Here is a 72,089-nt window from a genome sequence, read left to right on the forward strand (position 1 = left end):
CAAGACTCTGAGTTCTCACTCCAACCAGGTTCTAAAGACATACTCCAACTTCTGATCATTCTTTAATTAATTCTATAAAAAGCCTCTAATTCCGGAAGTTAAGTATAAAGATAACAATGACTCAGATCAAGCTTCAACAAATGTCTACAAGAAGTATTCTGTAAGAAGTTATCTAATGAAGATCATGTGACAACGGTATACTACTTTATTTCAAATTAAGATAAAGTAATGTTGTCAGGATCTGATCTTTTCAATTATTCTGAACTCTATTATGCTCTTCTCGACGTCTTTATGCTAGCTGAGTTTAAAGTACACTTCACGTGCTCTAGCAAAAGACCTTCAACGAATACTTGTACCTTTGGTAGTTTAAATCTTCAACAATTATATTCTTAGTATCTATTTAAGAAGAATATTGAAAACATTCAAATTGTTGGCTGGTTCTGACCAAGAATGAATATGGTTGAAGATTATGCGGCTGTGTTCACAAATATGGATACCAGTTCACTGTATGGGTTGAGAGAGAGAGAGAGAGAATGTGTTTATACATAAAACACAAATAAAAGAAACACAAAAACACACATAAAAATGGAAAAATATAACCACAAGGGTTAAATGTGTGAGAGTAGAGTGAAGATGATCAAGAAGATCATTAGAATAGAAAGGCACAACAAAGAAGGAAATTTGTGCTTGAAGATAAGAAGATTGAAAACTTCAATATACTTATGAGTAATCAACTTATATTTTGCTCAACAATGTGTAACCTTTATGTATCTGCTTAACTAAGAAGCACACATATAAACACAAGGTTAATACCAGATTCTTTTGTTAAGAGAATCTGAAGACTCTAGTCACTGTGCTCAGAGTAAGTCTCTTTCTGTTAGATTGAGCAAATAAGTCTCTTGTTGGGTGCTTGTGCAAAGAATTCTTTTTATGGATTGATTGAGAAATAAAGTCTCTTGCTTGAGGGCTTGAGCGAAAGTCTCTTTCTGGATAGATTGAGCAGAAAGTAATGAATGAGTAGTTAAGGCAAGGAAGTCTCTTGCTTGAGGGCTTGAGTAGAAGTCTCTTTTCGAGGGATTGAGCAGGAAGTCCTGAATGGTAATTCAGGAAAGGAACTCTCTTGCTTTAGGGCTTGAGCGGAAGTATCTTTCTAGGTTGATTGAGAAAATTGTAGTCTTAGTGATTATAGTGAAAATTTGTTATGCTGCAAGGGGACTGGACTATTCTCGGTTTGAGAGGAACCAAGATATATTGTATGTATCTCTATTTACTTCCGCATTTATATTCTATTGTACAACAAACTCTAAAGTCAGACTTTGATATGATTTGGACTCTTACTTGGATCAGAATATGAGCTTGGCATCTCAGGTTCTGAACAGGTTTAAGAAAAAGAAGTAAATTTCCATATACACAATTTAACCCCCCATTCTTGTTTATATTTTTCTCACCTTCAAGGAAATCTTTCCAGCATTTGTTCTCTTGCAATAACTTACACTGCTTGTTTCGGTAGATTATCCATTTCTTATATTTCTTCTTCAAGTTACTCTTTAGCTTGATGTGCTTCTCTTCTTGCTTTCAAAATTACTCGTGCAGTGTTTTCGATTTCTGAATCTATCGGTATCAGTGTCAAATTCGAACCTCGCATAAACAAATAGATAATACCTCAGCAGCATTGCACCAACAGAATTGAATAAGAGTAGTAAAAATAAAGATAAAAATAACAATAAAATAAACAAAATTAGCAAGTATAACTAATTGTATCGAAGTAATAAAATTATAACTTTGTCTCCATAGAATATCAAAGCATGGAAAATAGTACAAAGCCAGTTACATAATTCAACAGATCAAATCAGCTTCTTATAACAAAACCTAATCAAGAGTAAATTAGCTACTTATAGTAATACAAGTCAATAACATGAGTTTAGAAGAAAAGTACATGAAATTCAATGAAGAATGAGGTCTCTAATGGCTGAAAACTTCAATTATTAAGCTCCATAATTGCATTGACGTAACTTTCTCTCTTCATATTTTGTATCCCCTGAAAATATAACTTCCTTCCTTTTAAACAACTCCAAAACGTGTCAGAGAAGCTTCTAATCATGGCTACAATCCAACCAATTGCGCCCATGATGCGCTGGAAAAAGAAATATCGCAATTGAATCGAAAATAACTCGAATTAATCAAAAATGCTCGTATAAATTATGTAATGACAAACTGTCCTCAACAAACGTATTTTGAACTCTAATTTTGTTAAATACTTGTTTTTTGTAAATTCTTTTTTAAACCCACACAATTCTTCCACCTCTTGTGTTTGGAGTCACTTGTCCAATAGAGGGAACATCTCCACCAAGATGTCTACCACACCAAGGTCATTCCCGAACCCTTTTCCGTCAAGGGAGATATGACGGGGAATGAGCAAGAGAGATGGTGCAAGTACCACAAAATATGTGGTCATCAGACAAATGATTGTTACCACCTGAAATAAGCGAGAGATTGAGAAGTTAATCCAAGAAGACCGCCTCCAAAGATACATGCGGGGTAACTTCTACAATTCAGAAAATTAACACCATAAAATATGACCCCCAACCAAGCAACCCACACTTTAAATATGACAGCGGAGGATTTTGCAAGAGACGAAGTGACCAGGTCGTCGAGAAAGAGATATGCATGCAAAATAATGCATATCACCAATGTCTGACCCAAGACAGAACAATTACGACACAAGAAATAAACTTTTCTATAAGAGACGCAAATGAAGTGTTACTCCATATAAATGATGCCATGATGACTAGCTTACAGATGCAAAGTAGAATGTCTAGAGAGTCTAATGGATTTTGGTAGCTCAACTGATATCCTTTACTATGATGCGTTCGAAGGTCTGAAGATGGATCACGAACTCTTGCATTATTTCAAAGGTTCACTGATAAATTTTTTGGGAGAACATGTACAGGTTCGAGAATATGTCTCAATGTTGACGACATTCGGAATGGGAAGAATCTCAAGGACGTAGAATATGATGCTTAGTGGTCAAGTCCTATTCCTCATAAAATATCATCCTCGGTAGGTATGTGCTCAACGCCTTTGGAGTTGTTCTATCTACCTTATATTTGAATGAAATACCCTATTGACATCATACAAGTAGGCATGGTTAGAGGTGATATGGAAATTCTAAGAAAATGTTACATATCCTAAAGCTTAAAAGAAGGGGGAAACGGCCCGTCATACAATGTCCATAAAGGCAACTATATTAATTTAGATACTTGTGTTAAGTGAGGGCAATTCTCACCTTACTAATTGATTTTGTAGGACTGAGTTAGACTCAATCACACATTCTTAAGATGGTATCAGAGTCTCGTTTAAGATTCATTGGACCATCCACCATTTAGTTCCACGCCCCAGACGCAAATCCTGAGCGTGAGAGAGGGTGTTAAGAGCCCCATATCGGATAATATATGATATGAACATGTGTTTAGAAGTGGGACAATCTTCACCATACTAGCCAGTTTTATGGTTGAATTAGGTCCAACCACGCCTTCTTAAGACCGTGTACATTAGTCGTAGTTTAGTCACACAAAAATAAACAAAGATCCTATTTATCTATGTTTTAATTGTGACAAATATTTTATAAAACTCTTTTTAGCTATTAGTTCGTGATGAATTTTGGATTTTTTGCATTACCTGTACTTGCTCTCCCTCAAAGACGGTCCTGAATGAATACCATATTAATTTTTTTGAAGACATTATGTTAAAATGATTATTTAATATATATAAAAATATTTTGTAAATTAATTTTAACAAATAATTTTGAAGAAAAAAAAACAGAAAACATGTTTAATAATTTTATTTTTAAAAATAGTTCTAAAGTTGCTCAATATTATAAATTTATCATTAATAAAAAGTGTATAACTTTTCTTTATTTTTTCCTCTTTAGAATTTTCTAAACTAAAATCCAAAAACCAAAATTTCTAAAGTCTATTTTAATTTTTTATTTATTTTTAAAGTTGTTAAATAAAAAATATTTTTATAAAAAACAATCTTTAAATTTTAAAAAATAAAAAATAATTTTATAAAACTAAATCAAACAGATTTTAAAACTAATTCAAATAACTCCTAAAATTTCGGATTTAAACCAAGTGATATTATTGAATCATATATTTTTATTATATACTCTATATTTTTGAGTTTGCTATTTTTTTATTATCTTTCCGTGAGATATTGTTCAGGTGAAAATTCAAAATCTTTTATTTATGAATTGTCTCTCAAGAAGTATTTATCAATAGGCAGATTCACATTTGTATATCTTTACGCAATTGCTTGGTAAAGATGTTTAAAATAAAATTAAGAAACAGATTTATGAATAAGAATAGAAACCTGTACTATGGTAGTATGAACTAAGAAGCAACGAAAGAACAACGTCAATGCAAACTTGTCAAAGAAGCAAAATATTTGTTTGTAGGTATTTAGCTCAAACCAAGGGTTGCTTACTTAAAGTTTTGACCCATCCACCATACATAACCAACAATTAAGCTATCCAACAGCATTACTTACTACTCCCCGACAACTCTTTATTTCTTTCAATTAAAATCTAACTTCAAATCAAACTTTCATGCAATTAAAATCCACTTTTTCGTGTACAATTAAAATCCACTTTTTAAATATTAATTAAAAACGCATGAGATATTTATTACCAACAGAGTTCAATTAATATTCCCATAGCCGAAATTGAAAATGTCGTATACATACCAAAACAGAAAGAATAGCAAAATTAAATTAAAAATTAAATAATAAGTTCGGTCTTTAGAAATAAAAAGTACAATAAAACTTCTAAGAGAAAAGCGGTGATGCATTGACCGTGCAAATTTATTTTACACGGTAAACTAATGACGATCATGCATCCCGCTAAGTCAGATTAAAAATTTTAAAATACTGGTATGACATGACGAAATGATATATTCTTATTGGATGACACTGTAAAACTATTTTACACTTTCGGTGCATCACCATTAAACTCAATTTCTAAATGATTAAGTAAAAAATATAAAATTCACAACTCTATTAAAAATGTATTAATAAAATATGCATTAATTTGATTGGTTCATAAAATATTTCTGCCAAAAATGGTTTGGGATCTAATTAGTAAAATATACCAATACAACTCTAAGGTATGCATAAAGATGTCAACCGAGCCATATTGACAAACTTGTGTAAGACATGTTTAAAGAAATCGACATAATTTAGATAAGTGTCCTTTTTAAAAATCACTTGTATGGGGTGTGCTAGCTTTCACTTTCTGCAATTGCAATTTCTTTCACGTAAAATTCTATTGTTACAATCAAGAATAAGCTCAATGATGAATTTGATTGGAGCTAAAATCTAGTTCTTCTTTCGAGTTTAATTATTGAAATTCTCTTGGCCCCCTTTCTTATATTATATCATTTGTTCACATCAATGAAATTACTCTTATTTTAAAAGAATTTTGTTCTGTTGATGTAACTCACATCATATGTTTATTTATCCTTAGAGGTTGATCCAGATATTGTATATTGGTGTGATTAAATATAAAAAAGAAATTAAATTTATATTAAAAATAAGAATTAATATTGTTTAATGAAGTAATAATGAAGATTATCTATTATCCATTTTTTTTTGAAAATGATTTAAAATAATATCATTGTTAATTATTAGAAGAATGTCTTTTTCTATAAAAGTTCGAGACGATCATTTAACCATTAATTATTCATTTTTTTTATATAATTGACTATTCACAAACTTTATAATTGAAAAAACATATTCCACGCTTTCAGTTGCTACCGACAAGACTAAAACCAATTTCAGAAGCTTATAAACCATATCAAATGTATTGCACTTATTTGTTTCCACAAGTTTTTTCACAAAATCTAAAAACCTTTTTAACTTTGCAAATTTTGGGTCACATCAAACATTTCTAACATAATTATGAAGTTGATGTCGCACCACCACTTCTGGAACGTGTACAAAATCATTTGGATAAAGTTCAACCATCCTTAATAATTTTTTCGCCTCAAAAGCTACAAATGACGATGAAATACTCAAACATGAAACACATTGTAAAAGTTAAGTATTCTCTTCATCAAACCTATCATTGAACTCCTGCAACTGCAAATCTAAAACACTGAATAAAAACTCATGCTTATAATGTTAATAGAGTCCGAACTTATTTTGTATAATTTGTATTTATTTGTAATTATGATTTACTTGTAATTATGCTAAATCAAATCAACGTTCATGTTCTATATACACTATTGATCAATAATGATAAAACACACAGAAAACCAATTATCTTACATGGTATCACATTCCTAAAAAATCATAACCTAATTCTTCTCAAAAAGTTGTCGTTGCCGCCGTCCTCCTCCCTCGAAGTCGTCGCCGCTAACCCTCATCCACGATCCTCCCCTCCTTCCATTCATGTGACCACGTCGCCGACAAATCTTCTTCCCTCTTTTCGATCGCGCATCCCGTGCGCAACTCCACCACCGATGACGCTTCTTCATCAGTGTTAGTCGATCTGACCTTGTCGGCCTCTTATGAGGTCACTTGTCATTTTCGTCCTCCCCGCCTGCAACATGTCTTCCTCCTCCAATGACAACAACAACACGAAGACTCCTCCTTCCTAGGTGGAAACTCCAACACCACCTCCACCATCCTCTGCCAAGCCGAAATTTCTTCCCACACTCGCCGTTTCCAACATTAGGAATAGTATTTCTATTATGCTTAAGATGTAAATTATTCACTACGGAACATGGGCTGAGCTATTTCGCGTTCATGTCCACTCTCACGGGCCCTGCATCATATTGTGCCTTCAGACAACAAGCCTTTACTACATGCCACTGATCCCACTTATGGCCAGTGAGCCACCTTAGATGCAACCGTGCTTTCAGTGAATTTATTCCACTATTTATGTTGATTTGCTAACTACCATCATGAAACCTAACTCCACCCACGACTTTGGATGCATGGAAGCATTGGATGACCTCTTTCCGGATAATTAGAACGCACATGTTGTCACTCTTGAGCAGGAATTCTTTGGAATTTTTATGAGGACTTTTCAAAGACGTTTTCTGACCAATTATGAGATGTTGTTGATCCTGTGAACAATCACCGTTTGGTCTTTCATATCATCTCCTACATTCCTAATGTCTACCAAGTTGTTGTCACCTTAATTCGTCAAAGGAATCCACTCTCCTCCTTTCATGAGGCTCGTTCGATGATCACATTAGAAGAGAAGAGTCTAACTAAAAAGACGCCCGTTAAATCTCCTTCGGCTTATATTATCATCCAACTTTAATAATATCATTAAGATAGATTTAAATTTATCTTTGATATTATTTTAATTTAATATCCTTCTAATCCGTGTTAATATAATACCAACCGATAAACGGGATTTAGTTATTTTGCTTAACTATGTAGCCTTTGTAGGATGAATATATTTACAATGTAAAACACAATAAATTAATACAACCCTAAAATTGTTGTTAACTATTAAAGCAACTAACAAAAATGACATTTCAACTATGAAAAAATTTCAAACAAATGGCAGACAGACATTAAACAGAGTTTTCAAGTTTCACCCCTAAACCAGAGGAAACCCAATTCTTCCATTTGTACTACTGTACACTATTCTCAATCAACTTCACCCATCACTATCCCACAAAAAATAACTAACAATAAGGGCACTAAAGTAATTTCAATCAATGCCGGCGAAATCATTCTTTATCTCTACATAAATTTTGCCGCTTCGGCTCATAACCGTTTCATAACAGCAAAACCAACAAACACACTCTTCCAACCCCAAATCCAACGCTTTCTCCGATGAAGACTCAGAACACTTCTCCGGCGAAACTTCGTCAACACAGACCCCGAGAAATCGCTTCGAGGCATCTTCCATCCCCTTCCACCTCTATCGAATCCACCGAATTTCATTCTCCAAATTCTCCTTCCTCCGTCATTCGTAAATCATCAATTAGAAGCTCCGACGAAGATGGAAGACACAAAATAACTGAAGAATCTGTTTTACGCCGTCAACTGTGGCCTTCTAGGTCGAAAAATAGCAACTCCGGTACACTAGCTGATCACATCACCGAAGAAAGAATCATCGAAGAAAATGAGAAAAACAAAAACAGCAAAAGCAACTACAAAACTAGTTCCACTATTTCACAAAAGAGTTACAAGGAGTTTAGAAGATTTGAAAATGATGAGAGTAGAGAAAACGGTGGTTCTGTGAGATACACTGGAAAATTCGCTTCATCTTCTTCATTGAAGAAGCTTAACTCTAATAACGGCTCAGTCATTGTACCAGGAAGATTTTCCTTAGATAAAAATACGAAACTATTGTCTTCAAAGGGAAACTCAAGCTTAACTAGTTCTCTTGACACTGAATCAAGCGATGAGGTTTTGGTTTTGGTTTCTCCGGCAAGAAAAGCAGTGGTGGAAGCTCCTTCAAGGTTCACGAGTAATGAGGTTTTGGTTTCGGTTTCTCCGGCAAGAAAAGCAGTGATGGAAGCTTCTCCAAGGTTCATGACTGATGCAACAATGAGAAGATCTAGAAGAGGAGCTTCGGATTCCAACATTGGAAATTTGAGTGGTGATTTGGTTAGACCAACCATTAAGAGGACCAATTCGATAACAGCTTACAAGAGTTCGAAATCTCAGTGGGCATTATCGCCCGGTAGGTCAGAGATTTCGAACTCCACAAAGGCGAAAGGAGTTGAAAAACTGATCAACTTTGGTTTTGATCTCTTCAAAAGTAAAAAACCTAGTGGACTTAATGTGTCGTCGATTGGTTTTGGTAATAATGAAGATGTTCATAAGCTTCGTTTGCTTGATAACCGTTTGATTCAATGGCGATATGCAAATGCTAAATCAGGAGTTGTGAATGCAAACATTTCTCACCAAGTCGAGGTACGAATGTTGGTATCACATTTAATGACGTCTTTATCAAATTAGCATGTTGAAATAGATTGAAACTGGTTTACAGAGATGTCATAAACTATTTTTATAATCTCTTAAAAAAAAGTTTGTCTTAAATTTTATGCTATACATGACAAAATAAAGTTGTAAATAAGCTAACTCCAAATGCATGTATAACTCTTTTTTCTTTATGTGATCTTTATATCAAATTAGAAATTGAGCTAATATTTTTTGGTTTTCTGAATGTTTATAGAGCAATTTGATTTCCGTTTGGGATGGTCTCACTAAGTTCCGAAATTCTGTTATGAAAAAGAAGATACAGTTTGCAAGAGAAAAGCTTGAAATGAAGATAGCTTTTATACTGTATTACCAAGTAAGTAGTAAACTTAATCTAACTAATATCAATATACCAATTTGTTATTGTAATGACTTCATTCTTAACACATGTATTTGTTGTTTTTGGCAGTTGAAGTTGTTGGAAACTTGGGGAAGCATGGAAAGGCAGCATGTATCGACAATTACTTCCACCAAAGATTGTTTGCATTCTGCTGTGTGCAGAGTTCCTCTTTTGGAAGGTGCTAAGGTACATAGACATGTCTTTCAATTTAATGAACTAAGTTGATGAACTGTTAGAATTTTAATGATTAAAATGTCTTTTTACTCTAGACATGTGCAATAAAACTTATTATATGTATGTATAGTCTAAGTGATCATGATACAGATGGGATGGTGCATTGACAGGATTTGTATGCTTAACTTACAGGTGAACATACAATCTATATCCATTGCTATTCGTCACGTTTCTGATCTCACAACTTCCATGAAGTCAATATTAACTTCTTTTTCTCCTGCAGTAAGTTTTGTAATACATAGTGATAGTCATTTTATTTACTATAGTTGTTGTTTCAACAATAAAATTTAGGCAATTTTCGCACAATTTTTTAACTGCTTAATGCAATTCAAATATGATTAACTAATATACAGATATCAAAATTCATTAACCATTAATGTAACTTCATTAACCGCCAATTTAGATGTGATTAACCACAACTTTCAAGTAAGTTGAACACCTGAAAATTATGGTTAAGTAAGTCGAAATTCAGGATTATTGTAGTTGCATCGGTTGTTAATGAGTTTTAATATTTGATTGCGCAAACCATTCAAATTGTTGTCAAATTTTGTGTCATCTTCTCTTTTATTATCTATGAAAACTGCATTCATATGGGAAATTTTTCTCTATCAACAGGCTGACAAGACTGCTGCAATACTATCAGATTTGGCAAAAGTTGTCACACAAGAGAAGCAACTCTTAGAAGAGTTTTATGATCTTTTAAACACCATATCTGTCTTTGAGGTATTGTTATTATTTTGTGTATTTAGAGCTTGTATGCTTATTAGACATAAAATCCTCACTTTACTTCATTTATGTATGGTTGATTTCTATCACTATTTATGTTGACAGCTTCAAGAAACAAGTGTAAAGTGCAACCTCATTCAATTTGAAGGTTGGAAAAGAAAATATCAACTGCAACAATCAGTATTGGAGAATAAGAGATTACTGCACAATCATAAGTTTCTCATGTAGATAATAGATCAGCAAAACTGACACATATATGAGATATCTTGGTATAAACTGCTAGTAGAAATTTTAACGAACAAAAATATAGATTGACAAATATGTTGCTAATATTGCTAGTTTTATAATTGTATACATGATTCTCAAATCAAACCTATAACATGTAAATTAGTTTACTTACTAATGAGATGACATATGAATGTTCCAATTTTACTTACCAAAAACAAAGTTGATTTACAAGTGTATGTTTGCCTGCATTGCACCGGTTCGGGTATGTATCCGGTACCGGATACAAATATGGATATAAAATATGTCATTTTTTGAAAAACTAAAATACGGATAAGTCACTATAATTTTTTAAAATATAATTATAGAAAAACATAAAATAGTTATATTATTAAAAAAATATAATATGATTAAATTGTATTGTTTCAAATGATAACAAAACATCAAAATAAAAAAAGTAATTTATTCAAAAAAGTCAAGATCAATGACTATAAAAAAAATCACATTTAAAATATGCCAATAAATCATGAAGTGAAAGGTTTAAATTTGAAATTTGCATGGCACGAGGCGTACAAAAAGTGCATGTTTATAGAATTGATTTTTGGGAAATGCTAACTTGTGCCTCAATAACACATGTTAAGAAATCCACAAATAGAAAATTTATTTTGAAAAAATAAATAAAATTATTAATTGTAAATTTCTAATAAATTCAATACAAATTTTCTAAAAATTTATTTCTATATTTATCTCTTAACTTGTGCCCTTGGGGCACAAGTTAGCATTACCCTTGATTTTTTACTTCTCATTTTATAAATAAATTGAAAATTTAAATTTAATTGCGTAGCAACCCAACCCTGCATACCGACACATACGCTTAAAACAATAATAGGTTATCACGAGGAGGAAATATCACTGTATGTCAGACATTTATTTAAAAGTTTTGATTTATCTAAACAAATAAGAGAGATATCACATAATTTCTAAATTTTTTAAAGTAATAGATGTATGGATTCTCTTTTTTATAAAATTCTCAATTATCAAAAAATTTAGTGAATTTTTTTTATAGTATTTTTATGAATATAGTGGTGATTGGAGGTGTTTGAGAGTTTTTTCTTTAAATGATTTATCAGACCAGAGTCCATTGGGCCATGATTTGTTACAAGCCCACAAAAAACAGAAAACAAAATTTTTGTTTCTGATTCGCGAGAGCCGAGGTTCTTTGTTTCTTTTCCCGACATCAACTGAATCTGGTATTCTTATTTTATTATAATCTCGATTTTTTTTCCCTGATTTACTTTCGATGAAGCTTGAAACTTTGCAGAACGAATCTTCCAGTTATTTTCTTCATTGTGTTGTTGTTTGCTAAATGATTCATATGGTTTTAGATTCAAAGAGGTAGGAGATGAAGACAATGATAGATTCGTAAACTATGATTGGTTATCAATTCAATGTTAGTAAAAATAATATGGCGTGGATGTTTTACTGTGAGATCTATACACCCATTTGATCCAATGGTTGTAAGACATGCTCTATTGTGGACCACCAAGTTTGGTACTCCACAATATATTTAGATAAGATTTTTATTTCTTGATGTATTTGTGGTGTAAAATTGATTGAGGAACATGTTTTGTGGTATTGTTTTCTAAATCCACAATGCTGAACAGTTTCAGTGTTTGATTTACAAAGTGAAAAAGAAAATGCTGAAGTCAATTCTAGGTTGCTGCAAAGTATATATATCAGAGAGCAGAAACAAGAGTGCATTGGAATCAATTGAAAGAGCTGCGAAGCGTTTTCCCTTAGCACCAATAATTAACAAGTTTGAAGATGTGGCTTACAATAGAGTTGGTTACACACTTGTTTCTGAGTTGGATTCAGTGCCTAATGCACAGTCATGTCATTTGACAAATGCTGTGTTGGCTATGGTGAAGGCTGCATTTGATACTGTTGATTTTGAGATTCATAGTGGAACTCATCCTAGACTCGGAGTGGTGGATCATATATGTTTTCATCCTTTGGTTGATGCTTCGTTGGGTCAAGCGGCTAGGACGGCGAGGTGTTTAGCTACTGACATGGGTTCTAAGCTACAAGGTTAGTAGTAGTAGAACACTATCTAGCACCGACATTTCTGAATAAATGCGTGTTTGTGTCGTGTCACTGTCGGTGTTGTGGTCGGAGTATGTGTGCTTCATAGCACGAAAGAAAGAAAAAATCGCATTTTATTATATTTTTTTATGAGTTTAACAACTTTACATCAATGATGTAGTTATCAACCAAAAGCCTAATAGGAACCTTCACCACTATTAACAAGGGAATATGTCCTAGATTTTGATCTTGCATTAGTAGATTTTGCACTTCAGGATCAAAATCACTCATTTTGTTGGATGTTTGCATATTTGCAAATGATGAATTTTGTGATCACCATTTTGTATACTACAAAAGTGTTTATTTATGAAACTGTCTATATTAGTATATGTTGATCATATTTTTAAATTAGTTCAATTACACATCAATGATAATCAAAACTACCTGCAGTTCCTACTTTCTTATACGGAGCGGCACACGAAGAGGGGATGAAACTTGATTCAATAAGAAGAACATTTGGTTATTTCAAGCCAAATTCTAGCGAAAACCAATGGACTGGGGTGTCCAACTCCGACACTTTGCCACTTAAACCATATAGTGGTCCATTTCAAGTGACACCGTCAAAAGGCGTTGTGGTCATTGGAGCAACCAATTGGGTCGATAACTATAACGTCCCTCTATTATCTTCTGATATCAGTGCCGTTCGCAGAATTGCAAAACGAGTTAGTGGAAGAGGTGGAGGGCTCGCTTCGGTACAGGCCATGGCACTTACACATGGTGAAGGTGTAATTGAAGTAGCTTGTAATTTGTTGGATCCAAAGAACGTTGGTGGTGAAAAAGTGCAGCAAGAAATTGAACATCTTGCAAAGGAAGAAGGTATTTCTGTGGAAAAGGGATACTACACAGACTTTTCACAGGAAGAAATTGTTCAAAGTTACTTGAAGCTGTTTCAAGAGAGAATTTGATGTAGAAAAATTACTGTCATGTACTGAGAAGGTATTTTGGCATCTGGTGAATTTTCATTCCAATGTCAAATTTACCTTAATTTTAAAAATGATTTAATTTATATATGCTAATAATATAAAAAAGTTTTATACATGTATCAATTGATATACTGTCATGTCATTTAATCATTTGAAAATACATGATTTGTCGCATTATTGGGTATATTATAACTTTTTTTTACAAAGATGGTGTATAATAATCATGTTAGAAGTCAATGCCACAACTCTTATATTAAGCATTATTGTTTAACATTTTCTGTCTATCATCTAGAACTGATCAAGCATGATCTGTATTATTGTGTGGTTTTCCCCATTGATCACCTCTATCCAGCTTAACATGACAATTGGCAAAATTAGCTTTGCTATGCAACATTGAATCAGTCATTATCGATAACCAAAAACTTTGATCTTATTGAGTAGTTCAATTTGTGTTTTCAAAGATGGAATAGTGCAGTGGTTGGTTTAAGTTTCTGTTGTTATATATTTAACTTGTGCTAATTAAAATTAGCATAACCAGCTAAGAGGATCCAATAATTCAGTGGATTAGCCTAATCAATTCTGCGTGCTTACGTGTTGGGTAAGTAATAAAAAAGAAAAGAAAAGAGTAACATTGAACTAAACTTTTTTAAGCGTTTATTGAAAAGGACAGAATGCTCTTTGTCACACGTTATGGCAAAGTTATTTTTTATAAGAAACTTTTAAAGTGAGGGATGACAGATGAATTTAAAATATATAAAACTTTTTCCTGAATCAAACTCACAGAATTATAGTAAGTAATTCATTGTCAAATATTTTATTTAGTGAAACGGGGTTTTTCTTTCAACCTACTTGCGTTTAAAAATAATATTAATTTGTTTGTAAAAATTATATACAACTAAAAGACAAACAGAAGTCGTTACCTTTTTAAATTGCTAAAGTTAATCTTTTAAAAATATTTCTCATTTTTTATTATTTTATTCAAAACGATTTTAAAAATTATCTATCAAATAATCTTCTCAAACCTTTGAAAGAATACTTGAGTCCTAAATTTTGTTAGGAGCCCTATTTTAATGTAAATCAACAATGGAATTCCATGTGTATGAAGACCCTTTTATACTTTGAAAGACTAGTCTAGTATAATTGGAAGTAACTTGTTGTGTCTTTCTATGATGATAATGGGTGACGAGGCTCCACGTGGAGAGAAAATAATATTTGGAGTGTAGCATATAAATACTCCCCCCACCTTGAACACGAGCTCCAGCCATTTCAAGTTAGTTTAAACAAAAATCTCGTGAAACACAGGTTGAGCTGTAGGAAGAAGATCACCATGGCTTTCAATTATACTAGCAAGGTCAGAAACAAAACCTCTTTCATTCTCTTTTTCTTCATCTCATTACACCATAGATGATACTGATTTGTTACTTTTGGTGCCAATTTTTTTTATTACTTAACTTAAACACATAGATTATACTTAATTTGTAGTTCAACTTTCCCCTTATATTTTCTTTTCAACGATAAATCTGCAAGTTTTTTACTCCAATCGTGTTCTTCTTTGAATATCTATCCTCTAATTGAATTGAATATCTGGGTTAAAAAGTCACGTGTGTTAGAAGTTGTGGATAAGAATAAGTTCTCATTTTTCTGTGGTACAACTAGTTTTGGTTATAATAATAATAATAATAATAATAGCATTTGACAGTGACTCACATGGTGTGGGGCTGTGGGGATTCCCCCTTCTTGTGTGCCTATAGAATAAAATTGGAAACAACTCACGATGATCATATCTTAAACTTTTTCCGAACATTTAAACAATGTTTATGGCATTAAATAAGTTCATATGAACTTTTTCTTTTGTTTCCACTTCAATGGAACAATATTTGTGTAGGTTCAAAAGAAAATGGTAGACCAATCCATGCTACTGTGCTGCAAGTTCTTTATCTCAGAAGGACGCAACATTGCTACTCTTGATGCAGTTGAACGGGCCGCGAGGTCAAACCCAGAAACTGTCATTGTGAACAAATTTCATGGCAGAACTTACAACAGGGCAAGATACAGCCTAGTATCGTATGTTTTGCATGACTGTACAGGAAATGTCATATATAGCCCCCTGCATGAAACTGTGGTGGCCATGGCTGAGGCTGCATTCAATGCCATCAACCTTGAATTGCATGACGGGTCTCACCCCCGCTTTGGTGTAGTTGATGACATAGTTTTCCACCCGCTTGCTCGTGCGTCGCTGGATGACGCCGCGTGGTTGGCAAAAGCAGTGGCGGCAGACATTGGCAACCGGTTCAATGGTAAGTCTCAAGAAATTTTTTCATTTAATTGCATCAGTATCATAGACTTGATCAATGTAATGTAAGAGAGTTTCATCCCTTTTTTATTTCGCACTTGCATTCATTTTTTTTGTATGTGAAAATGCAGTACCTGTATTTCTTTATGCTGCTGCACACCCAACCGGGAAACAACTTGATACAATAAGACGAGAGCTCGGATATTACCGGCCTAATTACATGGGAAACCAATGGGCAGGGTGGACTATTTCTGATATCCTACCTCAAACACCAGACAAAGGTCCTATGGTTGTTTCAAGATCCAAAGGAATCTCGACGATCGGTGCGCGCTCTTGGGTCGCACTCTATAATATACCAATCTTGTCTGCCGATGTATCCGCGGCAAGAAGGATTGCAAGGAAGGTTAGTGCTCGTGGTGGCGGGCTTCCAATGGTGCAAACACTCGGGGTTGTTTGTGAGGATTCCACTGAAATAGCTTGCATGTTGTTGGAGCCTAACTGGATTGGAGCTGATAGGGTGCAGAATTTGGTTGAGAAGTTGGCAGCTCAAGAAGGATTGGATGTAGAAAAAGGATACTTTACTGACTTTTCTCCAGAAATGATAGTAGAAAAATACATGAACCTAATCTCTTCTAAAAAATCATCACCATAGCTAGTTATTACTTGGCATTTGGCATTGCAATTCAGTAAATTGAAATAAGTTGTAATTGCCTTAATGGTTAGATGGAAAATTGAAGCAAGTACTTGAATAAGTGTTGTTGTATGTTACATCTAACTTTGAAAATGGTGTATTATTAACTAATTGCTCATCAGTAATGTATGATTTACTTTAAGCACACTTTTTAATGCTTTAGCTAAATTTCACTTTCCTTCCACCTTTGCATTCTTTTTCACTCTTCGACATGTGTGTCCGGCTCAAACAATTATAAGCAGAAAACAACTTGTGACAATAGGTTATACTCCAAACATATCATCTAACACTTTTTCAACAGTTTATGTCATCAAATAAGCTTGTCCAAACATCTTCTAAAGATATACTCTTATGTCTCCTTGTATGGAACAATACTTCACTCTCTTCTCTTACTATTTGTGTAGGAGCAAAAGAAAACAGTGGACCAATCCATGTTAAATGTAATGGAGGATGAGAGAATGTAAAAACAACTCCAAAGTTATTAGAAATATTAAACTTGATTTAGGGTTAATCTTATTATTTGATTTTTGGATTTAGTTATTTTGGACTTCATTTATTTTGTGCAATGTTTCTAGAAATTTTTTTTGTAGTATTTGGAGTGTTTAGATATTTTTTAGCATTGTAATATTTTTTAGAATACTCTTTCAATATCTAGAGTAAAGAACTCTCTAGAATTATTGTGTCTAGAGTTCTCCTTAGAGTAATATAAGTAGAGATGTAATCTTACACTTTTGTATCAAGCAAAAATACAAAGTTCTCTCTTCCATAAATAATTCTCCTACCTACCAAATTTCTATTCAAGCCTCTAATATTCTCACACACTTTTCCTAAACACAAAAAGGATTTATTTCCAATAAAGTGGCATCAGAGCTTCAAGGTTCTCAAAAAATGACGAATGGAGGTCTCCCTTTTCAAATGCCGATGCTCACAGAGAACAACTATGACAATTGGAGTATCAAGATGAAAGTGCTACTAGGAGCTCAAGATGCGTGGAATATCGTTGAGAAAGGCTTCAAGGAACAAGATGAAGCATCGCTAAGCCAAGGTGTAAATGAGACATTGAAGGAGTCAAAAAGAGACACAAGAGAGCTTTCTTTCTCATTTATCAATTGGTGGATGAAGATACATTTGAGAAGATCTCAAACGCAACGACGACCAAAGAAGTATGGGACAAACTTCAAACTTGCAACAAAGGAGTGGAACAGGTGAAAAAGATTCGTCTTCAAACTCTTAGAGGTGATTTTGAACATTTATTTATGGAAGAGTCCGAGTCAATTTATGATTATTTTTCTCAAGTATTGGCCGTAATCAATCAACTTAAAAGAAATGGCGAAGATGTTGATGAGGTGAAAGTCATGGAGAAAATACTTTGCATTTTAAATCTAAGTTTGACTTAATTATTACCAACATTGAAGAAAATATGGATTTAAAGACCATGACTATTAAGCAACTCATGAGTTCCTTACAAGCATACGAAGAAAAAAAAAAGAAAAATTAAATAAAAGGAGACTATGGAGTAACTACTACAACTCAACGTAATGGAAGCAAACTATGTGAATTACAAGAGCCAAAGAAGACGAGGTCATGGCCAAGACCGTGGGCGTGGACGAGGACATGGAGGAGAAAGAAGAGGCGGTTACAACAACTACTCTAACAATGGAGAAATAAGTTGAAATCCATAAGCAATAAGAGATCGTGGAAGAGGAAATTCATGGTCGAGGTGTGATAAATCACAAATCAAGTGCTTAAACTGCAACAATATCAGTCACTATGCATCTGAGTGTAGATTCTCGAAGAAGGTTGTAGAGAAAGCTAACTTTGTAGAAGAAAAAGACGGAGAAGAAGAAACTTTGTTGCTCGCGTGCCAAAATCAAGTTGAAGAGAAAAGAAACAAATGGTACCTCGACACCAGCGCAAGAAACCACATGCGCGACGATCAAATCATGTTCGTAGAGATCAGTGAAGCGACAACTGGCAATGTCTCATTTGGAGATAACTCAAAGATACCGGTCAAAGGCAAAGGTACAATTCTTATACGCTTGAAGAATGAGAGTCATCAATTCATATCCAATGTCTACTATGTTTCTAACATGAAGAATAATATTTTGAGCTTGGGACAATTATTAGAGAAAGGTTATGACATCCACTTGAAAGAACATAGTATTTTATTAAGAGATTGTAGACATAACTTGATTGCTAAGGTGCCTATGTCAAAAAAATAAAACATTCCTCTTGAACATTCAAAATGATGTTGCAAAGTATCTCAAGATTTGTTATACCGACTCTTCCTGGCTATGGCATCTAAGATTCAGACATCTCAACTTCGACAGTCTAAAATATTTATCAAAGAAGGAGATGGTGAGAGGCTTGCCTAGTATAAACCGGCCAAACCAACTATGTGAAGAATGTCAAGTTAGGAAGCAATTCCGGAAAAACTTTCCAATCAACGTCAAGAGCGATAAAATCGCTAGAGCTCATACACATTGATGTTTGTGGACCAATCAATCCAAACTTTTTGATAAGAGTAAATATTTTCTCCTCTTTATTGATGATTATTCTATAAAAACTGGGTTTATTTCTTGAAGGAGAAGTCATAAGTGTTTGAAAACTTTAAGAAGTTCAAAGCCCTTATGGAGAAAGAAAATGGTCTTTCCATTAAGGTCATGAGATATGACCGAGGAGGAGAGTTCATTTCAAATGAGTTCCACAAATATTGTGAAGACCATGGAATCCGCCGCCCACTAATAGTGTCAAGATCACCATAACAAAATGGAGTAGCAGAGAGAAAGAACCAGACCATACTTAACATGGTGTGAAGCATGCTTAAGAGCAAGAAGATGTCGAAAGAGTTTAAGGCCGAAGTAGTGGCATGTGCGGTTTACCTAACAAACTGTTCCCCAACAAGAAGCGTACATGAGAAGACACCACAAGAAGCATGGAGTGGAAGGAAGCCTGAGATCTCTCACCTCAAAGTGTTTGGAAGCATTGTCTATACCCACGTTTCAGATGAAAGGAGAACAAAGCTCGATGATAAAAGTGAGAAGTATATATCTGTGGGTTACGACTCAAGCTCCAAAGGGTACAAGCTCTATAATCCAAATATTGGAAAGATCGTCATAAACCGTGACGTGGAGTTCAAAGAAGAAGATAGTTGGGATTGAAGTGTTCAAGAAGACAGGTATGATTTTCTTCCTTACTTTAAAGAAGAAGACGAAATGGAACAAACAATGATAGAGGAAAATATTACACCACCGGCCTCACTGACACCAAGGTTGGATGAAACAAGCTCAAGTGAGAGGACACCACGATTAAGGAGTATTTAAGAGCTTTATGAGGTAACCAAAAACAGAAACGACATTAACCTCTTTGTCTTTTGGGTGATTGTGAGTCTCTAAGCTATCAAGAAGCAATTGAAAACGTAAAGTGGAAAGACGATATGGAAGAAGAAATCAAGTCAATCACGAAGAATGATACATGAGAACTTACTACACTTTCACGAGGACACAAAGCAATCAGAGTAAGATGGGCGTAAAAGGCGAAAAAGAATTCAAAAGGAGGCGTAAAGAGATACCAAGTAAGATTGGTGGTGAAAGGCTATAGTCAAAGATAAGGAATTGACTATGATGAGGTATTCGTCCCCGTTGCTCGTCTTGAAACTATTAGACTGATCATTTCTTTGGCAGCCTAAAATGAATGGAAGATTTATCAAACGGATGTGAAGTCGGTCTTCTTGAATGGTTTTCGTGAAGAAGAATATTATATCGAGCAACCACAGGGCTATGAAGTAAAAGGGAAATAAGAAAAAATCATGATGTTAAAGAAGGCATTGTACGGACTCAAGCAAGCACCGAGAGCTCGGAATGTTCGAATCGACAAGTAATTTCAAGACAAGAACTTCATCAAGTGTCCAGATGAGCATGCATTCTATATTAAAGCGCAAAGTGGAGATATTTTGATTGTGTGCTTATATGTTGATGACTTGATCTTCATAGGGAACAATTTAAGCATGTTCGAAGAGTTCAAGAAAGATATGTCAAATGAGTTTGAGATGACAGATATGGGGCTCATAGCATATTATCTCGGCATCGAAGTAAAACAAGAAGACAAAGGAATTTTTATTATCCAAGAAGGCTATGCCAAAGAAGTCCTTAAGAAGTTCAATATGGATGATGTCAATCCAGTTGGCACCCCGATTGAATGTGGCAGCAAGTTGAGTAAGCATGAAATGGAGAGATTGTGGATCCAACTCTTTACAAAAGTTTGGTTGGAAGTCTATGTTACTTGACAAGTACAAGGCCGGATATTCTCTATGTTGTAGGAGTCGTAAGTCGCTACATGGAAGCTCCAACAACAACTCACTTCAAGGAGGCAAAAAGAATCCTTTGATACATCAAAGGTACAACGAACTTTGACTTGCACTATTACTCTTCTAACAATTATGAGATTATTGGCTATAGTGGTAGTGATTGGAGTGGAGACTTAGATGATAGAAAGAGCACTACTAGTTTTGTGTTCTTTATGGGAGATACTGCTTTCACTTGGATGTCAAAGAAGCAACCTATTGTCACACTGTAAACTTTGAAGCTGAGTATGTCTCCGCCACATCATGTGTTTCTAAAAACATGGAAGAAGTACAGAGTGAAGAGAGATGGAAATCCTTAAGGCCTTGTTTGGTTATGAGATATCAATCAAAAAATATTTTTCACCCTCCTTCAGTGAGAGTATCATGTGTACCCTTTGCTATTGGTTCATTCCCAAAATTTGAGAGAGAGGGAGAGATAGAGAGATAGAGATATAGAGAGAGAATGGTTTATTATGTGGTAAAAATAAAAGTAAATATTTATTCGGTGAAAAAGAATGAGAGAGAGGATCGTATGTGCGTTGTTTTTTTAGAGAGAGGATTGTCAAAACTGAGTTGAGTGAGAGAGAGAAGAAATTAGTATTGATGGTGATTGGCTAGCTCTAAGAAAATGGAAGGGTTTATCATACTTTCACGTGAAAAGAGAGGAAGATCCTCTCTTACCCTTTTCATTTTTTAGAGAGGTGTTTTTTTTCTTCTAAAAACGTGGAAGAAGTACAAAGTGAAGATAAATGAAAATCCTTAAGGCCTTGTTTGGTTATGAGATATCAATCAAAAAATGTTTTTCACCTTCCTTTAATGAGAGTTGTTAGTACCTTAAGATTGACATTAATTTTGTAAAACAAATAATGTACTCACCTCTGTTGTTTTAATATGTTGGGTTGAAGAAGTTCAACATCTGGACCAACATGTCATGTAAGATGTCACGACATCGGGACTGTGACATCTCACATGTGTATCAAACTGAATCAGTTAATTCTGGTTTGGTTTGTGATTAATTAGGAGATCTGGTGAATATCCTAACTCCCATGTGAAGATCTTGAAGATTCAATCAGAAGATTTGGTGAAGATATTTGGTAAATATACAGTTTCCAAATAGAGAGATCTTTTAGGAAATAAAAGATTGATTGAAGACCTTGATTGGAGCAGAAGATTTCTGCCAGCTCTGTAACAGCAAAGAAGAAGATTTGCTGCGATTTTTGAAGGCCCAAATCCAGTTGGGTGGTTAGGTTATAAATAGGAGATTGTAACCTAGGTTTTGTAAGCCTCAAACAATGTAAAAATTAGAGGTGTGTGTATGAGGTAAACCTCCCAACCTGTGGGAAGGTTACCAAGTGTTTCTCAGTGCTTGAAAGCATGAGATTATTTGTAACTCAAAGCCTGTAGGCAAGAGTGGTTATGTTCTTGAACGAAGCTGTGAAGCAAGTTCAAGTTGTTTAAACATTACATGGTACTTGTAATGATAGGAATGGAAACTGGAGGTTTCTATCTAGGAGTGCCTAGGTATAAATTGCATTGGGTAAGGATTAAGTGAGGAGTTGTAAACGGAGGAGTTTAACTCTGAATTAATACTGCTAATAATGGATCTTCTTCCTGGCTTGGTATGCCCCCAGAGTAGGTAATGTTGTACCGAACTGGGTTAACAATTACTGGTGTTTTTACCTTCTGCACACTATATTTTGTCTGTTATAATTCAGTCTGTTTCTAGTCTGTTCATGAAGGGAATAACATACTTGACACATAGCCTGCAGTCTGATTGCAAAACAGAATGTTATGACATTCATTATTGATTGCTGTTACTGATAGACTGGTTAGTCTGTTATAGTTTATCCATCTGTAATGTTGTGACAGATGATGTTTAAAACAATGTTGAGACATCATGCTTAGAACTGGGCAGGATCAATAATCATAAGGGCTATGTTTGATCCCTACTGTGTGTTTGCACTAGATGGACAAAATTGGATGTTCTTCTTCCCATGGTGGTATATTAGCAGATGTCTTGACATCTAAGGCTGAGTGCACCTGAGTACTGAAGTGTAATTGTTATAACTGTCTTGCTGTTTTTAGTAACAGTGTTGGATCAAATGTCATGACTTCGTGCAGAACATTTGTACTCTGACTATACCAGAATTTCAATTGGTATCAGAGCAGGCATCCTGTTCTGTTTCTGGATGAGATCCATGGGTGATACTTTTTGGTATCTTGCAAGGAGTTATGTCAGTACTGTTGTTGGAACCTGTGGAAGGTTCTGTGATTCCCCTGAATGGTCCCTTGAAGTAGGTGGTTGGACTATTCATGACAGGAACTATGTGTACCTGTCTCTGGAGGTTGGCAATTGGCCTTTGTGTGGAACAGCTGTGCTAGTATTGAAACATATTCAAACTTGGTATGTTCTTGGAGGCTGATCTGGTGAAGTGTGGGGTCATAGGTTGAGTTGTATTATGATTTCTGCTGCATAATACCTGGAAAAACTCAAACTCTGATGAAGTTTCCCCTCATGTGGATGAAAGGCGGCTGTGTTCAAGATTTCATCATAATCTACTGAAGATGTCAAAGATACTTGAGTCTCCTCAAGTCTACTCATGATGACGTTCTCACTTCAGGATGGTAAGAATCACCTGATCACTGATTCTTTTACTCTCTTGGGTAGTGTATATGAAGACCTTGAAGACTTTCAAGGAGGATTTGTTCCAAGGAGGTGGAACTAATGTTCTAGGCGATGTTAGAACATGTTGTTCAACAAAGTATGCAGCTATTGGTTGAAGAGCAGATGTTTTTGGGTGTCAAACAAAGGGTTACTTGTGTTTGGAACCTACTCCTGACCTGGAAGAGGAGACATCTGTGGGAGCTAAGTTGACAAGGGTAGGGTCAACTATGAGTATGCTCAAGAAGGTCACTTTTAGAAGTTTGATATCTAGAAGTGGAGCTGGTTGAAATGTGACATCGTGCAACCTCATGCTGTCTGTCTTGAATAGTTGCTCCTGGAAGTACTATGTTGTGTTGGAAGACATGTCCCCTGGATGTTAGAAGTCAATAATGGGGCAACCTGATTGCTATATCATTTAGGAGGATTAGGACCATGAATCTTGTAATTCAAACACCACGCTCAGAAGTGGCAGTTCTGTCAAGGAGTGAGAATATGAAGATTCAGAGATTGGTTGAGGTAGTATGCTCTGGCAATGCATACCTACTATTGACGAGTGTTGTTGTCTTTCACCAGTACTTATGGTCAGCTGGAGTCTGATTGGTGTGATTGGAGTATGTAGAGGTTTAACTCAGAGAGTTAGTTGCCACCAATAAGGGTGATGTATGTCATGGTGAGACAGTTGGGTACAATGCATGGATATTGGTGTGAAGTTTCCATGATTGTTAATTTGAGGGGGAGTTTTGGTTAACCTCCTCACGTATTGGTCAGTCTAGGGTCTGGTTGGCTGTTGACCTGTGTCACATGGGTTCTGGTAGTTGTGTGACACATTTGCAAGGAAGAATTCATCTCTCTCATTCCTAAGGGTGAATTTAATCAGGGAAGACTTTCAAATCTGTTGAGGTGCTTGCAAGCAGAAGATGTTGACACTAGAAGAGTACTTTCAAAGTATCCTTATGGTGGAGGTATCTGAAAGGAATATTGGGAAAGGATTTAAGATCAATGTCTACTTGTGCCAACTACAAGTATTTAATTGATTATCCTTGGAGCTCAAGATAAATGATGTTTTTAAAAGATGTTGGAACATCTCATCTTCAAGATCCTGTGCAGATTCACAGGAAGGATAGTACATTGGTTTATGATCTATCACTTTGGTGGCAGCAAAAGCATATGATCTCTGAAAAAGTTTCCTGGCAAGAAACATGTTCAGCCTTGACGTGTACAAGAAGAAGAAAACATCATAGTCCTGATGGTGGTTACTTTGATCAGTTTACTTCTGATCTAGGTAAGGAAGTGCATTGGCTAATGCACACTGTGGAAAATAAGTGGCAGCATTCTTGACATCATGGAAACAGCTTTGCTTGAGGAAGTGGAATCCTTGGTATAGCTGAAGGGACAGTTTCTAACTGGTCCTTCTGAAGACTCATGCATCAGAGTGTCTGAGGTCTTTGGAGAAGAAGCAGGGATTCATCAAGGTGTGAGCTTGGATGACTTAACTGCAAACCTGCAGTATGGAGGATGTTTACTCAAACTTGGTTCCACAATCAAGTCTATGAGAGCATTGAACTCTTGTTCTGTGAAGGGAGGAAGTTCTTTCAAGTGGCAGAAGAAGGAGCTGAATTCAACAGCTAGATGTCAAAATACAAGGTTATGACATTTGGTTCAACATCAGAATCTTAGTTGGTGAAGTGGCACATCAACTTGAGATAGAAGGGTCTACTGGGTTGTAGATTGGATACTTCAAGAAGCTTGAAGGTATAGTCTCACTTGGAAGGTCAGAATATCTTTGGGAGAAGTCTGATAAACGCGGAGAGGTCAAAAGAATAACATTTGACTTTTTCATATGAGGATTCATGAAGGAGGTAATCAACCAGTGGCAATTGGTCTATCTCTGAAGTGAGTTCGAAGATTCAAGATAATCTACATATGGCAACTGATTATTCTTGAAGATAGTCTGAGACAAGTTACTTTTGAGCAGAAAAGTAGTAAGTTAAAGACAAAAGGAGGTGTTTTCTAGTCATCTCTTGGAGCTTGTTGCTGGAGTTAAAGAAGATATGCAAGCAGGATTGTTTCAGAATGCCACATACAAAGACAAGGCTTCTGATATTGGTTGTACCTGCTGGAGCTTATATGGAAGACATATGCTGCAGGATTGTTTCAGTTGACATACTCATTGTCATGGTAACTGATATGGCTGTACCTGCTAGGGCTGGACAACGGGCCGGGCCGGGCGGTTTTGGGCCCAAAACCCTCACCCAGTCCAACCCACGGTTCAAATATGAAGGCCCATTTCCGTCCAATATCAACACGGTTTGGACGGGTTCGGTTTGTGCGGATTGCGAGTTTGTTTTAGCGGTTTATTCGGGTTTGTCATAAGCCAGCCTCTTGGCAAAATGGCTACAAAAAGAAGTTTCAGATAATATAAGCTATATATTCAAGACCTCTGACAAAGCAAATTCAGTTACACCTTCGCATGAACAAGCTTTAACTTCAAGCATAATAGCAAACAAAGTGATGTTGCAAAACACACAAACCAACTACATAAATCCCATCAAAGTGTCGTCAAACTTCCAGTTCTATTAAGCTATAAAACCATGCATTCAAAAGATTACAATAGAAAATGTTGTTGCATTGCATCACTAAAAAATACGATTGAGGGTTGCCGCCAATCGAACTCCTCCTTGAGCTAATCGCAAACTGATGATAGGCAAACATGATAGAAAGTAATTATCTGCAAGACATTGTTTCATGACAGTCAGAAAATCTAATAAATCTAGTTTTATGCAGAAGTGGTAGAGAGTACTACTAGTACTACCTTCTAGTGTAGCATCTTCAGGGGCGTCTTTATATGCGTATTGACAAGCATCCTTAACACCTTCAGATGCATAAACATTTGGACATGTCGTCTCATCAGAACTGCATGCTTCCCAATCTGCCACTTCATCTGACCATGTTTTCTGCATCAGAATAATTTGAGTAAAAAAACTTGTACAAGATTATAAAGATGTAGAGGAAATTAAAGTGGTTTTGAATGAAATACCGTGATCTTCAAACATAACAGGGCAAAAGGCCCGTCCAAACTCAAAAGAATCTGTATCTTTCTTCTTTAATTTTATTCCACTTGGCATGTCAAATTGAGTTACAAACTCAGCAAATGCTTTAAGCGTGGGATAGCCAACCTAAAAAGTTACACGGTAATAAGCTTACAGTATCAATTTCTGATATTTTCTAGTTACAAGGGAAGTCAAAACACATAGATCGATCCAATGTCTATAAGAAAATTCATATTCTAAATATAACATTTTTAATTCAGCTTTTATATGTGTTCATTGATGGCCATGCTGCTGCCCATGAGTTAATCTAAAATTATCAAACAGCAGTATTAACTGATATTTGCAGCAGAAGAAATACTACCTTAGGAATGTTCCGAGTTCTTAACTCCTGCAAATCCGGCAAGTCGAGATGTCGGATTGTGACATGATCCGGCAGGTTGAGATGTGCATCACATCATAAACTTCAAGAGTCATTGAATTTAAATCCATTGATCTAACAAATCCGGCAGGTTGAGATGTCGGATTGTGACATGATATAGTAAACAATGAATCAATAGAATAAGAATGAAAAAGAAACATACTGGCATATTGGAAATTGCAAAGCTAAGGAGGAGTGTCAGCGAAATGCAAAGCAGACGTCCAACGAAGAGCAAACTTGACGCGATCAACCCATGTACAAACACTTGACAGATCATTATTCGCATAAGCAGGCAGCAACTCAGTATTTAAAATTTAGCATACACGTAGGTTTTCAAGACATGACCAGAAATATACTGATTGTAGTCAATAAATTCAATGATTCGATGAAAAAACTGTTTAGGGAATGTACATATTTGAAAATTCTTCTTCTAGGGCAGGGAAGAGTAACTTTAAATTACATTAAATTAAAAATCAATTTGTCACCAACCTTGGTCTTCCTGAAATGCTATTTGACACATCCGGAGTAAAAAATTTCAGAACATCTTCAAACATAACAGGGCAAAAAATTATCAAACATGAGTTAATCTAAAATTATCAAACAGCAGTATTAATGTAATTTAAAATTATCAAACAGCAGTATTAATGTAATTTAAAGTTATCAAACAGCAATATTATCAAACATGAGTTAATCTAAAATTTTTACATAACAGCAGTAAAAATTTAATTCAGCTTTTATATGTGTTCATTGATGGCCATGCTGCTGCCCATGAGTTAATCTAAAATTATCAAACAGCAGTATTAACTGACATTTGCAGCAAAAGAAATACTACCTTAGGAATGTTCCGAGTTCTTAACTCCTGCAAAAGCTGAACAAAAGGTTCATTTCAAGTTTGTACTTTCAATTAACAGAAAGGCTTCTTGAAAAAGGCCAATTTAATATGCAGAAACAAAATAATGATCATTCAAGATTTCAAAACTCACAGAGAGGTGGACACCTTTGGAATTGCAAAAATCCTGCAGCTTGTCCTGCCTCTAAGAAGGATGACACTCGACTTGATTGACAGCAGGTGGAATGCGAGCAATCTCTAGCAAATCCCCCAACTTCTTGGTGGAGAAATTGCTTACACCTATAGCCCGTGCCTTGCCAGAGTCATAGAGTGATTCCATCGCCCTCCATGTGCTGGCAATATTAGGTTGCACAAGATTTTCAGGCTTGAAACCTACTGATCCTTTCTTCATCGGAGCAGGCCAGTGGATCTGAAAAGGAAGAGTCAACAGTTACCATTTATTCAATCAAGCATGTTCCAAATAAACTATTAAACCACCAGACTTTGAAATTAGATTAAATAAATCCTACATGCATCTAAAAGAAAACATAAAAAATAAAAAGATGAATGAATAAGATAAAAGCCCCTAAGTAATGCAGCATACAAGATAACCAAGCAAGAAATTGGAGAATATGCAAAGAATGAGTGATATGTTATAACATACAAGATACAAATCAACATAATCAAGCTGTAAGTCTATTAAAGTCCTATCCAATGCTGGCGGTATATCTTCCGGAGCATGATCGGTATTCCTGCAGTACAGACCTTCATATTAAATCCTTAGTTTCTGAACAGCAAAGAAGAGACTAACAAATTCATAAAACTATTTTTCTACCAGCATCATTAATTAACTCATTTAGCTAAAACCACGGTTTTAAAAATCCGTCTGATACTGCAAAAACGGACCCAACAAAACGGTATCGGAAGATGCCGATACCGATACCATTATTCACAGCACAGAGTTTCGAGGTAATCCACAAATCTTCACGTTTCACAACACCATCATCAAACAGTTTCTTCAATACAGAGTCAATCTGCAAAAGAAGAAGTCAACTAATCATTTACCTCACACATAAAATCGCATCACCGTTGAGAAAACAAACAATGAATTACCTCCTTCTCGTTGCCATAAACTTGAGCACAATCAATGTGACGATAATAAACCGTTTCATCACTTTAGTAAGTTAGATCAATGGTACTTACTGGCCAAAAACTCATATATATAGGTCATGCATGACTCCAAAAAATCAAAAATCATAGTTGACCTGAAAAATTGGACAACATAAACATTAGTTAAAAGAAGGCCTTAATTAATAAACAAATATCAACAAATGAAATATTTCAATTTGAAGTAAAACAGGTGGAGAATCACCATCAACAAAAAATCATGCATGACTCCAAAAAATCAAAAAACATAGTTGACCTGGAAAATTGGACAACATAAACATTAGTTAACAAAAATAATAATAAAGTAATAAGTAAATAATGATTTACGTACATCCATTTCAAGCACAACCCGAAGGTTGTGGCTGAGACTGTGATGATGAGACACCTGATACTCCTTTTGCTGCTAAAGACATTTGTTGAAACTCTAAAATAATTAAATAAAAAATTTTTAATAAGGCATAATTATATAACATTACATCATATTTATTAGAAATTCAGTAATAAATTCACCTGTTACAATATCTTCTGAAAGCTCAAAATCTTCCATGAGATTCATATCTTTGAAATAGGTAAAAGAAGGCCTTAACCAATTCTGGGTGCAAATTAAAGCCTCGGCCATTTCAGCAGTTAGAGAACTCCTATAGGTTTCTATGACTCTCCCTCCTGTGCTAAAAGCACTTTCAGAAGCAACAGTAGACACTGGTGTGGCTAAAATATCTTTAGCCATTGTAGATAAAATAGGATATTCGATTGAATTACGTTTCCACCACACAAGAATATCAAAGTTAGGATCCCTTTTGACACACTTACTAGAATTATACACCTCAAGCTCATTTTGTTGATCAATCGAGTCTTGCTCCTCTAAATGTTGCTCAAAAGCATCGGCTCTAGCCATAAGTGATGAACGGGCAACAAATGCATTTGTTTCATCATTGGAGACATTATTTCCACCACTACCAAGAGGCTGTATGGAATTATGCTCTTGGTCATAAGCTTGCTTATACCAATCATACAACTTTTGTAAATTCTCTTTTATAGATTTTACCAAGTCACTACCAAACTTTGATCCAACTTCTACAAGCTTTCTTGTCAAATCTAGAGCTAACTTGAACCAGTTTACCATCTACACTTGGGTATGTTAGAATAGTTTGTGTGGAGTCAGTTGACACGACAAGGGGCTTCTTAGAACATTTTAAAATATGGTGGTTCAAATTAGTGGTGCCGTGAGTCCTAGGGTCACACAAGTATTTTTTATGGCAGTGTTTGCAGGCTGCAGTGGGTGCATCAACTAGGTCATCAGGTAATCTAATAAAATGTTCCCAGCAAGCAGATGTTTGCCTAGAACCACTTGCACTAGATTTCCTCTTCTTTATAGGTTGCATAGCTGAACCTACTTCATTAATTGGTAGATTTTGATTAGGCTCACCAGTCACTGAAATAACGAAGGAGCTAATCAAGAACTACCAATCAACAAATAACGGTTCCAATTCATAAAATAGAGACAACAATAGAAGTGCTGGCAAATAGCAGTGATAGCACAGTGCTGGCAAATAGCAGTTATAGCAATGTTATAGCAATAGCAGTATCCAATCACAATTCGTTGCTAAAAAAGAAACTAGTCTAACTTTTTTTGTAAGCATATATTTCAGTATCCACTGCATATTCTTCATATTTCAGTATCTCAATGTTATAGCAATATACATAGCAGTTATGAGTCTTGTCCAATTCATATAACTTATAGCAATGTTATAGCAATAGCAGTTATAGCAGTATACATAGCAGTTATGCATAACAGTAAATAGCAGAAAATAGCAGTTATGCATAGCAGTTATACATAGCAGTAAATAGCAGTTATGCATAAAAGAACAGTATACATAGCAGTATACATAACAGAACAATATCCACATGAATCCACATTTCTAATCATGCATAACAGTAACATAACAGAACAGTATACATAGCAGTTATCTCATGTTTTAAATTTCAAATCTAATCATGCATATCCTCATTTCTATTTAAACATTATCATTTTAAATTTATGTTTCAGCATTATTTTTTTTCATCTTTTCATTAATGTAGTTGCTTCAGCTAATGGAAAAAAGATAATCTGTTTTTTTGTTTGTACTTCACAAAATTATAGATTGGCGAGTTCCAAATTTGAAGCAAATGGGTAAAATATTGTAATTACATTATTGTCTTTAGAAGTGTTGATCTGCATAATAGCTCGATGCTTTATATGATAAAAAAATCATTTCAATTCTAGTCTTAATGTTTCGGAATGTTGTTGGACAGTGATATCTTCCCATAGGTTATGGTTTAGGACTATCTATTCAATTCTAGTCTTAATGTTTCAGAATGTTAGTTAAACTTGAAGCTGAATTGCTAAGATTTTAATTGCACACAACAGGTATAAGCTTGAAACTTAAGTGAAGTAAGCTAAAAATGACTTAATGTGTTTTTGTGGCTAAATTAAACTGCTGTGGATTGAATTACTAAGGTTGCTTTACAGGTGCACAGTCTACTCCGATATGCGTTAAAAAAAAGTATTGAGAACTGTCGTCAAATTGTGTAGTCACTCGGAATAAGGCTTAGAGTTTAGAACTTAAATGCGATGTAAGGAACATGCTTCTATTTTCTACAGAATTATTGGTTTAGCAGTTTTTGATGACAGTTTATCTTATACCATCTAATCATGCATATCCTCAATTTCTCATATTTCAAAGACACGAAGTCAAATACACTTACAATTGCATTGCTCTTGCTCTAAGACTCTTTCCGTGCTACTTTGACGTTGATCCATCTATCCAAATCAAATATCAATAACATCAATAACATCATTAGGTAATACATATTGTTGCCATCAATGTATTAATGTAAAATTTATAAACAATTAATGGAAGGGTTATAATACTGCACTATTTTAAAACATATTTTGCACACAATAATACATGTAAGACTTAAAAAGAAACATGTAAGACTTTTGGTAGAAACATGTAAGACTATGATACCTTATTTGTTTAATTTGCCAAGGCAAGACTAGCCACTGATATGAGAACTGAAATATCACCTGCAACTACAACCAGTTTAATTGTTATTAATAGCGGATCGCAGAAAACCGGATACATGAAATATCAGATAACATAGCAGGAAAAAAAACTGACATAAAACTCAATATTTATAACATAAACCAAAAAAGAAACCGACATAAAACTCAATATTTCAAACAACTAACAACGCATAATGTATAGTAGCTTATGTTGCGGGAAAGAGATGAAGGAACAGAGTGAAAACAAAGCAAAATCATGAGTTGTGTCTTTAAGTTCCAAAAATCACGGTTCATGCAGGGGTAGCAAAAGTCACATTCCAGTTTCCAAAGATCAACCCAAAGTAATCAAATATTATGCACAAATCAAGTTTTTAAGTTAGAGAGTTAGAGAGAACAAAGAGATTCATCGAAACAACAACAATATAAGCAAAAAAAACACAAACTCTAATCACCTGTAGAGTGAGAGAACTGGTCCAAAGCCTTTAATCACCTGTAACAACAACAATCATCATAAACCCTAAATTAAAAACCTTAGATTCAGAAACCCTAATTAAAAAATCCTAACTAAGAGTGATTTAACGGAGAGTGTGTGAAACTAAGAGTTACTAACTGGAATGAAAGAGTGAAAGATCTGGAACGAGTGGAGTGAGGGGAGTGAAAGATCTGGAACGGGTGGAGTGAGGGAACGAGAGAGTGAGAGAGTCTGGAAAGGAAAAACGAGAGTGAGGGAACGAGAGAGTGAGAGAGTCTGGAAAGGAAAAATGATGCGTTTCGTAGATGGGCGGGTCTGGGTACCCGTGGGTCCATTTTTGGTACCCGACCCGTTCTTTTGAACCCCCTTTAACCCGGTTTGGTAACCCGGTTGACCCGTTGGCCCGATCCAACTCGCCCAAATTCTTTTTTTTCCGGGTTTCACCGGGTTGGGTCGGGTGGTCGGTTTATGTCCACCCCTAGTACCTGCTATAAAAGGAAACTGGATTATGCAGGATTTTTCCATATGTCAGACCCGATGTCATGACATCCTGTACACAGAACATTCAGTATGAATGTCTGGTGTTTTGTGATTGCACAATTGGTGGCAATCATTGGTTGATTGAAGATATGGCTAGCTGGCGCAATCTATCAGGGATATCAACCAGATTTGTTTATTTTCCAGGATGATCTTTACAGCTGTTATAAAGATTTGATTGGAAAATATATTGAGGGTTTTCAAGATGTCCAATGCCTCTATAAAAGGGGACTTAGAAAACCTTTTTGAAAGCACAACCAAGACTGAGCGAAATTTAGAGAGAGAACTAGGGTTGTGTCTGGTTTCTTGTGGATCAAGCTTGTGATTCAGTAATATCTGAAGAATATCAGATGGTGTTATGTTGTTTTCTGTTCTGGTTAGAAGAGAGATTGTCACAGAGTCTGGATGTGTTCAGCCAAGAAGGTTGAACAGGGAGCGTGCTCTTGAAGACATGAAGATGCGTCTTATGTTTTCCATTCATCAAGCTGTTTGGGTTCTCTTTGAATCAGGAAGTTTGTGAAGGTCCAACCTTGGGGTGTTGGATATGTTCATCTCCAAGTTTCAAGAGGAGAGTTGGTTGTTCATGATAGAGGGAGTTATGTCCGTGCACTGCAAGTAATCATCAAGCTTGTGGTCTATGTGTTCTCAGAAAACAAGGTATGGAACCTTGTTAGTTAGTGAGATGATGGGGCGTGTGTCAAGGCTGAGTGAGCAGAAGAATGTCTGACCTGATGTCATGACATTGCCTTGGACAATATTGTTATTTCCTTTTGAATCTTCAGTCATAAGGGAAAATGGAAGAGGTGCACAGGTGCTGATGTTGAAGCAGATGTCAGTGTGACATTCTGGCTGGTACAGGTGCTGGAGTTACAGTAGCTATTTTTGGTGAATGCACAGATTTAGGGGGAGAAGAAGTACCCCTGTGCATGTGTGTATTACTAGTAGCCATAGCTAGTAATTGTTTTGCTTCTGCTGCTGATTAAACTACTGTTGAGTTGTTTAACTGCTGATAGTTTGCCTTGTGAACAAAAAGGACAGAGTGTTCACAAGATGTCATATGTGATGTCTTAACATAAGATATCCTATGTTCCTGCTGCAAGTTATTTAAGGAAATATGAATGTGTGGTGCTAGGTGTCAAGCTACCACTGGAGGTGAGAAAGTGGTCTTAGGGAATGGTGACAGGGAGAGTATATGGAGAATGCAGACAAAAGCAGTATCAAATGTTAAGACATAGCTTGTAACGTGTCTGACAGCATTTATGGAATAGTCTTGGAACTGCTGTTTCTGGAAACAGTCAAGAGCTGTAAAAGGTATTCAAAGATTGTCTGGGATATTGGTGGTGATTCTCTGACTGTTTCTCAGCAAATATTTATGAATCTTGACCAAGCATTTACTCCTACCGTTATTTCCTAAGCATGGTCTGGCCTATTTAAAGGATGTTTCAGCACTCCTCTTCTCACAAGAGCGACATTCCTTTCCCTCTAAACCATGGGGTTTGTTAAAATCTGGGCATACTGCTCCTGGATCTGGTTTTGTGAAGGTGTTATATATAAATGTTTAGCTAAAAAGGGGGAGAGAAATATTGTCCTGAGGATGCACCAGAAGCAAGCAATATCTGGTAGCAAGGAGAAGATGGATTCAGACACAAAAATCACTAACTGGGTTCATCAGTTGTGTCTTGTGATCTGAGTTAAGAAGACAGTTGTGTCTTGTAATATGAGTTACATTGGCTATGTACTCAGCATTACATATTCTTCAGAAAGCTCTACTGTTGAGGGGAAGGGTTGTGGTGGAGCTGATCCTTGTACATCTTGTTCCTCATGTACACCAAGAGTGGTGGTGGCATTGGGGCTGTCAAGGACAAAGAGGAAGTGCAAACCCATATTGGGTTATTTGTTTTAGCTAAAATTTGTCAAAGGGGGAGATTGTTAGTACCTTAAGATTGGCATTAATTTTGTAAAACAAATAATGTACTCACCTCTGTTGTTTTAATATGTTGGGTTGAAGAAGTTCAACATCTGGACCAACATGTCATGTAAGATGTCACGACATCGGGACTGTGACATCTCACATGTGTATCAAACTGAATCAGTTAATTCTGGTTTGGTTTGTGATTAATTAGGAGATCTGGTGAATATCCTAACTCCCATGTGAAGATCTTGAAGATTCAATCAGAAGATTTGGTGAAGATATTTGGTAAATATACAGTTTCCAAATAGAGAGATCTTTTAGGAAATAAAAGATTGATTGAAGACCTTGATTGGAGCAGAAGATTTCTGCCAGCTCTGTAACAGCAAAGAAGAAGATTTGCTGCGATTTTTGAAGGCCCAAATCCAGTTGGGTGGTTAGGTTATAAATAGGAGATTGTAACCTAGGTTTTGTAAGCCTCAAACAATGTAAAAATTAGAGGTGTGTGTATGAGGTAAACCTCCCAACCTGTGGGAAGGTTACCAAGTGTTTCTCAGTGCTTGAAAGCATGAGATTATTTGTAACTCAAAGCCTGTAGGCAAGAGTGGTTATGTTCTTGAACGAAGCTGTGAAGCAAGTTCAAGTTGTTTAAACATTACATGGTACTTGTAATGATAGGAATGGAAACTGGAGGTTTCTATCTAGGAGTGCCTAGGTATAAATTGCATTGGGTAAGGATTAAGTGAGGAGTTGTAAACGGGGGAGTTTAACTCTGAATTAATACTGCTAATAATGGATCTTCTTCCTGGCTTGGTATGCCCCCAGAGTAGGTAATGTTGTACCGAACTGGGTTAACAATTACTGGTGTTTTTACCTTCTGCACACTATATTTTGTCTGTTATAATTCAGTCTGTTTCTAGTCTGTTCATGAAGGGAATAACATACTTGACACATAGCCTGCAGTCTGATTGTAAAACAGAATGTTATGACATTCATTATTGACTGCTGTTACTGATAGACTGGTTAGTCTGTTACAGTTTATCCATCTGTAATGTTGTGACAGGTGATGTTCAAAACAATGTTGAGACATCATGCTTAGAACTGGGCAGGATCAATAATCATAAGGGCTATGTTTGATCCCTACTGTGTGTTTGCACTAGATGGACAAAATTGGATGTTCTTCTTCCCATGGTGGTATATTAGCAGATGTCTTGACATCTGTGGCTGAGTGCACCTGAGTACTGGAGTGTAATTGTTATAACTGTCTTGCTGTTTTTAGTAACAGTGTTGGATCAGATGTCATGACTTCGTGCAGAACATCTGTACTCTGACTATACCAGAATTTCAAGAGTATCACATGTACCCCTTGCTATTGGTTCATTCCTAAAATTTGAGAGAGATAGAGAGAGAGAGAGAGGGAGAGAGATAGAGATAGAGAGAGAGAGAGAGAGATGTGGTCCAAAAAGTGGCGCCCTCATTCTCCTTGCTGCCATATTTCCCCCCTCTCCATTTTTAATTCTTTTTCTTTATCCTTATTGGGTGATGTTTCATATGATTATTGGTTGAGAGGGATAATTATAGATAACAATCCAAGTGTTTTGAGATGCCAACCATTGATCATTTCAGTCTAATGGTCAATAAGAAACCATAAAATAGTAAGCAAATTAGGATTTTCATAATTAAATGCATTTCCAAAATTATCCCTGGATATTTTGAGATGATTATGAACTTAAATGAAATAAAATAAAATAAAATAAAAATATTTTTAATAAAAGCAAGTAAAATTGAAAAGATTATTTATTTTTTCCATTTTTTTTGTTGATATTTTGACCAAAAAAAAGAGAATAAAATGAATAAGAATCGGAAACGAAAATGCACAAAAAATAAATGAATGCATTGAAATAATCTACACAAAATATACTTCCGTAAAATAGACAGATAAAGATCAAATTTTGCAGTGAAAAATGCTCGGTTGAAAAGTCTGAAACTGACCAAATTGTAAACGCAAATGGGATCGAAAAAAATTAAACGAACACGTCGGGTTAAACTATGCGAACCGTAGATTAATAAAACAAACAACTGCAACTTTGAGTTTGAAAATCAATTTAAACGGTCTTGATATAAAATCAAAATTTTATTCTTAGCAAATTAAAATAAAGTTGTATGCATGAAAATTTTAATTGCCCAGACAAAATTAGGGTATGACAGTATGAAGTGAGTCGATTTAGTCAGTATGTCAACAATAACCAAAATGGAATCACACCCTTTCGTTGTCTTCGGAAAATTTTGTCACAAAGTACATGGAAATATTGTCCCACTTCCACTCAGGAATACTCAGCGGTTGCATCAGACCTTATAGCTTCTGATGTTAAATCTTCAATTTTTGACAAGTCAGACAAGCATAAACGAGCTCAACTACCTCCTTCTTCATTCCTGACCACCAAAACATTTTCTTTAACTCTTGATACATATTTGTGGGACATGGATGAATAATCAGACCACTCATATGACCTTTCTTATCTCTGAACCTCATCACACCATTCTCGTAGATTCAAAAGTCGCCTCCTTTGGCTTGATTGATTAACATAAGACGGTCAACCAATCCCAAATCAATTTTCTGACCCTCTCTAATCTATTCAAGAACACCAATGGCTAGCTTCAATATATCCAACTTGACATTGTTAGGAGTCTCTTCACATACCAAACTCATATCTCTGAATTGTTCGATCAAATCTAACTCTCGAACCATAAACGTCGACATATGCAATGACTTCCTACTCAACGCATCAACTACGACATTGGCCTTACCAAGATGGTAACTCATACCAAAATCATATTATTTCGAGAATTCAAGCCATCCCCTCTACCTCGTATTCAATTCCTACTGATCAAACAAATACTTCAAACTCTTGTGATCACTAAACACCTCGAATCTAGAACCAAACAAATAGTGCTTCCAAATTTTTGACACAAACACTGCGACTGCCAACTCCAGATCATGTGTAGGATAAATCATCTCATGGACCCTTAACTACCTAGAAGCATAAACCACAACCTGACCATTATGCATCAACACGCCACCTAGACCCATCTTCGAAGCATCATAATACACAATAAAAGATTCACTGGGACTTGGCAAAACCAAAATTGGAGCAGACGTCAACCTCTTCTTGAGCTCCTGAAAACTCTCTTCACACTGAACACTCCACACATAAGCTTGTCGTCAACTGAGTCAAAGGTAATGCTAACTTCGAAAATCCTTCAATGAACCTTTTGTAGTAACCAGCTAAACTGAGACAACTTCTTATCTCAGTAACAGACTTCAGAGTCTCCCAATACAAGACAACATTGATCCTTGATGGATCAACCGTAATACCACCACTAGAAATCACATGACCAAGGAAACTTACTTCTTTCAACCATAAATCACACTTAGACAATATCACATACAACTTCTTATCCCTCGGGTCTGTAGCACAATTCTCAAATGCTCCACATGCTCTTCCTTTGACTTTAAATATATCAAGATGTCGTCGATGAACACAACCACAAATTGGTCTAAGTATGGATGAAATGTTCTATTCATGTACTCTATGAACACTCCAGGTGGATTAGACACACCAAACGATATCACTAAATACTCATAGTGGCCATACCTCGTTCTGAATGCATTCTTTGGAATATCATCGGACTTTACATGAATTTGATGATAACCCAAATGCAAATCAATCTTGCTAAACACGCAAGCACCAACCAACTGATCCATCAGATCATCAATTCTCAAAAGTGGATACTTGTTCTTGAATGTCACTTTATTCAGCTGTGGATAGTCAACACATAACCCCATGCTACCATCTTTCTTCTTGACCAACAACACTGACACTCCCCATGGTGAAATGCTCGATCGAACAAACTTCTCCTCAAGCAGATCCTCCGACTGTTTCTTCAGCTCACTCAGCTCCGAAGCCGACATCTTATAAGGACCAATCGACACATGACTAGTATCAGATACTAAGTTTATAGCAAACTCCATCTCACGCTTTGACGGTAAATCATTGATTTCATCTGGGAATACCTCAGGAAAATCACATACCACATGTATATTTGTAACCATCCTCTTACTTCCCTCACTCAAGGATGCTAGTATTATGAACACCTGAGTACTCTTACAAAAGGAGATCTCTACCTGCCTCGCGGTCATGAAACTCGACTCCTTACTCTCTTTGGAATCAAGAAACTGCACCGACTTATCAAAACAATCGGTAAACACATAATTGAACTCTAACCAATTCATTCCCAAAATAATGTTAAGTTGACATAGAGGCAAACACACTAAGTTCATCCCAAAATCTCTCCCCAAAAATTGTCACAGGACAATTCAAACACACTAAGGAAGTAGTCACCGAACCACTAACTAGGGTATCATTGATCATGCTACCACTCATAGTAGATACTTCCAAATTCAACCTCGACACACACTCAGCAGATAAAAACTCCAAATCTTCCTCTTCAACAAACTCAGGAAACAACATTGACTCATCAAACAATCTGCACCCTTGTAATCAACGACATGCAAAACCAATCCTCTACACCTGAAACCTCTCAGCAAAGCAAAAGTTTATTCTCCACTCATTTCAATCTCGCTCCTGCCAACAAGCGGTTAGAAAAACAAACGAGCACCGACAATGTTTCACACATATATCACGTATTAGCGAATAACCAACGTTACAAAAACTTGACCAGACAGACCGACCTGCTTTGATACCATTATATAACACCATACTTTTTGACTCTACAAATAATTAAATAAAACATAATTCATCAAGTAGGATGTCACTCAACATACAAACAACTTATACTTGAACCACATAATTAAAAATAACTCATTTCGTAAGAAGCAGAAAATTAGAAAATGGTTGGCATAAAAGTCCTAACAACGATATTAGTTTGAAAAGTGGTTCATCATGAAATAAAATAAAAGGAAAAGATACACAACATAAACAAATACAAGACAACTTGTTCCCCTTGTGTTATGTATCAGAGTGACTCCAACTATTGACTCGAACGACAAGCAACTAAAGAGGCACAACATCATCCTCAACCTTAAGCTCATACTCAGTTACCTGATTATCTGTACTCCAAAGGAGCACATACGCAACAACACATAAAAGGGTGAAAATATATTCAAATAATAAGCGGTGCATAAATATTCAGGATAGATTCATATATCTACATTATCCACATAATAAAAAAACACACCAATATCATGTATTCACATATCACCCACATCACAATCATCTAATCACAATTATGCAACATAATATAACAATAACTTGACTCATGCTCGTCACGATCCCCACTATAAACTGGACTCATAACTCAACTCTATATGCATGCAGTATCAAATCAATGTTTGGTTCTTCATATGAACCAGTTCTCAATCTCTGCAAACTCCGGGCCCCCACTCTGAGCTCCAAGCCTTGATTCAAGGCTTAGGAAAAGTCACTAGTCCCCATTCTAAACTAGCAAACATGTCTATTTCACAACAACGACACATATGATGAATGTCATATAAATATGCAATACAACCTCACTTTGACTATACATAACCACTACATACAACATATGCAATACGTCATTACTATGACTGTAAACAAATATATTAATTACATCAATAGTAACTCACATCTCAAATGACACGTCTCATCGATTCATCAACGAGTATGTACAATAAGTCATACAATTATACATATATTTCACAACATATACTCACACATCATTCAAACATGGAAATTCATCTCACAAAGCACTACCATAATGTAGCTTTGCGCGTTAGCTTTCCAACTTCTTGAACCGTGCCTCAAGCTTAGTCTTGAAACTCAAGTTAGACTCGAAAACGTCTTACCTGGTACAAAAATCCAGGGAGCTGCTACGGTCGTTCGTAGTAGTTGTTACGACCCATAACAATACCTAGAACTCAAAAACATTGTTTTGCAAATTTCCCCCATTGGAGCACTTCCTGAGCTCCGATCTCGATCCCGTAAAAACCAGAACACTCAGAATTCATCATACAATAATTATAATATGATTCTAATCTCTAAATCGACAATACCTCATCAATTACATATCAATTTTCATACAATTCACTCACTTAATCATGAATTTGACATGTTTTGTTATTAATTCACAACAATATAGGAACAATTATTCATGCTAAATTCATTAACAAGAACAAACCATTTTTCATGGCAAAACAATACACGAATTTGCAAGTAAATCATGTCATAGAAACAAAATAATAATCATATTATTCATCACACAACTCAATCAACAACAAGGAGAAAATCATATTGGAGGTTAAGGGAAACCTCTATACCTTTCATGATATAGGCACTCATATATGAAAATTCCCTCTTACCCTGTAAATCTAGAAAATTCAGCAAACAAGTTCTCTAAGCTTTCTTCTCTCAAGCCCTAACTCCCTTCCAAGCTCTTTTCTCCAAAATCTCATGTTTTCACGTACTGATGAAAATAACTCTCAAAACCTAATTTTTGGTCTAACTTGAAATATATACTATTTTATTTTAATTCTCTAAATTATACTTTTTTCCCAAACAAACTCAATCTTCCTCCACTCACCATTAAACTCTCTCAAATCCCAATAATGGCCCCGCTCTACAAATTCTCATCAAATTCTAATTAAATAATTAATTAATTAAATTAATTCTCACTAACCCAATTAATTAACACAAAACATCACAAATATCGTTGTTGATCAAATATGTCACATATTCACAAATATTTATTTAAATAAAATATTCAATTAAATTACATAAATACTTAAATAAACGGATAATTAAATCGAGGTGTTACACCAAGCAAATGTGGTTTACGCCTCCGTTGGGATTTCAAATCCTTAACAACATTGATATAAAATATGGTAGTTTAATTGATTTTATTGTAGGGATAATAGCAGTACGCATAAGGTTTGTGCAACCATGTGGAAGCTTTGGAAAGAAAGGAATCTCCTCATATTTCAATGGAAAACCTTCAATCCCATGGAGGTGGCGTGAGAAGATGTTTATTTGGTGGAATAATTCTCTCTTTCCAGCAAAACTCGTAAGGAGAACAAATATGATGACTCTAGATGTTCGTAGAAAGTCTCTCAGAATGTGGATTACTCTATGTTTGTGGATGCAAGTTGCTTCTCAAATGGGAAAACTACGTGGGGTTGCATTGTCAAGAATAACGTATGAGAAACTGTGTTTTTGTGCTTACAAGAAGCAGAATATCACAGTGGAGTCGTATGTGTCAGACACGTTGGGAGTTTGTTAATGCTTGCATTTGACAAAAGCGTTCAATTGGACAAAAATCATAATCTTGACAAATACCTTGACAGTTGCAGACTGCATTCAAGGTCACAAAATTGTTGCTTTTATTGCTCAATTTGTGTATGTAAGACCCCAATTTTGTCCGTAAGATCCCTCATGGCATCATAACATTGCATTTGCAAAGCCTCAAGGATCATTAGCATCTTGGTTCCCTTTGCCTTTGGGTGGGACCTCTTGTGAATGGTTTGAGATCACCAAGCATGCTTGAATTATATATTATTGCTTTTCTCATTTTGTTTATTAACCAAAAGCACAAAAATATGTCACTAACATCTTTTGTTTGTAGCTTGAGCAATCACAAGGTCCAAAGCATCTAGGAGATCTTTTGTGCAGAGATATGGCCAAGAGAAGATGAAAGCAAGCATGGTAATGGTTCCCAAAGTTCTACTCCATCAAATATGCCTCTCTAGTATCTCAATTCATCATTTTGATCAAATCAAGTCAAAGGGTTTGAGGTTTGTCCCCCAAAGGAACCCTAATTCATCTGTGCACCACAATGCCTTGCCCATGAAGCAACCTCAGCCCATGGTCAAATACAATCAAGGCAAGTTCTTTAATTATTCACTTCATACATATTTGAAGTTATTTTAGTTCCCTCAATCATCAATTCATCAAGATATGAGTCATGGACTTGAGAAGTTGATCAGTCAATTCATTTGACTATTTTGAAATGCATTGAGACCTAACTTTTTATGTGTTGGTCAAATGGAGATGATTCCAAAATAACAAATGTTCTTAAGGATAATATGAACAACTTTCATGTTCATCAAAAAATTATTTGAAGCTTGGAAGGTTATCTCCCATTCTAATACATTATAGGTCATTTTGACTGAAACCCTAATTTTTCGTCAACTTCCCAAGGACATAACTCATTCATTTTTTATGATTTTGAGGTGGGATAAAATGCATTGGAAATATTAATATGTCTACTTAAAATGTTATGTTGAACAAAATTTCAAAATCTCCAAGGAAATACATGTGATAATGCAAAACATTATAGGTCACTTTGGACCAAATGCATTGAAAGGCAAAAAAGTCCAACTTCAAATGCCCATAACTTCTTCATAAAAAATCCAAATGATGCAAAATTTAAGTCCAAATTGATTGTATTGAAAATATATACAACTTTGATGTTGGAAGTTTTTCTATTTGGAGCTTGCATCATCAAAACAAAAGGGCTTGAAGATGGTTCATTTTGACAAATTTCTCAAAGGCATATTTTGTGCATTGAACTTCATGGCCTGTTTTCACAAATTTACACATTCCAAATGAGTTTTTGTCCAACATAACATTTGTTCCTTATACAAAGACCTTTCCAACCATTACTCACATGCCTATGTTGCATTTTTTTCAAGTGGCATTTTCGAAGAGATGAAGTTTTAGGCACAATTGTGGAATTCATGATTGAAACTTCATGCACAAGCAAATTCAAAGCAAATTACACGTCCATTTTATTCTAGACTGAGCTCAGCTTGCATTTGGCATTGATTTTGGGCCTTGTGCATGCTCATGCAAGCCCATGCATGGATTGTCCAATTTCATGCACACGGATTGGATCATCTTTTCCTTGCCACTCCCTCTATAAATAGAAGCTCTATTCCATTCAAATTTCAACCCTGATTCAATCTGAAATGCTGCAGAAATCAAAACCTAGCCATCACTAAAGGAATTTCTACTTTCTTCTAAAAAATTCAGATCTGAATTTCAACTACCTTGGTTGATTTTCAGACCTATAATTCCTCAGCCTTGCTTCCTCTTCATCACTAGATCTCATTGCAAGCTTTGGTTGTGAATGATCGTGCTCACCACACCTGCATTTCAAAGGTGGATATCAGAACTTTTTCTCTTCGAAACTCTTTGATCTTTGCTTATTTCTTGAGTTCCTTGGTTTGGCTGAAGTCCTCTCAATAGAGGCATCTGATTTGTGCTTTCAATTTTGTAAAAACATGAAGTTCATGATGAACACCATCGAGCTTCCATCTCTGATTTCTCCCTTAATAGAAATCTAGAGTGTAAGTGAATGGTATAGGAGTGATGTACATCACTTCCTCTTTCGATTGATGCCTAGATCGTTCATTTTGGTTTCCATTTTTTGTTCTGCAAATTTTTAAAGTGGCCGGAGGTTGGCCGGAGAAGACGGTGGCGCTGGCTACCGTCTTGTCTCCAGATTGGATTTTAGCCGTCCATCTCAGTTTCCAGATCTAATCTCATCCACACATTGTTATGACTTCAAATAATGCACCATGTGATTCAGTTGACTAAGGACCTTGGTGGAAGCGCGCTCAAAGACCGTGTGATGTGCCAGCTCAATTAATGAGCCATCATCCAACGCTTCTCCTTTTTTCCAATTTTTAATTTCTGATTTCTATTTTCTTTATTTCTTTTAATTCCCTTTTATTTCAAAAATCAATATCTTCTTCATTTTTGATCCAAAAAATATGGGACCAATTGCATTTTGCTCCAAATAAATTCTAGTTTCTAAAAATGATTTTTAATAATTTTTATTTTGTCATTTGATATTTTTTGTGAATTTTCTCTTTTCTGGTTATTTTTAATTCATTTTAAATAGTTTTTGATATTCAAAAAATACAAAAATATTTTCTTAACCTATTTGGATGATGATGAATCTATGAAAAATATTCTCATCAATTTTTTAACTGATTTGAGATTTATTTGAGATTTTAGTTCAATTAGGTTATTTTTATTCATTTTTAATTGATTAAAAATAGTTTCTGACTTTTAAAAATGCTGAAATTTTTTGTCAAACTTTGTTTGACCTTGTTGAACTTGGGATAAATCACTTGGACCTTTCAAGGTTGATTTGAAGTGATTTTGAAGTTTGACCTTTTCTTTTATTTTTAATTCAAGTTTATTTTAATATTAAAAAATGCCAAAAATATTTTGCTTATTGTTTAATCTCCAACCTTCGTCTCATTTCTGATTTTTCTATTGTTTGAATTTGACTTTCAATGTCATTTGATCAATACATATGGATTGGTACATCTTATTCCATCTTATGCATTTTTGATCTTTCCATTTTTCCTTATCCATTCTTCATCTCCCTCTTCTTCTTCTTCTTTCTCTTTGATCAATAAGTTGAAGGTTGATAAGTTAGCATTGATTAGGGAGACTTAATCTTCCTTGATTCAAATCTAATTCATCTTGATCAATTGATCAAGTGAATGGCTTTGCATTAAGGATAGGTTGTTTTCTAAATCATGCAAAAGGCTTAAACCAATACAAGATCAATTCTCTTTTCCTTTTTGGCATGGCAAGTTGTTGGAACTTGGTTCACTAATCAAGACTTCTAACTTGTGTTGTTGCCTACATTATTATTGACCAGCCTCAGATAGTTGTGACTTCTACATAAGTCCAATTACGATTGCTTAACATAGCGCTAAATATGCCTTATGGCACACTAACTATTAACACTAACCATTAACCATTAACATTTATTTTTTGCTCTTTACTTTTATGCAATTTACTATTCTTGTACATATTATCCATTTGCTTTTCCCTTTGCTCACTTGAGCACATGTTTATGTTAATGTCATTTGCCTTTTGCTCACTTGAGCACATATTTGTATATATATTATTGTGCTTGTGTTTTGTTTTGATTGTTATGGACCAAATGCAAAAATGGACAAATGGACTTAGTTTCTAGGACATTTCCTATGCAAAATTTGAGTAAAAGGACCTTAATGATGAAGATGGATTAGAAGGACCAAATTTCTAAACTCACTCTTGTCCATTCTTGATTTACTTCATGGAACTTTTGATGTGTGTGCTTTTGTGCTAGAGGATTCTATGAGAGCTTAAATTGAAGGACCATTACCATGTTCATCCAAAGGGAAAGACACAAGGTACATTGAGGATCTCTTAAGAGACTTGTTTGATTGCTTGAGCTTACTATTATTGTGATTGCTTATTCCAAAGGATGAGAGCTACTTGGATCATCCATATGATCTCAAGAGAGGAACTCCATTGTGGTTTTGTTTCTTTATCCCTCACCTCTTGCATGCTTAGGATCTTAGCCATTCTTCTTCTTCCCTCCACTCTAACCCAAGCCAAAACTTTTTGTGCAAACATTAAACACTTCTTTTTAAACATTAGAAACCTAAGCCTTATGCTTTTGATTTTCAAACTTTCTTTTCATAACACTTATCTTGAATTGAATCTTTAAGTCCACTTTGACCATATACTTCTATTTGGTAAATATAACTCATTCAAATGTCCTTTTTGTGGTTCCAATGGCCACTTTCTTAATCAAATTTTCCATAACCTTTAGCTATTAGGTTTGAGTTATCTTTGTGGTAGATGTAATACTCACCTATATCCTTAGTGATGGACAATGAGTCTTCCATGCTTATTATAGGGTTAACCCCTCACTAGCATGTTCAAGCTATCCTCACATGGTGGATTTGTGGTTTTAGGTTGAGTTTTCTCCCTTTGATAACAAAAGACCTTAAGGCTTTTGGATCAATCAATTCACCAACTCATTTTGAGATTTTTACCCCGAACTACGAGGTTTTGATCCTAATCTTTTTAAGATGGTACGTAGGCAATGAGTTTATCCATCCAAACACAAAATGTAAATAAACTTGTATATTCTTTTCTCATCTCTTCAATCATGTTTGCACAAACAAATTTTTCACAAAAACAACAACCTTTACAACAAGTGTGAAAAGGGCTCCCTAGGAGTACCTAGGATGTTTTAGGTGTCTAACACCTTCCCATTGCATAACCAACCCCCTTACCCAGATCTCTGATTCTCTTTTACTAGTTTTTGACTCGATAAAACTTTTAGGTTTTTGTTCGCTTTCTAACCATTCCTTTGGATAAATAGAAGTGCGGTGGCGACTCGACTTGTATGATTTACCTTGGATTTAGTCAATATCTCTAATGATAACGAATACCCCGCTACAGTGTAGGACTGTATTGATATTATGGTTAGTTTTAATTTTGCTTGTGTTAACTATGTATGTCGAAATTTAAACTTATGAGCTCATAATTTAGTTAGACTTGCTAAATCTTGTGGCTTAAGAACCTGGATTGGTGACCACAATGATGGTCATCCCAAAGTCTCTTTTTTTCTTGATTGAATAAAATGTTTAACCATAAAAAAAAGTTATTTAATTTTATTTACGGACGATCTATAACTCTCATTTTAATTTTTGATGTTTTCATTTTTTCTAAAACGTAAATTGAAGTGCATATTTGCAATCCATAATAGATAAATCAATACTCCTTGCTAAATTATCTTATTGTAAAGATTCATATGCTCTTTTGATAGGTGGAACTAAACTTGTACAATTTATCATTAAAGTTAGATTCTTTAGTTATTACTTCTCTCTTTTTTATAAAAAGTATCTCATTTATATTTTTTTTCATATCATATCCTTATTTATTAACTTTCACTTTATCCAACCATTTTCTTAACTACAATTAATATGGGTATTCTAGTAAACGATATCAATTTTATCATCAAAACCAATATATTCAATCATTTTTTTAAGAATCGTAAATTATTCAAATAAAATAATTTTTTATGAGACAAAAGAAGTACTAGATTTCTATAACTCAAGTCTCTCTATAACCTATATTATTTTGAATAGATCAATGTCATTTTAGCTATCACTTCTCTAGACAAATGTTGGTTACAACCTTTAGTTAAAATGCAATTATATGTTTGTTTATCAAACTTTGGGCCCGTTTGTTTTGCCTTTTTTTAAAAATGATTTTTATAGTGTTACATATTTTAGTGTAAAAAAAAATTACAAAAAAACTTTTCATAAAAGCTTCAAATAAAATTTTTGTTTGAACAGTTATTCTTAAAATGTTATTTTTGGTATTTCATCATTTTATCGAAACTTTTTTTGGATATCAAATTTTTAAAAAATCACTTAATTTTGAAGCTATTTCAAATAGCTTTTCATAAAAATCATTTTTAAGATACAACTTTTTGAAAAAATTGTGATTTTGACTATGTTTTAATCTTCAATAATGTATACTTATGTTATAAAATGAACAATTCAATCTTTTAATTGATAAAAAACAAATTTAGAAAATCTTATAATATTTTAAAAAACATTTTTGTAGAATCCATTTTCAAAAATACAAAGAAAAAATCCATTTTTTTAAAGCTAAAACAAACTGGCCATTTATCTAATCTTAAGATTGTCTCTTGAAAACTTCAAACAAAATGGTATAACTTGTAACTTTCTTCTTCCTTTAATTACATCTTAAAATGCTTGCTAAAAAAAATACTAGTACTAATTTTCCATTACACTAGTCACACATATTTAAACACTGTCCAGCTATATGTTGTATAGCTTCCTTTTAATTGGAATATCTCATCTCTCTTACAAGTTAGTATAAATTTACAAATAAAAAAACCTATGGTGATTACCCCAACTAAATTAGTCGTACAATAGCAACAACTGAATTGAACTATATTACATTTCAACATAGTATTGTCTTTACTACAATACTACAAACTGGTACCGTACCTCACATCAAATATCATATCAACAACTGAATTTCTGCACTACAAAATCAAACTTTTATTCTAAAGAATCTTTTCTCCTCTTTCTTTAAACACAATAAAACTTCTTTCTCGAGAACAGTAGCAAGTACAATTTCCTAGTAAAAAAACAACTACCCAAAAGTTCGACCACTCCCAAAGAGCGACTTTCTATAAACAAAACCAACCCATCCATCTTTCACTTTCTCTCTCCTCTTTACTGTCATACATATCATGCACATAGCACCTTTTCTAAACTTTTTAAACCACTCTTCTTCCCTTCATCTCTCTCTAAGTTTTCTATGTCAGATCTCCCTGTGTTGTTTTGGATTTACTCATCTCCTCCCTAGTTACTAGATAGTCTTTTTCATCATTTGACTTTTTCATTTTCCAATCTCTCCTACAAAAACTCATCATTTAGAAAATTTCTTTCGCCGCGTATCACGCTATACCCTTTACATAATCTTCATTCCATTCATACCCCTCTTACTAAAAACAAAGTCTTTTACCGTAGAAAATGGCGAATGGGTTGGAGAAAGAAACTGGGTTCACCATGTTCAGTGATGATGAACTGAAGGATGTTAATGGGGTGAAGAGAGTTGGAGAATATGTTGAAGTAATGTGCGGTTGTACCAGCCATAGATACGGTGATGCTGTTGGAAGGCTTAGGGTTTTCGTTAATGGTTACCTTGAAATCACATGCGAATGCACCCCTGGTTGCCAAGAAGGTTCGTCTTTCTCTCTGATGAATATGTAAACTTTCTGTTGCCATGTTTGTGTTGATTTCTTATACGTGTATCTTTCATTTATTTCACAGACAAGTTGACTCCTTTTGCATTCGAGAAACATTCTGGAAGAGAAACAGCAAGAAAATGGAAGAACAATGTGTGGGTAATAGTTAACGGTGAGAAAGTTCCTTTATATAAAACAGTTCTTCTCAAATACTACAATCAAGCATTAAGAACAACCAATGGATCACACAAATCACAAAATGGACGAGCGTGCCACCGCGATGAGTTTATCCGTTGTACCCGATGTAACAAAGAGCGTAGATTCCGTCTGAGAACTAAAGAAGGTTGCCGCATTCACCATGATGCTTTGGCTGATCCAAACTGGAACTGTTCTAATCTTCCATATGACAAGTATGTTATGAATATATATTTTTCTTTGATCCGGCAATTTTTTTATATCTATATGTTGTATTGAATGAACTATGTAGTAACCATTATTCTAATACTATAGTAGTGCATTTATATATCATTCACAATCTATATTTCTGAGGTAAATTTATGCTTAGGTTATCTATGATAGATTCAGTTTTAATTATTGATATAAATTAGATTTTTTTCTTGTTGTTTATGGAGAAATAATTAGCATTAACTAACTGTTTAATGTAACTCAGAATTACATGTGATAATGAAGAGGAAAGAGGAAGTCGAAGGGTTTATAGAGGATGCACTCGTTCTGCAGCATGTAAAGGTTGCACTTCTTGTGTATGCTTTGGGTGTGAGATATGCCGTTTTTCAGATTGTACTTGCCAAACTTGTACTGACTTTACCAGGAATGCCATTGTCAAAACTTGAGTTCTCATTATGCCTTAACTGCTGTTTTTTTTAGTATCCTTTTGTTCTTATGGACTTAATTGCTAGTCCTATTTAAGTGTTTAAGGTTCTGATGTACTTCTTTATTAATTATTTTCCATTAAATGATTGGACCTCTTTATGTTTTTGTGTTTTGTCTTAGTGGCTTCTTAATCACATGTAAGATATATAAACTATTCTATTCTTTATCTAATCAAGATGATTTAATGTGTAATCTTGTAGATATGATTCTATGGCATGTTCTTTGAACATTAATGAACTTTAATATTCTTTTAAAAAATGTTAATATGATAACTTTTAAAGTGTGAATTAAAAGAAGTAGGAAAGGTTTTTTCCTTTGACTTTTGTAAATCTTTTTTATACATGAGGAATAGTGTGTGCTAAGAAGTGGTACTTGTAGGCAAGCTAAGAAAATAATTCAGAATCAATGGTAAATCATGATAAGTTCTTACCTAATTGTACACCAACATTCAAAAATAAAAGTCTCTAAATATGAATTTCTTGTCTAATTAATGGATGCATCTATTAGTTTTTTTAAAATACATTTTGTTAATACTACTTTTCTGTTTTTAAAGTGCGGGACATACTCTATTCTCTTTTTTGTGACTAGGGAAGGTGGCTGTAACTAAATATTATGGACCTAATTAGGGAACTTGAATTTTAAGGTATATTAATTTTAAGTAATGTTTTGTCCTCTCCCTTTAACAACTACTATATTACTATCTGTTTCTAAAGATGAGTACTTTTTCTCCTTTAAGAAAATAAATGGTTATTCATATGGCCACAAACTGTATACTGCTATAACAATAAGGTGTCTTTGATTCTCATTATTATCTGAGATTAAGAACTAATGCCGATTCATAGGTTGGTTTCATCAATGGAACATAAATATTTGTCTCAACAAAGTTTGATAAAAAAACATTCTATTTGAGAGTTTAGTGCATTTAGTTCCAAAGTCAAATTCTATTTAAACAAAATACACCGCGAAAAAGCTGGAAAAAGTTTCAATCAATGTCATTCCATTGAGTAGACATTCTAGTATTTATTTTAATCCTCCAAAACCATAGCCAATGAACCCAGTTGTGAAGAGTGGGTGTACTGTGCAAATCCAACTTGGAAAACTATTTTGCACAAAAAAATTCTCTCTATGTTTCCTTTTTACAATCCATCCTTGGTGAAAAAACTTTGTCCACCAAGCCACCAAGGAGGAAATCTTCAGTACATGACTATACAAGTCTAATGAAAACAAATGACCAATGTAATATGAACTCAGTAAATGAATCGCTCAACAAAATGAAGTATCTGTTGCTTCCATAATGTTCCAACCAGAGAAATTTTTTCAATGTGCAATTACCTTTACACAGTAATCTTTAGTCTTTATCTGGCTGGTCGCCAACCTTTACCCCCTCTATGGGATGGTCTCCTGCGAGCAGCAAATGTTCTCTCTCGGTCATCAGAAGCACCGGGATTGAATTGGTAATGAAATTGTGGAGGATGCGGATTGGCTAATATTGGTGGTGATTGAAAATTTGTAGGTGGATTGAACTGATGCGGAAGGCCACTTTGATAGCCTGGAATTGGCGGTGATTGAAAATTTGCAGGCCGACTGAATTGATGCTGAGGACCACCTTGATTGCCTGGAATTGGTGGTGAATGAAAATATGGAAGGGGATTGAATGCCTGCAAAGGGCCACCTAGAGGGCCACCTGGATTGAATTGATGCGGAGGACCACTTTGATAGCCTGGAATTGGCAGTGATTGAAAATATGTAGGTGGGTTGAATTGTTGTGGAGGACCACCTTGAATGCCTGAAATATTAACTGGTTGAAAACATGTAGGTGCTTGAAACTGGGGAAAGTGTGTCCATTGGTTTTGATTCATGAGCCCCTGTGCATGAATGGGTTCTGCATACATATTGGGCTGTCCTCCAGGATATACAGTCGGTGGAGGAAACCTGTGGCTGGGATTGAACTGCTGTTGAGATGGGATTCCTTGCATCGGCTGCAGATGAGAATTTTGAGTATTTTCTTGGTACCATGCGACACTATTTGTAGGGAATCCACTAGACAAATTAATTGACACTGGAGCATGTGGTGGCAATGCCGGCTGTGGCAGAAGAGGGGAAGAATGACCACGGCCAACACCAGAAAAGCCTTGTCCAGTGCCAGGAAGAGGGGGAAAATGACCATGGCCAACACCAAAAAAGCCTTGCCCACTGCTCGGAATAGGCAGACCGTGACCATGAGCAACCATTAGCCTCTTAGGGATGGAACCATCATTTAGTGGAACATGCTGCCTGTCGTTTTTCATCCAATCAGAACTTTGACTGCTTTGGCCTCTTTTTGCCTGTCCTTGTATTCTCATGTACTCGGCCTCTTGCTCATCATCCGAAAAATCCGTTTCATTGGACAATTCCTCATCGTTTATACCGGATGCATCAGAACCTTTCTTGTAAAGATCCTTGAAATTAAGCACATGCTTAGCAAACTCAGGAACAAACGAAATCAAAGTTCCCTCATGGACCCCTTCCGGGATTTCATCTTCCGAATTGTATCTCACTACATAATGTGGATTTTTAACTTGTGCAAAGGTATCATCAATGACACCTAGGGGTGTTTGCCTTCCAGTAATCCAGAGAATGGAACCTTGATCAAGAGACTCATGATTCTCCGACCCTTCCACAACGACTCTAGCACCGACAATCTGGAAAAAGAATCACTTGAGTAAAGATGATTACAATGCTAATTGGCATCCTTCTCCTCTATTTCCCCTTGTAGTAATATTATTAAATATTAATGCAAGTGGCAGAAGAGGGTCCACCATGTAACCAAAAGAAGCTAAAAAAACTTGCAATAAACAATTTTTTTGCACTAGAAAACCTATCTAAATTTTTTATATTAGAGACAAGGTTTCAGTCAGCTTACAGATGTAACAACTCCCAGAGGCAGCATTATATGATGTGGTCCCAATTTTACATTCACATGAGGGACCCTAGGAAGAATCTGCAAAATTCACAAACACAAAAAAGCTACTTAAAGTTAAACAACTTACATCCACAAAAGCAAATAAATTAAAAAAAGTGGTCCACATAAAAGCTTTCATGTTAGTTACACTAGTCCGAAGTATCATAGAATATAGAATATAACTCACCTTTCATCCAGCAATCACATGTACCATATATTGCACATTGCATTAAATAACAAAAGATAACAACTTATATGTTGATTCTAACATTCTTCAATCCTCCTAATGAAACTTCAAAGTTAAATATGGAGGACTCAACAGATCAAAAGCCAGGCTTCAACAGTTCAACCAGTGAAAGAATGACCAATTCAGATTCATCTGTCGGCACAGAAGCAAAGTGGGATTGGAAACACAGGATTCAAACCCACCAAGCACGTGTCTTTAATGTTTAACTGAATACATTCAAAACACCATTAGCATCTAAATCCAACCAGTTAATGTGTCAAAAGCTGAAGGAAAGAAAAACCCAGACTAATCAAATCAATACAAATCAAAGATGCTTCTACGATCTATCACCTTCATTACCATTCAGATAAATAATACTAATTTCTAACATGGTATACTACTGTCAAATGAACAAACATTTAACTTACAATAGATAAGTAAAAAAACAATACCTCAAGCTCATTCGTTAACCCATCTTTTCTATCATCACCAATATCATCATCAGATGACTCTTCATCATCCAACCCATATTTTCTATCATTATCAGATTCTACTATTTCACCTTCTTCCAATTCATACTCCTCGTGGATTTTAATACCACCACTGGAACACTCATTCTCCCTATTAGAACCTTCCATAACAATTGCATTAAGATCATCATTAGCGACAATCTCGCCTCTAATCTCATCATCATTAGCAATAACATCGCCTCTAATCTCACCACCTTCACTCTCCATTCCAACAGCATCCTCATCAGCCACAATCTCGCCTCTAATATCATCATCACTAGCAATAACATTGCCTCTAATCTCATCATCATAAGCAATAACATCACCTCTAATCTCGCCACCTTCACTCTCCATTCCAACGGCATCATCAATGGCCACAATCTTGCCTCTAACTTCACCATCTTCAATCTCCACTCCGACAGCATCATCATCAATAGCCACAATCTCGCCTCTAACTCCACCACTTTCATTTTCATTTACCTCCTTTTCAACTAAATCGAAACTCTTAATCCTTTCCTCACCACTGGAATTACCAACTGGAGGATCCAGATTGGAAGAATCATATCCGATGATAATTGGATCAGGAGGGTTATCGAAGGGGCTACAGGCAGCAGCTTCGAAATTGATGAAAGAATCCGCGAGAGCAACGTCATCGTCGTCCATGTTTGAGGGGCAGAAAAGTTAGGGTTAGAAAAAAAGAAGACGGAATTAAAACAAACCAACACGTTTCTAGTTAAAACAAACAACCCATTTAAAATTATTACAAACAACTTCGTGATTTCCATATCGGCAAAGATTTTTGGTTTTGTTTGGAAACGCTTCATCTCTTTAAACCCTAGGAGGCGCCAAACCTGAGTTTCAATAACCAAGTACAAAAGTTTATCTAACCATGATCCTCTGCAGTTGAAAATTGACGCAGTCACTGCACTGAAAGGCCCAATCACCATTGGATATGTTTTGCATCACTTATTCACCTTTGGATTGTTTAATTTTAAAAAATAATTAAAAAAATAGGTAGAAAGAGATAGACGAGGTGAGAGAAAGGTGGCTGCGGGAATCTAATTTCAATTTAGTCCCCGACCAAACGCTGCCGTTTTATTCCAAAGATTTGTTTTGAATTAATTATACGCCTATCTAAGTATGGCAATTCCTATCCATAAATACTGGTTTCTTTTTTACAGCATCCATTAACATTGTTATAATAAATTACTATACAACAACTTCAATGTTAAAATCTAGTCAGATTGAAATTATATTCGAACCTTTTATGTACTAGGAAAATATCAGTACTATCCAGCGAGTTTATTAAGGATTCATTTAGTGTACAGAATAAAAGATAAACTACATACATAAAAAATTAGAAAATATGGATGATGCATTTACTTGTCAAACAAAAATAATACCCGTACGACATGACAAAATAATATAAAATAAAAAATTAAATATAATAAAATATAAATAAAATAATTAATTTGATATTAAATTAAGAAATAAATATTAAAAAATATTAATAAATATTTGCTTATCTAATCTATATAATAAAATTCATGATCTTTTTTAAGGAAAATTGAAATGATGAGTTTCTTTTTTCAAAATTATATAAAATTATTAATTTTTTAATCAATTATATATATATATATATATATATATATATATATATATATATATATATATATATATATATATATATATATATATATATATATATATATATATATATATATATAATAGCATGAATTATATTATGCTATTATTAATATCATGTTTTTGGCCTCTTTTTGCTTGTCCTTATATATAATACTAGTATATTTGGTATCCTATATATCACATCCTAACTTTATCTTATTTTACATTATATTATGTCTTTATCACCATCAACTGGGCTTTAAAAGTCTAATTATTATATTAATTATTAGTAAAATGTCAAAAATAATATATGTTAATTATTAAAAATTAGATTTAATGATGATGTTCGACAGTTTACTATATAATCCAATAAAAATATATCATTTTATTATTTCTTTAAAATAGTTTAAAATTTCAGTTTGATTTGACGAAATGCATAGTCGTTATTGGTTAAAAGTATAAAATAAATTTACAATTTGCGTCATCTTTTTTTCTTAAAAATTAAATTAAATGATATATATTTCTTTTATTTCAAATTATAAATTAATTTTGATAAAAATAATAGTCTTAAATTATAAACTTTTTCTCTTATATACCTTCTAGTATTTATTGTTTTCTTCTTTTAATTCTTTTAATTTCTTTTTTCTTATTTTATTATTGAAAGACAATTTCGTAAAGTCATACATAATTATTTTTTTTCATATAAAATTTTATTGTATTTTTTAATTGTAATTAATTACTATGTACTGTCAGAGTAAAAAGATTTACACTGTCGATTCATCATTATCACTCGTTTGTATTACTTTATAGATTTTTAAAATAAAAATCAAACTTATTTCAAAATCTAACGTCTAGGATTAACTGACGGTGTAAAATTCTTTTACAATATCAGTGTATTTCAATTAAATCCTTTTTAATTTGTGTCACTCAAAACGTCTTATAATGTCTTATAATTTTGTACGGATGTATTAATTATTATAGTTTAAATTAAAATTAAATAATAGATTTTGTTTATAGAAAAATATATATTTTTACGTGAAATGATTATGATTAATAAAATTTTGGTCCCTCTATTTTATCTAATTTACAGAATTAGTTCACTTATTTCAAAATCAAATAATTTTAGTCTCGCTTTCATATTTTTGTACTTAAAGTTAAATATTTATCCATTTTTTAATGATGTGTCAGTTGTGAAATTTAATAAATCACCGTATAAAGATCTTTTACGAAACATTATATATAAAAATATAATTTAAAAAATTGGCATTTCATCGATTTGTAGTATAGAAAAGTGAATATAAGATTAAAATGGTTTAATTTTAAAATATGGGGACTAATTTCTTGAATAAGATAAAATAAGGGATCAAAATTGTAATTTAGTTCAATTAATATGATTTGAATCTAAATATGTCTATTAAATGATCAAAAATAACTTTTTAAAATTCGAAGGGGATTGGATTCCTAATTTAAATATTTATTTAATTTTGTATGTGTTCATGAAAAATATGGATTTTTTTACTAAAATAACCTAGATTTAAAAAAACAAATCCTAAAATAATCATGATTTAAAAAAAAATCCAATTTCCCCCACTTTTAAGAGGAGGCGTCAATCCAATTGGCATCTCCTCTTAAACTTAGAGAGGAGGCGTCAATTGGATTGGCTAGGGCACATGGTGCAACCAATCCAATTGGCGCTTATGTGTAATGTTTAAAGAGAGGCGCCAATTGAATTGACACCTCAGTGTATTTTGTAGTTTTTTTAAAAAAATAGTCTACATGATACATACAGTCGAAATCGAACCAATTCATATTAATATTAATTTTCATTTACACAAAAAAGACTAATGTTGATGACAGGGATCATTTAACCGAAATCCGGTCTCACATCCCCTAGCTACCAGAACTTGTGGCCCTAACCCACGTTGATGATTCGCCCTAGGTGTTTGAGCATCTGAGGGCCCATGAGCATCATTACCAACTGCAGAAGATGGTTTGTTGAGATAGTTAAACAAATCAACATAGTCTTGTGTATGCATCGAAGGTGTACCATCATAATTGAGTTCATGACCCATGCCAGAGTAGTTGGATTGTGTTTGACTTGTTGGAGGGCGACCGAGACGATTGAAGGGAGACATTGCTGTGAATGATGCGTCAAGGAAAGATTTGAAAGATTGTTGTGGTGTTTGATAGAGATAGGATTGTTGAAGGTTTCAGTTTTGAGATGTTTGGGCTTCTTGGCTATGGTAGGAGGAGAGACGGTTGGTGTTAAATGATCTTTGAGTATTTTGGCTAAGGCGACTTTGGTAGGGTGATATGTTGGGTGCGAAGCGATGTTGGGTATCTGGTTGATGATCTAGTTGTTGGTGGTGGTACGGGATGTGCTCTTGGTATTGTGGTTGGGTGTATGGCATGTTATGGTTGTATGTTTGTGGGTTTGTGGAACAGAAAGTTTGACGGATAGAGGGTTGTGTGTAGTCGGTCTGATAATGTTGTTGGGGGTTAGATGTTGAGGCGTCTAGTGTGTAAGTTGCTTGGTGTGGGTCGTATAGGTACATATCCTCGGTGATGAACTCAAAACCAACCTATCTGTATCAAGCCATATAAGTACGACTTGGTTTTTCTTCAGTTGGCATCACAACGTCAGTTAAGACATGGTCATGGTGGTGCTTCCATTTGCGACACTCAGATCTAGCAAAGTTTTGCCATGGGTTGAAGTTCCATTGGTCGTTAACTTTGCGTAGATGCCATTCTCCTAGGTTTGCTGGGGGATCTAGGATGTGTTAAAGCATACCGAACTGCAATTTCACACGATCACTGTTGTGCATCTCCACAGTGGTGAATCTTATGATCGGTGTGCATGCAGTCGATACAGCTGCGCCTTCTTCGTTGATTTCATGGTCACGATCCAAATTTAGGTATGGACGCCAAATGAACTAAAGTGTGAATGTATGTTAGATTATAAACTTGGTAGAAGAAATTAACAAATTATTACGAAATAATTAGGTTATTTATCCATACATCTGTCGGTCGAAGATGATCCAAGAGATTGCGATATTTGGTAATACAGTGTCTAGAACATCTATTATAACTCATACCACGTGCTGACCATCTGCACCATAAAGGTAAAAATATTAGTTAGAGATAATAATCGGTAAAATAAGTAAATATATAACATTTTAAACAACTTACTTTTGTGCATACGGGAATGTGAAAGGGTTGTTGTTGACGGGCGCTAGGAACGGTAGTCTTGATCAACCTCATGCTTGGAGCAAAACAGCATATCTAGAAAAGGTAGATGTGTCTTTATGTGAATTTTTACACAAAGAGTTATAAAGATAGGTAAGACAAGCGGATCCCCAACTGTAACTTCCTATTTTATCTACATGTCTTAGTAAAGGTAAATACATAACATGCATACTAGAATCACTATCTTCGGGAAATAAAAAAGAACCAATTAAAAGCATAATGTAACACCTAGTTTTTATTATTCAAGCCTCTTCGGTAGAATGCTCATCTAAATGTAAGTTGTTATAATATACCTTAAGGCGTGAAAGGAGTATACCTTGACCTCTTGAGTTATCATATAACAAATCAGCATCCAAGAGGTACATGCAAATTGAATTCGCATAGTTGGTTTTACCATTTACAGCTTTACCTTCGATAGGCAGTCCCAATAGTGTATAGACGTCTTCTAACGTCACAGTACACTCGCCGGTTGGAAACCAAAATGTGTGTGTCTCGGGACGACATCTTTCACATAACGCAAGAATGAATTTATTATCCACCAACCAAGATATTATTTTGCTTATATGTCCAAAACCGACGAGTTCGACATACGGTTGAATCATCAGGTCCATGTGTACATACTCGTGGACCCGAGTACGGAACCTTGAAACATCCTATAAAAGAAACAATAAAACACGTTACTAAGTTAATATGTTATTAAAAGGTATTCTCGACAAATAACAAAAGAATTAAACACTTACTTAAGTTGCAATGTTTGCAACTGTTCCTCTGTGTGATTCGCCAATTGTGAGGATAGACATCTTGTTGGAGATGAAAGTGTTGGTGTAAGCCCTAGAGGCCAATACTTTTGGTACTTGTATCGAATTATTTATTAATAATAAAAGGCATTTTCTTTATTATGGTTGATTAATAAAGTCCCTATAATAGATAGTCCGTTTAATGTATTAAGTGTGACTTAATCATGAGAACACATTAAACATAAGGGCACTGTTCTTAAAGTATCCGTAGTCGAGCTTTAATGTGAAGTGGGATAACATTAAAGCATTAAGACTATTATGTTTGTAGACTGATGATCACATCTCATGGATCATGGATAAAGAGTTATCAAGTCTTAAACATAGGTATGAATATTAGGAGTAATATTTATACCGGATTGACCCGCTATGAGAATACTATATAGAAAGTTATGCAAAGTGTCATAAGTTATTCTCATGGTGATAATAGTGTATACCACTCTTCGACCTGAAACCACTATGGATCCTAGATGTAGAGTCGAGTGCTTTATTGCTGATCCAACATTGTCCGTAACTGGATAACCATAAAGACAGTTGATGGGTACTCCACGAAGCATGCTGAGGGACATGAGTGTCCTAGATGGAATTTGTCAATCCTGCGTAACAGGATAAATGTCTATGGGCCCAATATTGAACTGGACAAGGGTGACACGGTCTATACCTTGTGTTCAATATAGACATAATGGCAAAGGGGTAATTATACACATAATTATTATCACAGGAGGTTTTGTCAGATCACATGACATTTTCGTGACTTGGGTAGCAGTGATGTGTTGCTAGATACCGCTCACTGTTTATTATGTTAAATTCGTGATTTAATATAATTGCCAACGCCGCGAAAACCTATAGGGTCACACACAAATGACGGATTGATGAGAGATAGAATAATTAAGGAACATCGAAAGGTACGGTGCACTTAAGTGGAAACGAAATATGGTAAGGTACCAAATACTTAAGTGATTTTGGCATATTATGAGATATGGGCAAAATACACTTAAGTGGGCTTTTTGGCTTGAAGCCCACACAAGTGGTTCTATAAATAGAACCCCTTGGGTAGAAGCATTGTAACTCCACTCAGACAGAAATTCAAGTAGAGACTTGGAATTTTGTTTCCCTCTTTCTCTCACTCAAAGCCTTCATTCATAACAGCTAGCACTGCGATTGAAGGAATTCGTTCGTGTGGACTGAGTAGAGACATTGTCATCGTTCAACGTTCGTGATCGCCCCATGGATCTGTATCAAAGGTTTTGATCATTATCAGAGATCTGCACCAAAGGTTTGAATCGCCACAAGAGGTAACGATTCTATCACTGATCATGCTCATTCGTAAGGATCACTAAATGGAGAAATTTTTAAATTGCGCTGCGCCTTGGATGGCAATTCTCCAACAGTGGTATCAGAGCCACTTACGAAACCATGAATCTGATAACTGTTTTTGTTCTGTAATAATATGATTAAAGACAGAATGAATCAAAGGTTAAATTGAGATCGATCAAGTTACATATATGTGATATATGTAACCCTGATGCAAAATACATTATATATGATATAGTGTTCTTGTTTCGTTCATTCAAACCCTCGATGATTGTTTTCCTTTGAGCGATCAATGGTCGTTTGCTTCTTGATCCGACATTAGTATGGTGAAGCAATGACGTGTTGATCAATCATACTGAATTAACAATCGAGATGTGTTTGACGGTCTAAAATTGGTGCATCAGGGTTAGTGACGACACAAGGGTTGTGTTGTCAGAGAGTTATGCGATTGGGGTATGACTGCACAAGAGTTGTACGTTCTAAACACTTTTCCGAACAGTGTTAACCGGTTAACGCGTATGGTTAACCGGTTAACGCAATGCGAAATAAAAAATTTTGAGTTTTCAAACAGTGTTAACCGGTTAACGCTTTTGGTTAACCGGTTAACGCAAGACGAAATTCAGTTTTCTGAGTTTTTTTAACAGTGTTAACCGGTTAACGCATATGGTTAACCGGTTAACGCAAGGCAGAAAAGAATTTTCTAAAAGTTTTCAAACAGTGTTAACCGGTTAACACATATGGTTAACCGGTTAACGCAAGGAAAAATTCACCGGTTCGGCTAGAAAAAGTGCTTTGAAGTATCAAGTGTTGATACGAAAGACGACGTCAATTTTAAATGAATTGTTCATTAAAATTTTCGAGCAGGGGCGCTGCCCCTTAGACCCCGCAAGGGGCGCTGCCCCCTTGACCCCTGTGAACCACCGTCCGCTGACCGGGCCCGTTCCCGCTGTCCGGGCAGCGGACCCCCGGGTAACTCTGCATAGTGTGATCGGTCGTCGAAATTTAATTTGATTTTAATTAATTAAAGGAATTAATAATAATAATAATAATAATAAAGTGTTTATTATTGTCTTGTGGTGATCGGTTATGGCCTTAGTTTTCCTTTGTTTTGTTTTGGGTTTTTAAAATACGACCTGCGTGTCGTGCCTCTCTCTTAATCTCCCAAATGTAACTTCTTTTCTCATCTCACTCCCTCGTATGTAAAACGAGTTTCTTTCATGTAATGTAATGATATGAAGAAAGCAAAGAAGTCAGTGCCAAAGGAGGACAACCTTGAAGATCTTGCTTGGAGAAGCTTAGATCGTTGTAGGTTAACTTAGGTTCTCTCATTGGCTTGGGAGAACAATTGCGCTAGGGGCCATAACTGTTTCATTATGTATGTATGTTGATGCATGTGAGAGACGGTTTATATGATAAACAAGCCGGTGAGATCAGAAAAATTGCAATTCCCTCAAAATAAATATTAAGTTTTAAGCTTTCCAAGTTTTAACACTCATCAAGACTAGTATCGAATAATGTAGGTTTCGCCTACGCGAGGTGCATGTTCTATATTAGTAAGGTGCGATGGGATAATTGTAATATCCAACTATTAAAACAATGGGTCAAACTTAACTAAACAAATTATAATAAGATTATATATATGTTTAGAAGCAAGAGTTGGGAATGATCCATATGATGGATTGGAATAAGGAGTTATTCACCCAACTGAAATTTTCGAGAGTTGTATGAGATACAATTGGAAGGAGTTCCTACCTAAATAACCTAGTTTTGTGTAATCCGCCTACGCGGACTTAGAACGAAGTGAAATATGGATCTCGACCCACTAGAAAATCTTCCAACGGGATTTTCCAAATCAGATGATGAGGGTCATCTGTTTTGAGTAAAATAGTGGGAGCATATTTAATTAAAGGCCTAATTGAATATGTCAATGATACTTATATTTTCATTAATCCTTGTGTAGATTACCATGACAACAAACACCTCTAACAACATATTACGATCAAACCTTGAGAAGGAAAAATTGTTTGGGACAAATTTTCTGGATTGGTACCGAGACATGAGGATTGTCCTCAAACATGATAAAGGGAAAGGCAAGGAAGTTGCCAAACCCAAACCCACTAGTGCTGCTTTGAAGCCTAGTGGAAGCATAGAAAAGGAAGGCACCTGCTTCCATTGCGGTAAGACCACACACTGGAAGAGGAACTGCCCAAAGTACCTGGAAGATAGGAAGAATGGAGTAGAGACTCCAACTTCAGGCATTTTTGTTATTGGAATTAATTTATCTACTTCTGCATCATGGGTATTAGATACTGGATGCGGTTCTCACATTTGTACAAATGTGCATGGACTGAAAAGGAGTAGAGATTTGGCAAAAGGTGAAGTCGACCTACGAGTTGGCAATGGAGCAAAGGTTGTTGCCTTAGCCGTAGGAACTTATGAATTGACTTTACCTAGTGGTTTAATAATTCAGTTAGAGAACTGTTATTATGTACCAGCAATTAGCAGTAATATTATTTCCGTTTCTTGTTTGGACAAGTTCGGTTTTTCATTCATAATAAAGAACAATTGTTGTTCAATTTATTTGAATGATATATTCTATGCTAATGCTCAAATGAACAATGGATTATATGTCCTTGATCTTGAAGTGCCAATTTATAACATTAATACTAAAAGGATGAAACCTAATGAGTTAAATCCAACTTACCTTTGGCATTGTCGATTAGGCCACATAAATGAGAAACGCATTTCCAAACTTCATAAAGATGGATTGTTGGACTCTTTTGATTATGAATCATATGAGACATGCAGATCTTGTTTAATTGGAAAGATGACAAAGTCTCCATTCACAGGAAAAGGTGAAAGAGCTAATGATCTTTTGGCCTTCATACATACTGATGTATGTGGACCACTGAACATACCAGCCAAAGGAGGTTTTCAGTATTTCATCACATTCACTGATGATTTCAGTAGATATGGTTATGTGTATTTAATGAAACACAAATCAGAGTCCTTTGAAAAGTTCAAGGAATTCAAGAATGAAGTACAAAACCAACTGGGTAAGAATATTAAAACTCTTCGATCAGATCGAGGTGGTGAGTATTTAAGCCTAGAGTTTGATGATCATCTGAAAGAGTGTGGGATCCTATCCCAACTCACTCCTCCTGGAACACCCCAATGGAATGGTGTGTCTGAGAGAAGAAATCGAACCCTGTTGGACATGGTCCGATCCATGATGAGTCAAGCCGATCTTCCAAACTCCTTTTGGGGACATGCGTTGTTGACCGCAGCTTACACACTTAACCGTGTTCCATCCAAAAAGGTTGATAAGACACCATATGAGATATGGAGTGGTGAGAAACCACATATGTCTTACATGAAGATTTGGGGTTGCGAAGTTTATGTGAAACGACAAATTTCAACTAAGCTTGAGCCCAAATCTGACAAATGCTTATTTGTGGGATATCCTAAAGAAACAAGAGGATATTACTTCTACAATCCTTCTGAGGGCAAAGTGTTTGTCGCTCGAACTGGAGTTTTCCTAGAAAAGGATTTTATTTCCAAAGGAACCAGTGGGAGGAAAGTAGAGCTTGAAGAAATTCAAGAATCACAAAGCATCGATACACCTATGGAGGAATTAGAGCAGGAAACACAAATGGTTGTGGAAGAGCAACCTGCTCAAGTAGAATAAGACCAGCGTAGGTCAGGCAGGATACGTCACCTACCTGAGAGATATGGATATCTCATAACAGATCAAGGTGATGTATTACTCATGGATCAAGATGAGCCTGTGACCTACCAAGAGGCCATAACTGTTCCCGAGTCTGAGAAGTGGCTAGAGGCCATGAAATCCGAAATAGATTCCATGTACACGAACCAAGTTTGGAACTTGGTAGAGCCTCCTGTAGGAGTTAATCCTATAGGATGCAAGTGGGTCTTTAAAAAGAAGACTGACATGGATGGTAAGGTACATACCTATAAGGCAAGACTAGTTGCAAAAGGATATAAACAAATTCATGGTGTTAACAATGATGAAACCTTTTCACCAGTTGCAATGCTTAAATCTGTTCGGATTTTACTTGCTATCGCTGCATATCATGATTATGAAATATGGCAGATGGATGTCAAAACTGCTTTCCTTAATGGGAATCTTCTTGAGGATGTGTACATGACACAGCCTGAAGGATTTGACATACCAAAAGAAGCCCATAAGATATGTAAGCTACAAAGATCAATCTATGGATTGAAGCAAGCTTCCAGAAGCTGGAATCTTCGTTTTGATGAAACGGTAAAACAATATGGATTCATCAAGAACGAAGATGAGCCTTGTGTCTACAAGAAGGTTAGTGGGAGCATGATTGTGTTCCTGGTGTTATATGTAGATGACATATTACTCATTGGAAACGATGTCCCTACCCTGCAACAAGTAAAAACTTGGTTGGGGAAATGCTTTTCTATGAAGGACCTAGGTGAAGCAGCCTATATATTAGGAATCAGAATCTATAGAGATAGATCACAAAAACTGCTTGGCCTAAGTCAGAGTACATACATAGACAAAGTGTTGAGACGCTTTAATATGCATGATTCCAAGAAAGGATTCATACCTATGCAACATGGCCTGTGTCTATCAAAAACACAATCCCCTTCAACTAAAGAAGAAAGGGAACGCATGAATAAGATTCCATATGCATCTGCAATAGGATCTATCATGTATGCCATGTTATGTACTCGACAAAATGTCTCGTATGCTTTAAGTGCAACGAGTAGGTACCAATCTGATCCTGGTGATGCCCATTGGGTAGCTGTTAAGAATATCCTTAAGCACTTGAGAAGGACTAAGGAATCATTCTTGATATATGGAGGTCAGGAAGAGTTGGCTGTAATTGGTTACACTGATGCTAGCTTCCAGACAGATAAGGATGACTTTAGATCGCAATCTGGTTATGTGTTTTGCTTGAACGGTGGCGCTGTGAGCTGGAAAAGTTCGAAGCAAGATACAGTTGCTGACTCTACAACCGAGGCCGAGTATATTGCTGCCTCAAGTGCAGCAAAGGAAGTTGTTTGGATCAGGAAGTTCATTAGTGAACTTGGCATAGTCCCTAGCATTGTGGATCCCATTGGTCTCTATTGTGATAACAATGGTGCTATCGCACAAGCTAAGGAGCCTAGATCTCACCAACGATCCAAACACATACTTAGGCGTTATCATCTCATTCGAGAGATAATAGATAGAGGAGATGTGAAAATATGTAAAGTACCTACACTTGACAATATAGCTGACCCACTGACAAAGCCTCTTGCGCAGCAGAAGCATGATGGCCATACTAGATCAATGGACATACGGGGTATGCCTGATTGGCTCTAGTGCTAGTGGGATATTGTTGGTGTAAGCCCTAGAGGCCAATACTTTTGGTACTTGTATCGAATTATTTATTAATAATAAAAGGCATTTTCTTTATTATGGTTGATTAATAAAGTCCCTAGAATAGATAGTCCGTTTAATGTATTAAGTGTGACTTAATCATGAGAACACATTAAACATAAGGGCACTGTTCTTAAAGTATCCGTAGTCGAGCTTTAATGTGAAGTGGGATAACATTAAAGCATTAAGACTATTATGTTTGTAGACTGATGATCACATCTCATGGATCATGGATAAAGAGTTATCAAGTCTTAAACATAGGTATGAATATTAGGAGTAATATTTATACCGGATTGACCCGCTATGAGAATACTATATAGAAAGTTATGCAAAGTGTCATAAGTTATTCTCATGGTGATAATAGTGTATACCACTCTTCGACCTGAAACCACTATGGATCCTAGATGTAGAGTCGAGTGCTTTATTGCTGATCCAACGTTGTCCGTAACTGGATAACCATAAAGACAATTGATGGGTACTCCACGAAGCATGCTGAGGGACATGAGTGTCCTAGATGGAATTTGCCAATCCTGCGTAACAGGATAAATGTCTATGGGCCCAATATTGAACTGGACAAGGGTGACACGGTCTATACCTTGTGTTCAATATAGACATAAGGGCAAAGGGGTAATTATACACATAATTATTATCATAGGAGGTTTTGTCAGATCACATGACATTTTCGTGACTTGGGTAGCAGTGATGTGTTGCTAGATACCGCTCACTGTTTATTATGTTAAATGCGTGATTTAATATAATTGCCAACGCCGCGAAAACCTATAGGGTCACACACAAAGGACGAATTGATGAGAGATAGAATAATTAAGGAACATCATAAGGTACGGTGCACTTAAGTGGAAACGAAATATGGTAAGGTACCAAATACTTAAGTGATTTTGGCATATTATGAGATATGGGCAAAATACACTTAAGTGGGCTTTTTGGCTTGAAGCCCACACAAGTGGTTCTATAAATAGAACCCCTTGGGTAGAAGCATTGTAACTCCACTCAGACAGAATTTCAAGTAGAGACTTGGAATTTTGTTTCCCTCTTTCTCTCACTCAAAGCCTTCATTCATAACAGCTAGCACTGCGATTGAAGGAATCCGTTCGTGTGGACTGAGTAGAGACGTTGTCATCGTTCAACGTTCGTGATCGCCCCGTGGATTTGTATTAAAGGTTTTGATCATTATCAGAGATCTGCACCAAAGGTTTGAATCGCCACAAGAGGTAACGATTCTATCACTGATCATGCCCATTCGTAAGGATCACTAAATGGAGAAATTTTTAAATTCCGCTGCGCCTTGGATGGCAATTCTCCAACAGAAAGAGGTTGGTGATGATGAAAAAGGTTGTTGCAGATGAAAGATTTGATGTTGTTGAGGAAGTAGTGAGTGTTGGTGTGGGAGAAATGTGATAGTCTCTTTCCTATTTATAAGGTGTGACATGCAAAAGTGTGGAAGCTTGGAAAAATGTGATTGAATGTGCTAGCCAAATGAATTGGCGCCCATGTGCATTTGCTACATGCTAGCGCCAATCAAATTGGCGCCTCCCTAGGCTCATGCATGACACATCTAGATCTACCCTGGCACGCGCATGGCTTTGCATGCTTGGTTACGAGGTCTGCATGCAAGACATGGTGTTACCAATTGGATTGACGCCCATGTGCAAGCATTGCAAGCAAGCACCAATTGGATTGGAACTAGAGCTTGTATGTGTGACACGTGGCTCCCCTCTCTCTTGCATGTTTGACACATGAGTCTGAGTTGCTTGCATGTTTGACACGTCACTTCGGACTTTCTTGCATGTTAGACACATCACTTACCTATTTAAGTGTCTTACTATCTACATCCAACAATCAACACACATTCATCTGCAGTAGGAAATTAATTTTCATCTGCACAAGAAATATTACAATGTCATCTTCACCGAAATATATTGTCAATGTTCATTGCAATGGTGAGAAATATAAGTCTGAGCTATACAGGTTTTGTTTTCGAAACACCGATACCATCCGACTTACGATCAAGAGAAATTCAAATTTCTTGCAGCTGAAAAAATGAATTCAATCCTGCATAGGATATGGTATTGTGTCAAAGATCACGTATCAAAATCCATTTTTTTTAGAACAGTCAATGCAAGTTTTTCCCACTAAAGGCACGGGATGATGAAGATGTTGAATATATGTTTGTTAGTCACGAACATTTTGGTTGCAATTGTATTGAGTTGTATATTACTCTTCAACTAACTATACCATCTCAGCAATCTCAAATAACTAATCAGGATGAATCTAATGAATTTGATTCACAATACTCAGATTACGTCGACCCAAAAGCAGAACCAGAAGTTAACGTCGTTGATGAAGAAGAAGAAGAGACCGATACATAGGTCGATCATATGTTGAACAACAACATTGAAGATGATGATCAACCAACGTCATTACCTCCAAGTCATGTCTACAATCCGCCTCAACATATGACAAACATGGATCTGCATGATGATGAAACATCCAACAGTGTTTTTTATAACTCGTATCCATGATCAGAAGGCGAGTTAAAGGTGGGAGTCATGTTCTGCACTAAAGAAGAATGTGTGCGAGCTATCAAAAAATTTCACATGAATAACTCTGCTGATTTCACAATGAAACACATTGATTCGAGAAGGTATGTCATAGAATGTCGTAACATCCTTTATAAGTTTCGGTTGGATGCGTCTCACAAAAAGAAAAGCGACTCTTGGGAGATAGCTTCAATGAACCCACCTCACAGTTACATTGTAACTAACGTTGAACAAGATCACCGTAAATTAAGCGTTGCATTGATATGTCAAGACATTTTGCCGCTTGTTAACAAAGATCCATCAGTGAGGGTGAGTATAATAATATCTCATATCATAACAAGATATAATTATATACATCTTACAAGAAAGCGTGGATTGCGAGGACAAAGGATGTTGAACAGGTATTCAGAAACTGGGAGGATTCATACAAAGAATTTCCACGGTCTTTATGGGCACTAAAAACATACGTACCAGGAACTGTTGCAATTATGGAGACATTGCCAGCAATTATGCCAGACGGAACATGTGTTGTTGGAAATAGAATCTTTCACCGTCTCTTTTGGGCGTTTGACCTGTGCATCAAAGGTTTTGCATTCTGGAAACCTGTTATTCAAATGGATGGAACATGGTTATATGGAAAATACAAGGGTACTTTGCTTATGGCGGTTTCACAAGACGACAAAAACAATGTCTTTCCCATTGCCTTTGCTCTAGTTCAAGGTGAAACCAGAAGCAGAAGTCAACGTCGTTGATGATGAAGAAGAAGAGACTGGGACACATGTCGATCATATGTTGAACAACAACATTGAAGATGATGATCAACCAACGCCAGTACCTCCAAGTCATGTCTACAATCCGCTCAACATATGACAAACATGGATCTGCATGACGATGAAACATCCAACAGTGTTTTTTATAACCTGTATCCACGATCAGAAGGCGAGTTAAAGGTGGGAGAGATGTTCCGCACTAAAGAAGAATGTGTGTGAGCTATCAAAAAAATTCACATGAATAACTCTGCTGATTTCACAGTGAAACACACTGATTCGAGAAGGTATGTCATCGAATGTCGCAACATCCTTTGTAAGTTTCGGTTGGTTGTGTCTCACAAAAAGAAAAGCGACCCTTGGGAGATAGCTTCGATAGACCCATCTCACATTTGTATTGCAACTAACGTTGAACAAGATCACCGTAAATTAAGTGTTGCATTGATATGTCAGGACATTTTTCCGCTTGTTAACAAAGACCCATAAGTGAAGGTGAGTATAATAATATCTCATATCATAACAAGATATAATTATACTCCATCTTACAAGAAAGCGTGGATTGCGAGGATAAAGGATGTTGAACAGGTATTCGACAACTAGGAGGATTCATACAAAGAATTGCCACGATTTTTATGGGCACTAAAAACATACGTACCAGGAACTATTGCAATTATGGAGACATTGCGAGCAATTACGCCAGACGGAACCTGTGTTGTTGGAAATAGAATCTTTCACCGTATCTTTTGGGCGTTTGACCCGTGCATCAAAGGTTTTGCATTCTGCAAACCTATTATTCAAATTGATGGAACATGGTTATATGGCAAATACAAGGGTACTTTGCTTATGGCGGTTTCACAAGACGGCAAAAACAATGTCTTTCCCATTGCCTTTGCTCTGGTTGAAGGTGAAACTGCTGGTGGTTAGGGTTTCTTTCTTCGACATCTCAGAACACATATGGCTCCACAAGCCAATCTTTGTTTGATTTCTGATAGACATGTTACCATTGAGAGTGCTTACAATAATCATGACAACGGATTGCATGATCCTCCTTCTACCCATATCCATTGCATTAGACATATCGCACAAAACATCATGCGTGCAATCAAAGATAAGAACCTTCGCAAGAAAGTGGTGAATGTTGGGTATGCTCTAACTCAGCCGTCATTTCAATATTACCGTGATGAAATTAGACTGTCTAATGAAGATGCGGGAAGATGGCTAGATAACATACCACTAGAGCAGTGGACAAGAGCATTTGACGGAGGTTGTCTATAGGGCCACATGACAACAAACCTTGTGAAATGAATGAACGGCGTATTCAAAGGCATTAAATATCTACCAATAACCACCTTTGTCAGATCAACCTATTATAGGTTGGCTTCTACCTTCACAACCAGAGGTGAAAGATGGAGTGCGGTGTTAATATCTTGCTAAATATTCAGTGAGTGTTGTATGAAAGTGATGAAAGGGGAGAGCATCAAAGCTAGCACACACACAGTAACAATCTTTGGCCGTCATAGGTAAAATTTCAGCGTACAGGAAACAATGGACCACAATGAGGGGGGACCAAATTTATCCTATGCTGTCAAACTAAACAGAAGTTGGTGCGACTGTGGAAAGTTCTAGGTCTTCCGCATTCCTTGCTCCCATGTCATTGCAGCATGCACACATACTCGCCAGGACACTTACAACCATCTATCTGATGTGTACAAGGCCATTACCGTCATGAATGTGTATAATAAAAGCTTCTCAGTGCTATCAATGGAGGAATACTGACCTCCATATGAAGGTGACATAGTTTGGCACAACGACTAGATGCGTAGAAAGAAAAAAGGGTCGTCAAACAACACGCATATTAGAACAGAAATGGATACGACTGATAAAATGATAAGACTATGTAGTATATGTCGTCAACCAGGACACAATAATAACAACTGTCCCAATCGAGGAGCAACATCTGCGTCATAATTTTTTTGTAACCTTGGATTTTTGTAATCTTCAATTTTTATATATCATTGACTTTTTGTTACAACAAGGTTAACATCAAACATCACTACAACATAAGCAAACTTAAAACAGAATATTTCTAACTGATTACAACAATCAAACTGATGTCATCTCATTCAAACGTCATTTC

At 35.5% G+C, this 72,089-nt stretch overlaps 5 protein-coding genes and 1 pseudogene across 6 annotated transcripts; 4 read left to right on the forward strand and 2 right to left on the reverse strand.

The window, feature by feature from the left end:
- Positions 1-7,628: 7,628 nt before the first annotated feature.
- Positions 7,629-10,717, forward strand: LOC127086846 (QWRF motif-containing protein 3). The gene is made up of 6 exons (XM_051027657.1): positions 7,629-8,940; positions 9,203-9,322; positions 9,416-9,532; positions 9,713-9,802; positions 10,196-10,303; positions 10,412-10,717. Exons 1-6 carry the CDS (start codon positions 7,852-7,854, stop codon positions 10,532-10,534), a joined length of 1,647 nt encoding a protein of 548 aa, XP_050883614.1. The 5' UTR covers positions 7,629-7,851; the 3' UTR covers positions 10,535-10,717.
- A 916-nt stretch (positions 10,718-11,633) lies between these two features.
- Positions 11,634-13,719, forward strand: LOC127086847 (uncharacterized). The gene is made up of 3 exons (XM_051027658.1): positions 11,634-11,781; positions 12,196-12,619; positions 13,064-13,719. Exons 2-3 carry the CDS (start codon positions 12,229-12,231, stop codon positions 13,576-13,578), a joined length of 906 nt encoding a protein of 301 aa, XP_050883615.1. The 5' UTR covers positions 11,634-11,781; positions 12,196-12,228; the 3' UTR covers positions 13,579-13,719.
- A 975-nt stretch (positions 13,720-14,694) lies between these two features.
- On the forward strand, positions 14,695-16,727 carry LOC127086848 (uncharacterized). Its single transcript, XM_051027659.1, has 3 exons — positions 14,695-14,947; positions 15,482-15,893; positions 16,021-16,727. Exons 1-3 carry the CDS (start codon positions 14,924-14,926, stop codon positions 16,539-16,541), a joined length of 957 nt encoding a protein of 318 aa, XP_050883616.1. The 5' UTR covers positions 14,695-14,923; the 3' UTR covers positions 16,542-16,727.
- Positions 16,728-27,990: 11,263 nt separating this feature from the next.
- LOC127082316 (NADPH-dependent aldo-keto reductase, chloroplastic-like) lies at positions 27,991-29,174 on the reverse strand (annotated as a pseudogene).
- A 19,931-nt stretch (positions 29,175-49,105) lies between these two features.
- On the forward strand, positions 49,106-50,652 carry LOC127086849 (protein ULTRAPETALA 1). Its single transcript, XM_051027660.1, has 3 exons — positions 49,106-49,657; positions 49,747-50,071; positions 50,332-50,652. Exons 1-3 carry the CDS (start codon positions 49,447-49,449, stop codon positions 50,510-50,512), a joined length of 717 nt encoding a protein of 238 aa, XP_050883617.1. The 5' UTR covers positions 49,106-49,446; the 3' UTR covers positions 50,513-50,652.
- A 784-nt stretch (positions 50,653-51,436) lies between these two features.
- LOC127086851 (uncharacterized) lies at positions 51,437-55,194 on the reverse strand. 2 transcript variants are annotated; one of them, XM_051027662.1, is made up of 4 exons: positions 54,424-55,194; positions 54,172-54,390; positions 53,455-53,532; positions 51,437-53,233 (listed from the first exon to the last, which is right to left on the reverse strand). In XM_051027662.1, exons 1-4 carry the CDS (start codon positions 54,889-54,891, stop codon positions 51,908-51,910), a joined length of 2,091 nt encoding a protein of 696 aa, XP_050883619.1. In that variant the 5' UTR covers positions 54,892-55,194; the 3' UTR covers positions 51,437-51,907. The 2 variants fall into 2 exon arrangements, with proteins under 2 accessions (XP_050883619.1, XP_050883618.1); XM_051027661.1 differs by having other exon boundaries at positions 54,172-55,194.
- Between the last annotated feature and the right edge of the window lie 16,895 nt (positions 55,195-72,089).

The sequence above is a fragment of the Lathyrus oleraceus genome, chromosome 5, assembly GCF_024323335.1.
Source record: "Lathyrus oleraceus cultivar Zhongwan6 chromosome 5, CAAS_Psat_ZW6_1.0, whole genome shotgun sequence".
NCBI classification, from domain to species: Eukaryota; Viridiplantae; Streptophyta; class Magnoliopsida; order Fabales; family Fabaceae; genus Lathyrus; species Lathyrus oleraceus.

What these genes read in the sequence shown, in the direction of transcription:
- LOC127086846 (XM_051027657.1), top strand. Translation starts at nt 7,852, where the DNA reads ATGAAGACTCAGAACACTTCTCCGGCGAAACTTCGTCAACACAGACCC. An exon ending in ACATTTCTCACCAAGTCGAG is followed by an intron (nt 8,941 to 9,202) that starts GTACGAATGTTG and finishes GAATGTTTATAG; the next exon opens with AGCAATTTGATTTCCGTTTG. An exon ending in CTTTTATACTGTATTACCAA is followed by an intron (nt 9,323 to 9,415) that starts GTAAGTAGTAAA and finishes TGTTTTTGGCAG; the next exon opens with TTGAAGTTGTTGGAAACTTG.
- LOC127086847 (XM_051027658.1), top strand. Translation starts at nt 12,229, where the DNA reads ATGCTGAAGTCAATTCTAGGTTGCTGCAAAGTATATATATCAGAGAGC. An exon ending in CATGGGTTCTAAGCTACAAG is followed by an intron (nt 12,620 to 13,063) that starts GTTAGTAGTAGT and finishes AACTACCTGCAG; the next exon opens with TTCCTACTTTCTTATACGGA.
- LOC127086848 (XM_051027659.1), top strand. Translation starts at nt 14,924, where the DNA reads ATGGCTTTCAATTATACTAGCAAG. An exon ending in CTTTCAATTATACTAGCAAG is followed by an intron (nt 14,948 to 15,481) that starts GTCAGAAACAAA and finishes ATATTTGTGTAG; the next exon opens with GTTCAAAAGAAAATGGTAGA. An exon ending in CATTGGCAACCGGTTCAATG is followed by an intron (nt 15,894 to 16,020) that starts GTAAGTCTCAAG and finishes GTGAAAATGCAG; the next exon opens with TACCTGTATTTCTTTATGCT.
- LOC127086849 (XM_051027660.1), top strand. Translation starts at nt 49,447, where the DNA reads ATGGCGAATGGGTTGGAGAAAGAAACTGGGTTCACCATGTTCAGTGAT. An exon ending in CACCCCTGGTTGCCAAGAAG is followed by an intron (nt 49,658 to 49,746) that starts GTTCGTCTTTCT and finishes TTTATTTCACAG; the next exon opens with ACAAGTTGACTCCTTTTGCA. An exon ending in TCTAATCTTCCATATGACAA is followed by an intron (nt 50,072 to 50,331) that starts GTATGTTATGAA and finishes AATGTAACTCAG; the next exon opens with AATTACATGTGATAATGAAG.
- LOC127086851 (XM_051027661.1), bottom strand. Translation starts at nt 54,891, where the DNA reads ATGGACGACGATGACGTTGCTCTCGCGGATTCTTTCATCAATTTCGAA. An exon ending in GGTTAACGAATGAGCTTGAG is followed by an intron (nt 53,533 to 54,171) that starts GTATTGTTTTTT and finishes TGAATTTTGCAG; the next exon opens with ATTCTTCCTAGGGTCCCTCA. An exon ending in CTCTGGGAGTTGTTACATCT is followed by an intron (nt 53,234 to 53,454) that starts GTAAGCTGACTG and finishes TTCTTTTTCCAG; the next exon opens with ATTGTCGGTGCTAGAGTCGT.